Source organism: Trichosurus vulpecula, chromosome 3, assembly GCF_011100635.1.
Source record: "Trichosurus vulpecula isolate mTriVul1 chromosome 3, mTriVul1.pri, whole genome shotgun sequence".
Lineage (NCBI taxonomy): Eukaryota > Metazoa > Chordata > Mammalia > Diprotodontia > Phalangeridae > Trichosurus > Trichosurus vulpecula.
The window spans coordinates 113,112,530-113,177,648 of record NC_050575.1 but is presented as its reverse complement, the minus strand read 5'-3'; the positions used below and the strand labels follow the sequence as shown (position 1 = coordinate 113,177,648).

The 65,119-nt window shown below is 42.1% G+C and overlaps 1 protein-coding gene across 1 annotated transcript; it reads left to right on the top strand.

Annotated features, from left to right (window-relative positions):
• Positions 1–5,479: 5,479 nt before the first annotated feature.
• TM9SF4 (transmembrane 9 superfamily member 4) lies at positions 5,480–64,799 on the top strand. Its single transcript, XM_036750727.1, has 18 exons — positions 5,480–5,608; positions 33,323–33,439; positions 35,214–35,313; positions 41,692–41,860; positions 41,978–42,107; positions 43,897–44,020; positions 45,299–45,417; positions 45,538–45,649; positions 46,330–46,400; positions 46,567–46,699; positions 47,226–47,307; positions 47,388–47,463; positions 48,454–48,537; positions 58,123–58,298; positions 59,406–59,469; positions 60,531–60,650; positions 61,172–61,261; positions 62,609–64,799. Exons 1-18 carry the CDS (start codon positions 5,594–5,596, stop codon positions 62,756–62,758), a joined length of 1,932 nt encoding a protein of 643 aa, XP_036606622.1. The 5' UTR covers positions 5,480–5,593; the 3' UTR covers positions 62,759–64,799.
• Positions 64,800–65,119: the final 320 nt, after the last annotated feature.

Genomic DNA, 65,119 nt, shown 5'->3' with positions numbered 1-65,119 from the left:
ACCACACTTCCTGTTGGTGGTGGGTCAGGGATATAACCACTGTACACAAAGAAAAGTGGCATCTTATCTGCATGTCTCACAACAAAGTCTTAGTAAGCTTTAAAAATCCTCTCATTCATTGATTATTCAACAAGCAGTCAAGGGCCTACTTGCAGAGCACTCTCTGCCTTTGGGGGCTGGTTCATTTAGTCTATGTCATTAAGTGTGCAGAGCACCATGCTACACATTTGCGTGCAGAACCTAGTGCCACAAAGTGGAAGAAATACGAAGGTTAGCTAAGACGTCCCCGGTTCTCAAGGAACACACAATCTAGTAGGCGTATAAGACACAAACCCAGATACTTTGAATATATAACGTTACGTGAAAATGCCATGGAGAGATTAAAAAAAAGTGCTGTTGACCAAGGGGATGAGGGAAGACTTCCTAGAGATGGTATTACTTGAACTAGGTTTTAAAGGATGAGGAAGAATTCCAAAAGCCAAGAACATTAAAAGTATACAGAGTAGCCCAAGGTGAAGGTGGCAACGACCCTGCCCATAATGAGTCTACAGCCACTCACTAGGGACATAAATACATAGCTATAGTAATAGGGAGGATGAGATAATTGCAATGGAGAGATACAAGCAAAGTGGCATGGAGTCGTGAGTTTGTGACTTTATTTAAAATGAAAAGTTCTGATTTACCTTTGACTCTCGTGTTTTTAAAAAATAGGTTTGTCTCCCCCTTTCTCCATCAAGCCTCTTCTTCCTGTCCTGTAACCTTCTCCAGGGCACTGATATACCACAGTAGGCCCTGTTCCTTGTCATCTGTTTTCCCCATCAATAAAGGGGCATAAGATTTGCTTTCTGTGATCTGCTCTTGCCTTTTGTAATACAGCACTAGGCTCCTTTCTCGTCAGTAGCACTCTATAGTCAGTTAGATCCACCCTCTCTCTTCTCCAAAATGGCTGTAGGATCAACGGCTCCACAGGCCTGGAGACGCCCTAATAGAGCTGATCCCCTTTGGCAGTTGTGTCTTCTTTTTCAGGGCAGAGGACCTTGAGGTCCTTAAGCCCTGAATAAATCAGGAGCCTCAAGGTGCTCAGGGCTACCTGGGACTGTGGGCTTCAGTTTCAACATCTATTAAATGGGAATGAAGATACTGGCTCTGCCTCTCTTGTGGTATCAAAGGAGAACATAGATGTGAAAGTGGCTTTAAAACAACCACGAGAGTGGAAACAACGAGAAGCATCCGTGGAATGAGGCACACTTAGTCAGACATGATCCATTTGTTTTGCCTAATTGCACTTCTACATTACAAGAGGAGAAGTTTTATTTATTTCCTGTCAGGGGCTGAAATCATTGGGGAAAAAAAGCATTAATAAAACTTTTTTAAAAAAAAAAAAGCAACAGGAGCAGCAATCTAGATACAGCAGTAGCTGATTATTGTCAGCTCTGGAGACTTTCTTTCCTCCTAAATACTTCCTTTTCTGTCTGGCTTTTAAGATTTGGCTCTTTCCTGGTTCATGTCCTAGCTCTTTGACTGATACCTCCCAGTCTCCTTTGCCTTTTAGGTATGCCCCAAGTCCCTGTCCTGGGCCCTCTTCCCTTCCTGCTCTATACTTTCTCACTTGGTGACCTTACCAGCTCCCATGGGTTCAATGACCCTCTCTAAGCCAATAATTCCCACAGCTATATATCTAGTCTTTGTTTTTCTCCTGCCCTTCAGTCCTGAACACTTCAAAGTGGATGTCCTCTAGGTATCTCAAACTTGTCCAAAACAGCGTTTGTTTGTATCTTTCCTCCCAAACCCATCCTTCTTCCAATCTTCCCCATTATTGTTGAGAGTGATTCCTATTCCCCCTGGAAACTTTGTGTCATCTTTGACACCTCACTCTCACTCACACTACTACATATCCAATCAGTTGCCACATCTTCCACTATGCTACAACACTTACTCCATACATTCCTTCCCTATCACTCACAGTGAGCATGGTGATAAGCAGATAGGTGGTGCAATGAATAATAGCTCTGGGCCTCAAAGTTAAAGAGACCTGAGTTCAAATCCAGCCCCAGATACTTACTAGTTGTGTGGCCCTGGGCAAGTCACTTAAACTCTGTTTGCTTCAATTTCCTCCTCTGTAAAAAGGGAATCTTTCTCAGCACCTTTCTCAGGGTTGTCAAGAGGCTCAAATGAGATAACATCTGTGAAACACTTGGCATAGTGCCTAGCACTTAGTAGGCTCTGTATGCCTCCTCCCCTTCCCTTCCTGCCTTAGTTAAGTCTCCAAACCTGGCCGATTTCAATAGCCTTCCTGTTTGGCTGACCTGCATCAAACTTCTGCCCACTCCAATTCATCCCCAATTGATTTCCCTGAAGAACAAGTTTGATCCTCAGCTCTCTTGTGGCTCTAAATTTGACATTTAAAGGTCCTCAAAACCTGACCCCATTAGGCTCATCTTAGGTCTGGTGCATACTGGGCACCAAGTGGAGGTTTAAGACATAAAGAGATTGAATCAGATGAACACTGACAGGTGTACCCCTCTGGTTTCCTAGCCACTAGGACACATCCAGGTCAATGATATTCCAACAGAAGAATAAATAACCCGTCAGGATGAAAAATCTATATTTCCTTATTTATATAAGATTTATCAAAAAGTGGACCTTAATGAATTTAGCCCATTCTTGTTTCAGGTTTCCAGAACTAAAGGTTATGTATATTCTTTCAGTTATTAATGTTATACAACCTAGTCAACCCCTTAAGGTCCAAAGGCTAGGCAGAATGAGAAATACCTAAGACATTTCACCCTTTGACGATGTGGAAGAAGTATGGCCACACTATATTGCCTAATAGTAAATGACGAGGACCTCGGTTCTAGATAGTAACAGATAAAATGCCCAAGTTTAATAGTACAGAAGGTACATGCTAAACAAAGGGGAAAAAAACAATCACAATCAAATCCACAGCCACCTCCCCAAAGTCAAGACAGTTATGGTGTTGAGTTCACAAGTCAGTCATATGGCCACTATGCAACTGGAGGCCAAATGAAGAAAGAACTAGGAGAAGAAAAGCTGGAAACAGAAAGCTGTCCATGAGAACCAGAAGAACTCTAAAGACACCTCTACTCTAAAACAGCTCCAAAAATAACATCTGGTAGCAGAAGCTAAGCATATATAATCCCTTTGCTTGCTGACCCTTGGCCCAAGATGCTATCTCTCTTCCCTTTGTTCTGTTGTCTGTATCCTCCCTCACCCCTCCCTCTTGGTTATAAGCTCTGCTTCATTACCCCCAGCTTACTGAAACCAAATTCTCTGACCGCTAAGTTCTTCTGGAGGTCATACCTCCTACCCACCCTTCCCTTTATCCATGGACTAAACAAAAGGATTAAATGGGTAATACCCTAAACCCCATCTTCTACTCATCCTAGCCCCTAAAAGACTGTGCAGAACCACTTATACTTCTCCCCTATTGTCAAGGCCCACTGTCTCTCCCTCTGATGCTAAGCCCTCCTTGGATTTCAGAGAGATGACTTGCCCAAAGCATCCTGAAGGAAAGATGGTGAGATTGGGTGAGATTTTTCCCCAGGGATAAGGGGCCATTGCTTTTAGTATCAGGCCCACAGCTTCCAAAAGAGCCAGGAGCAAAGGGACAATGATCAGAAAAGCCTGCCCTGCCTCCCTCCCTCTTAGAGAGCTGACAATGACTAAGGGAAGACACTGCCTCTGCCAAGAAAATTAAGTCTGTCCTTTAAGAATGCATTCCAATTCTCAATACTGCCTTCCTAAAGGTAATGAGCCAAATAAAGTCACCAGGTGATGAAGGCAGGATGACTCTAAGTAAGAGTCTGTCCACAACATTATTATTCCTTTCATTCAAAGAAATATTTGGTGTTATTAGCAAGGGCAAACACGACCACTACCTGACCACTACTAACTTTGATGTAGCAGTGGGATACATCAATAAAGTGCTGCCCCTTGCATCGCCACTAGGGGCACCTCTGGGCTACCAATCACAAAGCACCGCCCATATCAACATTTAAGGGTGTACAACCGATGACCCAGTTGTGATTCTAATCCTAAGAAACTACCTTTCTAGTCTTCCTACACACTACTTCCATATCCTGAGATCCAGCATGCCGGCATCTTTGTTTTTCTACAGATCTTAGCACTTCTGGACTTGTTTCTCATGTCTGGAAGGCACCCCCTCATTCCCAGTGACTCTATGAGCTCCTAGTTTCCTTCAGGACTCAATTTACATACTGCCTTCTACATGCAGCCTTTGCTGATCACCCCAGCTACTAGGGCTTCCCATATGCTATGTATACATTTCTATATGTACACGTTGTCTTTCCCTTAGAATGTAAGCTTCTTGAGGGCAGGGACTGATTCACTTTTATCTTTGGATCCCTCAAGGTTTACGCAGTGCCTGACACATGGTAGGCATTTAATAAAAGGCTTGCTGACTAATCAGTGACTGATTGAGTGTAGTAGAAAAAGGGCTGGAATAGGATTTGGAGAAAAAAGATGACTCTTGTCCTGTCACTTACTATCTGTAGAACCATGACTTCGGTGAACCCCAGTTTCCTCAAGCGTGGAATGAGAGAATTGGTCTAGGTTACCCCCAACGGGGCTTCTAGCTCTATGTCCATGATCCTGCCTTACTACTCACTATGAGGCAGCTAGGTATCAGTGGATGGAGCTACTTTGGTCAAAGAGCTCCGAGTTCAAATCCAGCCTCAGATGCTTACAAGCTGTGTCACACTGGGTAGGTCACCTAACCCCAATCTGCCTCAGTTTCCTCAGCTGTAAAATGGAGATAACAATGGCCCCTAGGCTACTGTGAGGATAAATGAGACAATATCTGTAAAGGGACACATAAATGTTAGTTATTGTTACTGTTTTATGATCTTGAGCAAGTATCTTAACCGACCTTTTTCGACATATAAATTTCATCCCGTATTTCTGATTATCTTTCCAGCTCTATATCCTATGATCTAATTCCTCGGGATTGTCCCTTTCTAATCCTTTTCTTTCCTCTTTTGTATTACATCCATCTTCACAACAAACTTGTGAGATCCTGAGGTCCATTTTCGAGATGAGGAAAACTGAGGCTCTCTGCCCTAGACTAGAAAAGGACTCCTCTGGTGAAGCCCACTTCGTGACCTGTTCCGTGGCCTCGGCGATGTTTACTCCCGCACTCAAAGTCAAGGCTATTCTGCCCCGGACTGAGAAAGTTCGGCTCGAAGCAGCCCAGGCAACGCTTGCTCCTGCCAGGAATCAAAAGGGCGCAGGATAGTCAACAGTGGGTAACTAACTAATGACGTCGTTGCCAGGAGTCAAGATGGCGCAGAAAGCTACCTATGGGTGCCCAAGAGAGGGAGGTCGCTGCCAGGAATCAAGATGGCGCCCAGAGTTACAACTTCCCCTTTTGTGGCGAATCGGCGACACCGTAGCCCTCCTTCGAGCCCCACAATCCGTGCTCTGCCTTTCCGGTCATCGGGGCCCGGAGCCTGGAGGCAGCTCAGGACGGACATCCCTGTTGCGGGGCTTAAGCTCCGTCAGACTGGGGGCGCCACTTCCGCTGACGTCGGCGGCGGCGACACGTGGATGCAAGATGGCGGTGGCGATGGTGAGTGAAGGAGAAGCCGAAGCTGGGGCAAGAGCGGGGTGTCTGCGGGGGGGACCCCAAGGCCGGGGTCGGGGCCGGAGCTGCGGCCGGGTCTCCCCGCGCCTCCACCCCAGGCCTGGCCCCCATGCCCCTCTCGCCCACTCAGGCTCGGCAGGCCCGAGGAGCCTCCTCCCCCGGGGCCGAGGCCTGAGCGGAGGCGCCGCCTCGGACACTCCCCGGGGAGCCAGAAGCCGGGACCCCCGCTGCGGCCCCTCGGTCTCCTGGGGGCGGCTCGTCCCAAGCCCCTCGGGGCAGGGCAGGGGCCGGGACCGGGGCGCTGGGCTTTGGCACCTGACGTGAAGGGAGTGGACTTGAGTTCGAATCCCAAGTGCCTCCCACTTAATCCCTTTGTGACCTTGGCCAAGTCGCTCAACCTCTCCGGGCCTCAGTTTCCCCATCTGTAAAATGAAGGTGTTAGATTGAATGGTCTCTAGGATCCTAAGTCGTGTCCCCTCTCAGGTTCTCAGTTTCTTCCTCCGTAAAATGACCCGGTTAGACTAGTCGACTCCAAGGCTCCTTCCAGCTCCCACGTCCTGGGACCCCGTGGCTCCAGGGTTGTTAAATGTAGAGGGACTGTCTGAGAGGCTTAGCGCACACAGTTGTAGTTACGTAGAATGCATTGGAGACACTGGTGCACTGAAGGCAAGTCACTTTACCTCCACAACCTTATATTACCTATCTCCTTGCAAATCATAAGAGTGCTTGAAAAGAATGAATGGAGAGATAGGTATGGAGATACAGAAGTGTATGTGTGTATATGTAAATATATGTATATTCAATTAAACATTCATTAAGCGCCTACTGTGTGCCAGCACTAAGTGCTAGGGGTACAAAAAGAGGCAAAAGACTGTCCTTGCCCTCAACGAGCTTACAGTCTAATGAGGGGATACAACATGCAAACATTGAGACCAAGCAAGTTCCATACAGGGTAAATAGGAAATAATTAACAGATAAAGCACTGGAATTAAGAGGGATTAGGGAAGGCTTTCTGTAGAAGGTGGGATTTTAATTGGGACTTGAAGCATGTGTGTGTGCGCGCGCGCGGGCACACACACACACAGACACGTACATACATACATACATTATTGGTATATAGGTTATTCCTGTTGAGGAAATTACTCCACCAACACAAACAGACAACTGTTTTTACAACTTAGTCTTATGGAGGCAGAGGGAAGAAAAGTTACTTTCCCAGCTTCACACTACCAGGAAGTGTTGGAGGTGGTGCTGGAACCATTCTTCCTAACTCCAAGAAACCCAAGTCTTTTCTCCAAGGCGAACTCTGTTGTTATATATTAGTTTGCAGTTTACAAAAGCATTATTCACATTTCAAAGAGGAGGAAACCAAGCAATGGCAATCTCTCTGGAACTCTGTTTCTTCCTCTGTGAAATGAGTAGGTTGGATTAGGTAGCTTACATTTACATAGAATCTTTTAGGATTTGCAAAATGCGTTACATGACTTATCTCTTTGGATTCTTATCAGGACTGTGATATAGGAGTTACCAGTAGTATCCTCATTTTACAGATAAAGAACTGAGGCCCATGGTCACAAAACTGGTGAGCTTAGGAGGCAGATTTCAAACCCAGGTCTTGAAGGTCCTTTTCTGCTCTAAATCCTATAATATTTTGGGGCACTGAGAAATAAAATGAATTGCCCGAAACTAGTAAGTGTTAAAACCTTGGGTCTTTCTGACTCTAAATCGAGTGTTTATCCATAAAACACCAGGAATGTGGATGACAGACAAACCTTGGTCACTAGAATTGGGTTTGTGATTGTTGTTCCGCATCCTAGAGGGCTAGTGGGATGTTGTGGCAAAAAGCCCTGAATTTGGAGTTAGAAGATCTGGATTTTAATTTCTGTTCTACTACTTAATGAACTGAAAGAGTCACTTCTCCTTCCTTGGGCCTCTGTTAAATGAGGCAGTTTCTAAAGATCTTTTCAGCTCTGATGTTTATGCAATTCATTTACAATTTCAGCAAACATTTATTAAAAGTGCCAACTGTTACAGAGTACCAGATACAAAGTGTAGAAAAGACAGAGTACCTGACCTCAACAAGTGACAATCTAGTAAGTGGATAAGATAGGGCAGCTAGATGTGGTAATGGATACATTGTAGGGCCTAGAGTCAGGAAGACTCATCTTCCTGAGTTCAAATGTGTCCTCAGACACTTACTAGCAGGGTGACCCTGGGCAAGTCACTTAATTCTGTTTGCCTCAATTTCCTCATATGTTGCACGAGCTGGAGAAGGAAATGGCAAACTACTCCAATATCTTTGCCGAGAAAACCCCAAATGGGGTCATGAAGAACTGGACACAACTGAAAAACAGCAAGCAGATAAGATACAGACGCAGGATACAGTATTACATGAAAAGTACATTGGAGAGTTGTAAAACTGTTACATACAAATTTTGAATTGGAAGGAGGATGTATCAAATTCAACTTCATAGAGAAGGTGGTCTGAGTTAGGCTTTAAAGGGTAGGGTAGAAATTTAAAAGCAAAAGGGAGAGGAGGGAGGATGTTTCAGGCATAGGGAGTAGTAGCGTAATCAAAGGCATGGAGGTAGAAGAGCACTGAACACATTCAGGGAATGGAGGAGTCCAGTTTGGCTGGGATCATAGAGTACATAGAGAGTAACATGAGAGAAGATTGGAGTGTCATATTGTTGAGGGGTCCAGATGACCAGGTAGAATTTTGAACTTTCCTCCTCACTACCCAGTAGGAAGCCACCAGAGATTTTTGTGCAAAGCTATTACATGTCCAGATCTTTGCACGAGCTTTTGGGTTCAATATAATGCATGGATTGGTGAGGGGAATGAATAGAGACTATTGCAGTAGTCCAGGTAAGTTGTAATGACTGTCTGTACTAGGTTAGTGGCAATGGGAAAAGAGTAGGAATTTGATGCCAGGGTTCAGCACAGGTAGAATTGACAGGTTTTGGTAATTGATTCTTCTCTCATCTTTCAAAGATAATACTAAAGTTATAAACATGCAAGGAAATAAGCATTTATTAAGTGCCTGCTATGTGTCAGGTATTGTCCTAAATGATTTACAGATATTATCTCATTTGATCCTCACTAGAGCCCTGTGAGGTCTCTTTCCATTTTACAGTTGAGGAAACTGAGGCAAACAGACGTTAAGTGACTTGCCCATATAGTGTGTGAGGTCAAATTTGAACTCATGTCTTCCTGAGTCCCAGCACTTTATCTGCTGCACCACCTAGCTGCCTCTCATAGTAACATGGAAGAATAAATGGTTGTGTTAGAGACAGAAATAGTAAAGTCAGAAGAGGGAATAGGTGTAGGAGGAAAGATAATAAACTTGACTCTGGGTCTGTTGACTAGGAGGTGCCAGTGGGACACCCAGGTGGAAATGTTCTGTAGGTACTATGCCTGTGTACAAAGATACATTGTGTAGCTCAGAAGAGATGTCAGGATTAATTCAATCAACTGACAGGTGTTGGCGATACAAGTACAAAGGAAACCATCCCTGAGGAGTTCGCATTCTTGTGGAATCAATAAGGTATCGATTTGGGAGTCATCTGTTTTAAAGCTGTGGCAGTAAGCAAAATTGGCCAGGGAAAAGGAGTAAGAAAGAGGACTGAGGATGGACTCATGGGAAGTGGTTGCAAATAAGGTCCAGATGAGTTCTCCTAGTTGATCCCTGAGTTCTGTTCCAACACTGAAGTCCTGTAATCTGTAAGCCACTTTCTTTCTCCAAGAGACTGTTTTCTCATCTATCAAATGGGTAAAAATACTTCCACCATTTAATTTATCACAAGAGGAATGTGAGATAAGTGCTTCATGGTTGGTAAAGCACTGTATAAATGTGAGCTACTTTTACTAAACGGGATGAGAACAATAACACGCCACCCTCACACCTCCCAGAAGCTGTTGAAGTAAAGATTGTTTGGTCCATAGTAAATCTCATTCATCAGGGACTCCTGCAGGGATAGCTGTTAATTTCATCCCATGTACATTTACAGAAAGAAACAAAACCTGTAGCAAGTAAGTGACATTTGTCACTCAACAGAGAAGAATGTCCCTGGGTGTTGGTTTTCTCTTCTCCAGGGGTGATACATTGATTGTTGTGAACCTACCCTCCCTGTCAGTGGACAGATGACTAAACCTTTCCGTTTAATGAGAAGTAATTGCTTGGAAAGGAATTTAGGTACCTCGGGGATCATTTCACAGACTGTCTTCTGTAGGTAAGAAATGTTAGATACTTCTTAATTGAAAGATTGTTTGAACAGAAATTTGCACATAGTAGGCACTTAACAAATGTTTATTGATTTTGATTAATTGATTGAACAGATGATATAGAAACAAGAGTGCATAGAAACCCATTTCCACCCTCATTCCCCTCATCTCTTTTTTGTTTTAGACATCTAGGAAATCTGTGGAATAAGATAGTAACAGGAAATTAGGCCAGTTCCTGCCTTGGTGAAGACATTCGGTAAAGCAGTATTGACAGTATTTGGTCAGTGATAGAATACTCTTTTCAGAGTTGGGGAGCTTGGGGTTGGGTTTTTTGGTTTGTTTGTTTTTTGAGGAATAGTAAATTAGCAAAAGAAACTTCCTGCAATGATTCAGTGTCAGGGATTCCACAAGGAAATATTGTGCATATTATATGATACAAGCACACACCTAGAAGAAAGGCCCAGAAGGGCTCAGTATATTGTATGTTTTGCACATAGTCCCTTGAACTTTTTAGCAGCTATATTATAAAACAATTTAAAGGATGTTGTGAAGGAGATTTCATGTTAAGTCCAATAGTGAGAGTTGGAAAACTAACTTGTTAGAAGAGATGTGTATAATATGCAAATTGTGGTCACAGATTGACTAGAACTGGCAGTTGACTCAGTTTCTCATAGGGGAGCAGGACTCCACCCCTGACACACAGATTTCACAACCTAGTAAGATGAAACTTGTCTTTCAGTTTCTAGACTCCTGTGGCGAGACTTGATTATAAGACAGCCAAACAGGAACTAAGCCAGTGACTGTGAAGCTTCATGGTCGTGGGAACTGGCTGTTTTGAAAGTTAAGATTTTAAGTGCATGTCTAAAAGTTCTCCAGGTTTTTTTTTTCTCCTCTTTTCCCCCACCCTCCCCCATGCACATATTGCCCTACACCTTTTGTTTGATTCTTACCTCTCCTTTTCATGTTTGGTTTTTGTCTCTCTCTTTCTGGGATGGGCTGCCATCAACCATATCTGTGTTAGGATAGGTGTTTTCCTGAGAATGAATATTTCTGTGCTGCCTTATCCACTGTTGCCTCAGGGCTAACTGTAATTTCACACATTCCCCTTGGTTTTCCAAATGTCTTTTTAACCTGGGTTTGAGTCATTACTGTACCATTACTGTAACCAAGAGTTAAACTAGCCAACAGTGTGAAACAAGAGGAAGGAACGTGCATCAGTGTTTAGTGAAGACAGCTACCATTGATGTTATCATTTTGGTTAAACTTGGGAAGTGTTCATGTACTGGTTTTTTTGACATCTCTTTGACATTCAGTTTAAAGAATTTCTTCCCTCTCGGGTGTCCCGTCCTTAGTGTTTAGTTTTGGTCCTAAGAGAATGATAAAAGATCGCAAGGGCCCTTTTGAACTAAGGAGGCTATGCTGATGCTCAACATCACAAAGAAAAGACCTCTTACTATCTATCCATAGCCAAAAAGCATTTGTGTCATCGGCCCCGGGAACCTTATGCCAAATGGTAATAATAACTGCGCCTGTATTAAAAGGATCAGTGTGCCAGTGGACCAGCCTTGATCCCACAGTAAATTAGCCACAACACTTTGGGCAAGTCTCTTCCTGTCATTGCACCTCAGTTTCTCCATTCGTAAATGGGAGAGGGGTGAGGTGGGTATAGCGATTTTACTATGATCCCTTCTAGTTCTGATATCCCGTGATACTGTGTAGGGGCTGCATGTTAAAGGTTGCTTCCCTATGGTGCTTAAAGCCTTGAAGTGTTCTGATTCCTTTTCATTCTCATCACCCTTGTGGTTTTGAATAAAGATCTAGCTTCTTTTTTCCCCTGACATGTTAATTATTGGTTATGTCACTGTGTACTTACTCCCTGAGCCTGTGCTCAGTGTGGTACTCTGTTCTACAGACACCACTGGACTTTAGGAACACTTAACTGACTGCCTCATTCTCTTCTGTGTGCACAGACGTGAAATACTGGGGCAAGTGATGGTTTCTCCTTGCATAGCCAAATTTTTTTTTTTTTATCTTCAGGCCCTTTATAGAGGATACTCAATGTATCCAGGAAGGATGGAAATAACATTAAGTTGCTACTTGCTTTCCTCCTTCACCTGGTTTCTCTTTTACAACCTTAGCAGAAGCTTTCCTTTGATCTAGCATTTAACTAACGAGCAGGAGAATGCAGATGGTCATGGTAACAGAGCTTCCTTTTCTGAGTTTCAGTCCAGGGGGGTGAGAAAGACACTAGATGAACCTAGAGCCATTTGGCTTCTTTTGAATGATACAAGCCACCCATCACAAATCTACTTTGATCCATGAACCATTTGCTTAAACTACTTTTTTCCAGATGTGGACCAGGGACACTTGTGACTCCTCTCTTTTCCAAGTCTTTTATTATTAAATGTTTCTTAAAAACTTAACATTAAATATTAACCAATTAAACTTGCTTAGTAACTATTTACATGTTAATTTTCAGTCACTTCTCACCATGGTTCCTTACCCAATCTCATTTACAGTGTCTCTTACATTATTCTGTTAATCTTCATTACTTCCTTCTCTACATTGTTAACATTTCCTTCCTATATACTGTATATGCTTAATGAGACGAGCATAAATTTGAAAGACCTTTGGAATTCAGGGGTCTTTTATATGTAGCCAGTAGGTCTTTTAAAAACACATATGTGCACACAATATGGGCTGTATTTGAATTCTAAGCCTCCTTCAAAAACATTAGCCTGGAGAGTTAGATGTCCTATCCATCCAGCTAGAAAGATCTAGAAGGAGTCAGGGCCCAATTGGGCTTATTTTATGGGTCCTGTTTCTGGACTGAGAGGCTTTAGCTCCCTTCCTTTACCTTGGGGGACTCCAGAAGGATCATGGGATAGTAGGATGAGCCCTGGCTGTGCCTCTAACTAGTTGTATGACCTCGGGCAAGTCAGTTCACCCCTTCGAGCTTCAGTTTTCATCTCTTTTACATATGATTCCTTTAGATAACAGCTCTGAGGTCCCTTTGAGCTCTGCTGTTAAAGGATCCTGTGATTTCAGTCAGGAAGTTTTGTTCTGCCTTCCAGTCTTACTCCAGTTACACATCCTTTGCAAACGTCTCCTTCTAGTCTGTCCTCTTCTAGATTATATATAAAGGGGACGCTTCACTGTGTTTTATTTTTCTTGTACTTCTCCAAAGCAGTTTTGGTCTTATGTTGCCTGTCAAGTAGTAAATCATAGCTACTTAGTTTCCCTCAGGTCTGTTCAAGCTCTTGTTGTCTAGATGATCTTTCCTCTTTTTTCCTTCTCTTTCCCTTTCTCCTCTCCCCTCCCAACTATTTTAAAGTAATTTTCTTTGTCTCTGTATAACAGATAGTGGTTTAGAATAAATACAACATTTCCAAAATTTCTCATGGTGAATTTTTTGTTGTGGTTGTTTTGGTTTTTTCTCAGTGATTCCTTTTGCTCCATAAAGTCTCCTTGCTAAGTGTATTTTTGCTGTCATTCATTTGTAACTCCATTCTCTGGAGGCTTTACTTGATTAAGTAGTTGCTCTCATTAACTGCTTATATGACCTGTTCCCCAAAGCCTTTTGTCTCTTGCTAGTCTGATGTGAGGCGGATTTTCTGAGCTCTTGATAGCAAGTTGTAGAGTGATCCAAAAGAGACTAGCATGGATGGGCACGTGTTGGTGTGCTCTTAAGAAGGAAGATGATAATTTTAGCTGCTTTTCCCGAAAGAAACAGGTTTAGTGTGGGGATTTGGAAAGCAGAAAAGGTGCAAAAAAAGCAATTCTTTCCAACTAAAGAGGGATATGTAGAGTTAGAAGGGAGCTTGGGAGGGGGGCATCTAGTTTCGTTTCATCATTTTATATATTCCTTGGATCTCCCAGGGATTCAGACCAATCCTAAATCAGTCCTTAGCTAGTAAGAGACATTGAAATGCTGAGATGTGATTTTTGTGTAGAAAAGGAAAGGAAGGATTAGCTTTTGGCAAGAGGTGGGTGTGGTTCAGTGGAAGGACCCATAGATCAGGAATCCAATCTGATTTCTTTATACTAGCTTTAGCTTTATGACTTTAGGCATGTTATATCTCCTTGTTAACCTCAGTTTCTTCATCTTTAAATGGAGAGGGCAGGATTAGATAGTTTCTTGAGATTACTTTCCAGGTCTTATGTTCTATGAGATTCTATAATCAAATGGGTTATCTTATAGGGTAAGCTCTCTGTCACTGGGAGTATTCAAGCAGAGGATTTGTTGAATGTCATGCATATTGCATAAAGGGGATTTCTTCAAGGGGTAAGAGATTGGACCTGTCAGATCCCTTGCAACTGAGACATGATAAATTTGAATTAATATTTCATTTTCAGACCTCTAATTTCCTTTGGTAGAAGTTAGTTTATTCATATCCTCCAATCTGGGATAACAGTATTAGGTTGGGCAAAGGAAAACACATTTTGATCCTCACATTTTCATTTTTTTGTGTGTGTGCTTTTTGTTTTTTTAAATTCAATTTTGTTTTTCTTCAGGTCCACATTCTTTCCCTCCCATCTTCCCTGTCACCCTTGAGAAAGCAAGAAAAACAAAACCCAATTCAATTATGTACAGTCAAGCAAAACATTCCTGCATTGGCCAAGTTCAAAAAAAGTCTCAGTTTGCATGCTGAATGTATCACCTCTCTATTAAGACATGGGTAGCACTCTTTAGATGGGCTCTGTAGTCTTTTTTATTTAATCTTTTGTTTTTTTCCTAGTCACATATAAAAACAATTTTTAACATTTGTTGGGTGTTTTTTTATTTTTGAGTTCTAAATTTTCTTCCTCCTTTTCTTCCCTCCCCCTTCATTGAGAAGGCAGTGGGCTATGTAGTCTTGACAAGCAAATCACTTGCCTTTTCTGCACATCAGTTTTCTCACTTGGAAAAAAAAAAGGGCGGTAGTTGTGTGAAGTAAATTGGGTTAGATAGTCTCTAAGTCCCTTCCAGCCCTGACATCTTGAGAGACTTAGGCCCTGTTTCTTGTACATGATTAGGTCATCTTAACCTTAGGAAGAGTACCCTTGGGGGTGGAGAGGCCTTAGTTCTTGGGCCTCTCATGTTTCTTAACATTCCAGGTCACCTTTGAAGCCAAAGATAGTGCATTAGATTACATCCCATGCAAACTGTAGATTCCCATTACCTTGTGGCAACATATCACTGTGTTTGCAGTCAGGTGACGTGGAAAGAAATCAGACAAAAGAATCTTGAGTTGGTTCCGCCCCATCTCTTAAAATCCTGCTCCTGACATGGTAAAGAGCTGGACTTACTTGTCAACCTGACTTCTCAAACTGAAACTAAAGTAGGAACCATTATGGTGGTCATTAGGATCATGGGATTTAAATCTGGAAGAGACCTTAGGTATCGTCTAGTTCAATATCCTCAGTTTACATGTGGGGAAACTACTAAGACCCTATGAAATTATGTGACTTGCCTAAGAGCCTACAGTTAGTAAGTAGCAGGATTGAAGTTTGAACATTTGGGATCTCTTGACTTCAGATTTAGTATTCTTTCCCTTTTATTGGTTAAAAAAAAATTCTTCAAGAAGCTTGAGTTGTATTTGCCTATCATTTGTTTGGCTATCATTTGTAGTTCCTATCCTTGTCTCATTGATGAAAAGTCAGATTCCCTGGTGACCCTATCAAATGAATGGGCCTAGACTTGGACAAGTAAGGCTGTTCCTTCCAAGGGCAAAATTATATTCTTTTTTATCCTGATTACTGTGGCAATGTGTAATGATACCTCATATTTGTGGCATTGACACTTCATATTTGTTGTTTAAATGCTCTATATGATTTTATTGCTAAAAAGCAGCATGGGGTAATGGATAAAGAGTCAGCTTTAAAGTTTGAAAGACCTCTGGGTTCAAGTCCTGCCTCTATTTGATAATCTCTATTTTCTGATTAAAAAATGGCCCCTTTCCTTACCAAGGCCAGTCCCCCTACTTGGAACTCTGATCCCATCCACCTGATACTTCTTTAGCAGAATGCCCCCACAATCATCATCTCAGTCATTCCCTCTTTCTGTCTGATCTTCAGTCTCTCCCTCTCTACCGGTTTCTTTCTTGCAGCTTACAAGCATGCCCTCGTTTCCCCCATCTTTTAAAACACCTTTCTTAAACCCTACTGTCTTCTCAAACTATTATCCCATTTTCCTCTTTCCTTTTAAACCAAACTACTAGAAAAAGTTCTGCCTCCTCTCATTCTCCGTTCACTTCCTTTTCAACCCCTTTCATTTAATGTCTGATCTCATTAACTCAACTGAAATTGTCCTCTCCAAAGGCACCAAAAGTTTCTTAATCAAAAATTCAGTGGCCTTTTCTCAGTCTTCCTCCTTGACCTCTGTTTTGTGACAGTCCTCTGGCATAAGAGAATCCCTCCTGGGAGGATGTAGAACTCCCCTATTGACTCTGGCTTTCTATAGCTGGGATCACAGTGCCACACTCCCCTCGTGTAGATGTGTCTAGGTTAAGTCCTCATCTGGGTACCTAGTTTTTGCCTAAGGAAAGGCCCTGTGGGCCAACCACAGACATTGGGGAAAACAAATCCTTTAATGAGTTCAGGTGCTGAGAATGACATGTGAAACAGTGACAATCAGTTTAATGCAAAGCCGTATTGCAAGCAGTAGGGAAGAAGGAGAAAGGGAAAGAGGAAAGGGGGATCTGAAATAAACTCAGAGAGAGAGAAATTCATGTAAGGATGGCACTGTGTTGGGAAGCAGAGACAGGTCCATTTAGCAGGAAGGGGTACTCCAAGGCGTTCTTCTGAGAGTGGGGTTCTTATACTATGATTTTGGGTGTCTTTCTCCCACCCCCGCCCCTGCCAGCTGGCAAATTTGCATAGCAGGGGTCAGGGCAAAATATTATTTTGGGGGTTTGTTAGCAGGAAGAAAAACTGCTGGTAGACAAAATATTATTTGGGGAACACAGCTGTACTAACCTCAAAAAATATTTTTCCATGGGTATGTTTTATAAGCTTACAACCTCCCTTAAGGAGGGATTATCATAGTGATCTCAAGACCACCAGGCCCAATGTCATATAACATTTAACACTGTTGACCACCTTCCCTTCCTGTATACTCTCCCCTCTCTGGGTTTTGATGACACTCTTTCTTTCTTGGACCTCCTCCTAACTGTATTACTATTTCTTCTTTGTCCCTTTGCTGGATCAGCATCATTCCATGTCCTAATCCTTAAGTGTAATTGTCTCCAAGGTTGTGTCCTTGTTGTTCTCTCTTCTATCCCCACCACCTTTTTCCTTGGTAATCTCATTGACTCCTCTTGGTTCATTTATCATCTCTTTGCAGAATCCAAGATCCATATATCCAGGCCTTATCTCACTGGATGTCACCAGATGCCCATTATAAATTTCCTGTTGGATGTCCCATAGGCATCTGAAACTTAACACATCCAAAACAGAACTTGTTATTTTCCCCCTCAAAACCTAACTTCCCTATTTCTGTTAAGGAATCCTCCCAGTTAACTAGTCTCGCAACCTTGGAATCATCCTCACCTCTTCCCTCCTTCAGCCCTCCTGTCTATCTAATCAGTTGCCAAGTCTTGTTGATTCTGCCTCCACATCTCTCTTCCATCTTCTCTCCATTTAGGTAGCTACCACACTGGTGGCCATATCACTGCTCACTAAGACTATTACAGTAGTCTTAGGGTTGGTCTCCTTGCCTCAGGTCCCTTCCTTCTCCAGTCTTCCACCCAGCCGCTAAAATACTATTCAGACAGGTCTAACCATATCACATGCCCCTCCTTTCTACCTCCTTATTGACCCTAGGATAAACTAGAAACTCCTTAGTTTGGTATTTAAACTCCTTCACAGTGGAGCTCCAGCCTACCTTTCAGGATAGCACTCATCACTCTCTTTCATAATATACTTAAGCCACCCAGTCAGACTGGCCACAATCTTTTTGCAGGTTGTCCTACAGGTCTGGAATGCACTCCTTCACCTCTGCCTCATTGAATCTCAGAACCCACCTCAAGAGCCACTTCCTACATGAAATTTTTCCTGATACTCTCAGCTGCTAGTGCCGCACCCCCCAGAAAAACTCCCTTGTGTTTACTTTGTATATGTTTTATATTTATACATCTACAGGTTGTATGTGTTTTCCCCAGTATAAACTCCAGGACCTAGTAGAGTGCCTTGTTCCTAGTAGGCTCTTAATAAAAGCTTATTGATTGATTGATATTTGCTTTGTTACTCTGGGGTAGTCACTTAAGCTCTTAGTGCCTAGGCAGCTAGCTCTATAACACCGAAAGATGAAGAATAGTTGTCATCTCTCATTGCTGAAGAGACTGTCTTCATTGAGAGTTTCCTTTGTTCATAGCACTGGACCAAAACTGATCATTTTTAAAAGTTTTATTGATGCTTTTTGTTTTTACATCACAGTAATTTGTGGCTGTGCTATCCTTCTTCTGTATTGCCCAGTGAGACTCCCCTTGTAACAAAATGAATATTAGTTATCTGGCTTTACATGAAACATTTCATATTCATAGTTCCTCACTTTGTTCTCCAAGGAAAGAAGAGCGGTGCATCTCTTTTCTGGAACAATCGGCGACCAGAGTGTTCATTAGAATCAGTTTAGCTTTGTCTTCTGTTGTTTCCATTTACGTTGTTGTGGTCATAGTTATTTGTTTTTCTAGATCTGTTTACTTCTCTCCGAATCATTTCACTCGAGGCCTCTTATGTTTCTCTGAATTCCTCGTCATTTCTTACATTACAGGATTATTACATTACATTGATAGTGTTACTATGGATACTTAGTTAGAATTATATGCCCGAGATAGTTATTTTAAAACACACACACACACGCACACTGAACCCTTCCTTGTAACACAGAAAAACATTGACTCCACCAGCAATCAGCACACATGTATTAAATGCCTGCTGCGGCACTGTGCTAGGCACAAGGCCAGCCAACAACAAATGTATCTCACTCTACATATTGAATTTCACCTCTCTCCTGAGAGAAGGAAGCTATGTTTTCTCGTCAGTTCTGAGACTAAGATCATTCCTTACAGTTCATCGGCCTTGTTCCCGTTGCTGTTGTTTACATTGTTGTTGTTATCATTGTTATATTGTTCGCTTTGTCCTGCTTTCTTTCCTCTGTGTCGCTTCATATGAGTCTTCCCTTGTTTCTCTCTGTTTCCTATGTTATCTTTTTTATGATACAGTAATAATCATTCACATACCACAAGTATCTAAATAAATTCCAAAGTAGTCAGTAATTTTCCCATAATTCCATATTGGTCTCTTTAGAGTGCTTCCCCTTAGGCCAAATTCCCTGTAAAATCTTAAGCAATATGAGAGCCTTTCTTCTTAACGCAAATCCAACTTCCTGATATTTAGGGTGCGTGTTAAACTATTCCCAGCTTTTTCCTTCTTTATCTTAGCTCAACGGTGAAATGGTCACTTCCTCTCAAGGTTCTCATCATTTCTTAGGAAGCAACCAGTTCTTTTACGTTGGTCCGAATAAAGTCTAGAACGGTAGTTCCCCTTCTTTGCTTCATGTACCCTTTGGGAAAAAAAATGAAATTGTCACTAAAGCAAATCAGATATCAGTTGCTTTGCTGTGATAGACTGAGAAAACTCCAGTTGATGTTGGGGTAGTTGAGATGATAGTAGCATTGTAATCTGATGTTCAGTTCTAAGGACCACATTTTAGCAAGGATGTTAATAAGCTGGAGGGTGCCTCGACAAGTGTGACTAGGACAGTGAAAGGCTTAGAGAACATACCATATGATCGGAGATATTTAGCCTGTAGAAATGAAGGCTCAGGACATAATGGTAGGCAGCATGATACCGTGAAAAGAGTACTGGCTTTGTGCCTCTGCTCCACCCCACAAAGCACTGAAGAAGTGCCATTAACAAATGTTTTTAGAATACAGTATGTCCACTGGGGACTGTAAATTTTAATCTCTGAAACTTTCTTTTTGTTTTTTGGTTTTTTTTTCTCTTAAAAGACCAGCCTTAACCCCAAATCACTCTGGTTCTAGACCAAGCTCTACTTGGTCACTGCTTGGGCCCAGATTGGTCTGAGAATGTGTAAACAATAACTGCTTCTGTTTTGGCCCAAACCCTGAGGGTCTTCCCCTTCCAGATCTATTTTTTTTAAGAGGCCATTCTTTGCCTCATTTTTTATTAAGCCTTAATCACTGAATAGGCACTGCCTCAGTCAAACTGAGACCTATTAAAGACCTTAGCTTGCAAAGGCCAAGGTCCCCCACTGCATCCTGGGCCATCTCCAGTTGTCCTAATCCATATGTGTCCATTGGTCTCTGATGGCTCTGGAGGAGAAAGTGAGACTGGTGACTTTGCACAGCCCTTCCTCACTTAAATCCAGTTCACTTGCATGTCTTCTTTAAGAACAAAGGACAAACGGCCAGCCGCAGCAACAATTTCTACTATATGGATAATCTATTAGAATTTTCAGAGTAGACCCTAGAAGAATACCTTCAGGGTCTGTCTCTACTTAATGGTGAACTTTTTTTTTACAAAAGGTGCTGACAGGAGTTGCTTATCAATAAAGTTGATATTTTCTCTCCTTGAGAGGACTTAAGCAATATTTCTAGTAGTGCCAGTGGTATCTACTTTCTTGATTTTTTTTTTTATTTCTTATTAAGGCTTATGTGAAAATGGTTTTATGAGGAGACCTAGAAAGATAAAATTTCCTACTTTCTGGGGAAAATGGGTCATAATGTATAACCTGGGAGTCTATGGAGTCATATGGCTTTTGTCACATCTTGCATAGAAGTGAGCATTTAGCTCTAGCATCAAGGTAGGGGGAGATAAAATGGATTGGCTGTAGCCTATTTTTAGGATAATCATAGAATCTCAGAATTGGAAGGAACCTCAGAAATCACCTAGTCTGATCTTTCATCCAGTACAGCAATCCCCTTCACAACATTCAGAAGAGATGGTCATCAGGTTTTTGCTTGAATACTTCTACTGGTGGCAGCCCTTGCTGTAGTAGGATGGCTCTAATTGTTAGGAAGTTGTCTTATATTGTAGTATTTCAGTGTATATATAATGTCTCTAATGCGGGTATTCCCTTCAATGATGCAGATGGCAACCGATACAAGTCTGTCCGTCATGTATGACCTTCCTCCGTATCTGCCATACTTTAACTGAGAGGGGCATTCCTAACACTCTGTAGAATACTTGGATACCGGTGGAGCAGGCAGGCTCTCAATTGGCTGTCCCACACTGTCACTATGTGATGGGTCCATCCTTTTTTTTTTCTGATCATACATTTCTTTGATGACATCCTTTATACCACTTGTCCCATGTGACATGTAATCTCTTGAGTTGCATCCTTCTAATACTCTATTTCCTTTGGATCATCTTCAACTTCAATTTTTCAGACATCATAGCACTCCATTAGTCATAGCCATTTATCACTGGAAAAATACTGGGCTTAAAAAGATGGGCCTTCCCCAAAGAAGTCATAGACAAAAAGAAAGGCTTCAAAGACAACAGAATATTTATAGCATCACTTTTTTTTTAGTAGCAAAGAATTGGAAACAAAGTAGATGCTCATTGATTGGAGAATGGTGGAACAAATTGTGATAAATGACTGTTCCAAACAGTGCCACCTGTACCCCAGCTATCATCCTCAACTTCCTCATCCCTCTCCCACTGGAACCTTAGACTCTGATACTGGAACCACCCTAAACTCTGATAGGTGAGCTCTCACCTTATCATCCTGGAACTAGGCCTCTGTGTCATTTCCTACCTATTTCCAAGCCATGCTGCTACATGACTATCCCACCTTTCTAGTTCCCCTTTATGTATGGTCTTTTCCAATTAAAATGTAAGCTCATTGAGGGCAGATTGCCTTGCTTGCTTGTGTTTATATCCCCAGCACTTAGTACAATGCCTAGCACATAGTAAATGTCTAATACATGCTCTATCACTGCTTTGTAAGAAATGATGAATATGTAGAATAGAGGGAAGCATTAGAAGACATGCAATCTGATCAAAATCAAAGTTGGCATGGTCGGGAAAGCAATGTATACAGTGACTATGATGGAAAGAAAGACAACCAAAAAAAAATCCTACAACTAGATGATTTGAAATCACCATATTTCTCCATATAATCATCGCACCCTGGATGTATGTGTTTTTCCCCCAGTCCAAAAATTGGTCTATAACCTTTCGTTGTGTAATCATTGCCTGGTATAATTCTGTTTGTCACACCACTTAAAAGGTAAACTGAGCAGCAATGTATTCAGCAGTGGCATATAGATATGTGTTTCTCTCTTGTGCATTGCAAGCCAGTGAGCCTAAATTCTCAGCGCTGGCACATTGTCAGTATTCAATTTGAACACACATTCATGAGTATTCCATGCGTCTTAACCTTGCACCAAAGACAGTTTAGTCATAAATGATTTAAGTAATGCTAGCACAATGGTAGGGGTTTATTAAAGCTTCATATAATGGTCCCACCCCACTTTTGCCAAAAATGGCATGAAATCTGCGATGATGATGCAGTGAAACACAGTCCAAACCTGGCCCTAAAGAAGAGGTAGAAGAGGCTTCTCCCCAGTCCTTGCAAAGGCAGGGAACTATGGCTGTAGAACCCTTTTTTGATATATTAGCTAGTTTGGATAAACTGGTTTTTCCCTCTCTTTTATTGTTATATATCTCTCTGAGAGGGGAAGAAGGAAAATGGATACATTGGGAAATGCAGGTGATGTAAAAAGAAATCATATTTATGAAAATGTATTTTTTTAAGATGGACCCTAAAGTTGATTTTTAAAATGGGAACAATTGAGGGTAGTATGACTGTGGGAAGACAGGCACACTAATAAACTGTTGATAGAGCTGTGAATTGGTCTGAACATTCTGAAAAAATTTTAGATTATACAAGAAAAGACACTAAATTGTCTATGCTCTTTGGCCTAGCAATCCCACTACAAGACATATGCTCCAAAGAGGTAAATGATAAAAAGACCTCAAATATAGCAAAATGGTAATAGCTTTCTTGTGGCAGAAAAAGAAAAAAAATTAAAGCAAAATTGATGTCTACCAACTGGGGAATGGTTGAAGAAATACGTAAATGCAATGATATGTTATTATAGCATAAGAAATTGCAAGTGTGAGAAATTCAGATAAAAATGTGAAGACTTGTATGAAATAATGCAGAGTAAAAAAAGCAAAACCAAGAAAACTATGTGCATAATGACTGATAATTTCTGTGATAGTACTAAATGGCTATTGTACTCTGTTGAATTGTAATGAATAATCTCAGTCCTGAAGAACTGATAAGGAAATGCCTTCCTCTGAGAGGTGTACTACAGATGTGGAATTCTTTATATACTATCTGATGTAGTGTTAGTTGGCTTCGCTTAAATGTTTTCCTTTGTTACAAGGAAGGGTTCAGTGCAATGTATTGTTATCTTTTCTTTTTTAAAACCAAAGGAATTTGGACTTTTGTTTCTAGGAGGTTTGGAAAATGCTGGATAATTTCCCAAAGGCTGTCCAGCTGGCTGTCTTTCCTTTGTTCCCTGTCCTTTTGCAGTCACTATCCCAGATAAAGCACAAATAGCTGAACTCTGTATACATTGTCCATCCTGTTATATCATGCTCTGCATACCATAGTCATAGACTACAGGCATTCTTTATCTACTTAGTTTTTATGTGATACTTAGGCCAAACCCTTAGGAAATCATGGCTCTCATTTAAGGATCTCATTTAAGAGGCTATGTAATAATGTTCTGGGGGCAAGATACCATAAGCATAATACCATTCATGTCATTTTTTCCTTTTCCTTTTTTGTCTGTTGATTTCCTTCTGGGCTCATCCTTTTAGGCCCTCTGTGTGACTTAGTTGGGCCTTTCTCTAATGTCTTCTTAAACTTGTTTTCGCCTCCACTGCTTCTTGTCATTTTGTAATGAGGTAGTACTCGTGATTTTTTGCCTTCTCCTGTAAAATTTTATAAACGAATCTATTTTAAACCAATATTGGTTTTGGTTGCAACAGCACTCTTCTTAGCAAGGAGAATAAGGATTTGCTGGCTAGGGTAGTGTATAGATTCTTTTATTCTTATTTGGGTTTTTGCTTGACACTGGTTAAACTTTTTTTTTTAATTAAATTCTTATACTCAATGTTGATGTCCTTTACTCCATTAATTTACTTTGGGAGGGTGGGGTGCGGTATCAGTTTGGAGTTGCTTTCATTGCACATCATATATTTTTCTAGGGTTTTTTTGCTTTCTGTTAGTTTTGCATTAATCAAGTAAATCAATTCAGTCAGTAAACATTTGTTAGGTACCTGCTATATATAAAACACTGTCCTAAACTCTGGGGATAAAAATACTAAAAGAAAGACAGTCCCTGACCGCAAGGAGTTTACTATCTAATGGGGAAAGACTGACATACAAAAGAAGGCTGAAAAGGGGTGTGGAGGTACCTGCCTAGGGGGTCATGAGGGAGACCAGCCTAAAGGAGGGTAGCTAAATAGAAGAGGAGATGACTAGCCCAGGAGCCTTCTTTAAATGGAGGTTTTGGAAGTTCTGTTTCCCTCTTCAGTCAGAGGGTGTAAGAGGGTGCTCAGCTGTGAGTACCAAGGTTTTGTCTCACCAGATGTTGAGTTTCCTGATAAAGATGTTCCTATGGGCATGGTGTAATCCGCTTTTGATCTTTCATTTTACAAGTCACTTATTTGACCCAGCTTATTTGGAAATGACTTCTACATATGTAACAACTTACTGTTAAAAGAGTAGCTTTATTTTATTAATAGTAGTTAAAATGATGTGTGTGATATTGTTTGGTACTTGCTGTGTTTAGCATGTTCCAGTTCTTTCCTGGAAGAAATTACTCATCACATATAATATGTATGAGGCTTCTGCCTCGTATTGAGTTGAAATCTACTTCCTGTCACGAGGACCTTTTGGTCCTAATTTTGCTCTTTAGACCAGTACAAACCAAAGCAAATGCTTCTTTGCTCTGAGAGCCTTCCAGGAAGGGATCGCAAAGGTCACCTGGTCCACACTGTGACAAATAAGAATGTCTTTTACAGTATACTAAGAAGTGGCCATCTAACTCTTGATTAAAGGCCACTGGTGAGAAGGAACTCACTACCTCCCCTGGCGGCCATCCTTTGCACTTTGCTGTAGCCTGGTTTGTTCGCAAGTTTTTCCTTACGTCAAACCTCAGTCTGCTTCTCTGCAACTTCCACTGTTGCCCCTCTTTCTGCCAAGCAGAACATAACTTATCTCTAGCCAAGAGATGGTCTTGGAGAAAAGTTTTCAGGTGGGCATGAGTTAAGGCTTTCAAGATCATTTATTTAGCAGGGTAGCCTGCTTCAGATAACCTGGAGGTCTGATGGGCAGACTCATCCACTAAACAATAATATCAGTAAAATATTTTTGATATGTCTTCATATATATTTTCATATGTCTTCAATGTATGTATATTTATTTATAAATTACATATATAAATGCACTGTGAGAGTCACTATCCAACCCAAAAGAAAAATGGGGGTTTGGGGAAATGCTCTTATTTTGGTCACTGCCCCATAGTGCTTGCTGTAACTATGAAATAACCAGGAATGGAAGGAACAGGAAAAGGAGGTGGAAGGAGGGAAATCTTCCCAGTGACACCTGTTTAGCTGCTGCTGTGGCTGCTAGAATAACAGGCTACAACTACCCTGAGAAGCCAATGCCCTGTTCTTACATTGCAAGTGGTAGGGAGCAGGGGAGTATTGGGTCAGAAGAGGTGAAGGGTAGATATAGTTATGTTGGAGACAAGTCCCACATTTGATTATTGTAGGGAGGGTGGAGTTCAAGCCCATGTTCCCATTCTTGATTCGGTTGATCATACAACTCTTGGTGTCATGAGCAGCAGAAGAGGGGGCAAGCAGTGACTCAAAGGACTGGGGTGGTAGGAGTGAGTCACAGATGAGAGCCTTGAGCCTGTGAAGCCTAGGGGCCAGTTTGCAGTGAGGGGCTTCCCAGAGTTGTCAGACAATAACTTGTACCTTCACTGTAGGACCCCAGTTTATCTGATCTGATCTTTCTGTGTACCCCAACCACCTCAAAGTCAGGGACTTCTTTACACATCTTGGGAACCCCTTTAACAACCTGAACACATACTTCTTGAATGTCTACCACGATGTCAACCTCCACCTTCTTAAACTCATGTTGACATAGATGTACCTACTGTGTTGACAGCACTGAGTTAGGAACTAGAGGAAATGTAATAAAAACAACAAAACAAGCCACATCCCCTCCTCTATATGACAGCCTTTCAAATACTTGAAGACAGCTGTCATGTCCCTTCTGAGTCTTCTCTTCTGGCTAAACATCCCCAATTCCCTAAGTTAATCCTTATGTGATATTGATTCAAGGCACTTCACCACCTTCTTCTGCTTGCCCTCCAGAATATCTGTCTCCTTAAAAGGTGGCACTCAGCACTGAATATGGTACTCCAGAGGTTGTCTGGCTAGGGCAGAGTACAGAGGAAATATCACTACCTTAGTTTTGGAAGCCATGCTTCTCTTAATGTAGTCCAAGGTCACTTTAGGATTTTTTGGCTGTGATATCACACTGCTGACTCATATTTAATCTGTAGTCCACTTAAACCCACAGATCTTTTTCATACAACCATACCTCCTCTATCTTGTACTTGTGAAACTGATTTTTTGCACCCAAACATAAAACTACCATTTGTCTCTATTGAATTTTGTATTTTTGTATTTAGCCCAGTGCTTTAACTTGTCAAGATATTTGGGATGCAGACTTTTATCCAGTGGTTAGCCAGCCAGGGAAGCTTGGTCTTAGGTGCAGATTTGCTAAGCTTGCCATTTGACTTTATCAAAATTATTGATAAAAATGTTAAACAACATAGGGTAAAGCACACTTAATTTTATTATCTAGTCGATATCTCTCCAACTTTTCCACAGGAATAGTGTGGAATGCCTTATCTATCACTTTCCTGAAATCTGTGGTAAGCTGTATCTACAACATTCTTATTATCTGCCAGTATAGTAACCCTGGCGAAAGCGGAAATAAGGTTAGCCTGGCATTGAACTGTTCTTGGTGAAGTCATGCTGACAGTCTTAAATCCCCTCTTCTCTTTTTAAGGATCTATTCTAGAATTTTCCCAAGAATCAAAATCAAACTCATGATGTTTTACAGACTCTGCATTCCTTTTGGTTGTCCTTTCCCATTTTACACAGTTTCAGATATTACAGTGAATGGCCTCACAGTCACATCAGCCAGTTCTTTTAGTATCCAAGGATGTAGTTCTTCATTCGTCTGGAGCTTATCTTGGGTATCAACTCAACATTATCCTTTATGTTTTTGTCACTTCTAATGCAAAGGTAATTATTGTCCTTGGCAAAGAAAGTAGAAGTAAAATAGGGATTGTTCTGTTTCTCCTTTTCTCTGTTGTCATTTATCGTTGCTCCATTGTCCCTATGCATTGGTCATATCCCTTCTTTGACCCTCTGTTTCCCTTGATGTAGCAGAAAACTCCTTTTCATTTTCTTTGGTATCCTCCACTAGCCTCAATTCATTTAGAGCTTTAGCACTCTTGACACTTGTTTATAGGACTGTGTACAAACCGTTACCTGCCCTTGTTTCCATCTGCTATAAAAATACATTTTTATTGATCTCTTTCTCCCTTTGTATCCTTCCCAAAGAGCTAAGCCTTATAAGAAAGTTTTTTAAAAGAAAAAAAATTCAGCAGACTAATGAGTACATTGAAAAAGATCTGACATTCACAGTATCAATGGAAGCAAGCATATTCTCATATCTCTTCATTAGGACCAACCTTATTTTTTTATAATTTTGCAACATTTCTTTCACATTGTTTTGTGGCAGTTCTTATTTACATTGTTATAGTCGTTGTATGTATTGTATTCTTGGTTTTACTTATTTTGCATTAGCTCATGAAAGTTGATGCTTCTCTGCTTTCTTTATCTTTGGCGTTTCTTCTAGCACAATAATATCCCCTTTACATTCATATACCACAGTTTATTTAGCCATTCACCAATTGATAGCCATCTGTTTTGTTTCTAGCTCTTTGCTACCACAAAAAGTACTGTTACAAATATTTTTGTGTATATGGAGCCTTTTTGTCAGTGACCTTCTTGGGGTATATACCCAATAGCAGTGGAATCTGGATCAAGGGGCATGGGCATTTTTGTCCTGTTATTTACACAATTCGAAATTGTTTTATAGAATGTACATAGCTTTTTAAAATCTCAGTTGGCTTAATTCCTTGTGCATCCACATCAGTCTCTTCAGTTAAACCTCATTTCTCTTTGGAATTGGAATTGTTTCTCTCTTTGTGTACAAGAATTTCCGTCTTGAGGGTTTTCCAATCCTTCTGGGCTGACTTCTCTTGTAAAGAATGTTAGTCCATTATTAACTCTTTGAAATGTGCTTTCCTCAAATATGTGGTGCATGCCTGACCTTCCCAGCCACAAACTCTAAGAAGGTATAGTTAATTTCTCCCATAGTTACATCATTTCTATCCCAGCAACCAGTATGTCTCCCTGTTAGTAATTCACCATCTTTTCACCTTGTCTTTTCCCCTTCCCCTCACCTTTCCCTTCTTTTTTTCCTCCATTCATCTATATAATGTATGAATATGTACGTAGAGGTATATTTGTATAATTTGAAGACAGCATTCATATTCCCCCAAGTCTTCTCTTGTCCCAGCTAAGCACCCATGAAAAAGACTCATGCAGAATGATGTCATTTATCCTTATTAGGTGTGACATGTAGGACTAGAAATTGCTTTCTCTTGCTGGTATATACTGTATCTCTCCTTGTAGTAGTAATTATCAGACAGATCTTCTTTGACTAAACTGTTCCTGGAAATGTAATGCTTAAGATACTATTATAGCTGTAACAACAATGCTAGCCACTACTGTGACTGTGCAAGGCCAGTAACACCAGCACACAAGAGAGCTGCTAGCACTGGTTCTTTGATCTGCTTTTCTGAGGAAAGCAGCTTTAAGGGGTTAACAGTCTTACTTTAATTAAATGTATATATATCAATCACTTAGTTCAGAGGGAAAAGCCAGCACCCTGAACTGCAGAGCAAATACAAAAAAAAATTACTAACACAATAACACAAATCAACAGACAGGCTTCTAGCTGTCTGACCAAAGCTATACATACATAGTCACCAGAGAGAGAAACATCAACATCTGGGTTTTTAAAGCAGGGTGGGACTCTATCAGCTACCCAGAGTCTCCACACCAACACTATTCCAATGAGCGAGCCCCAAACAAAATGCTAACCTCAGAGTATATATATACTTCTTCAGGGTTGAAGGGCTTCACACTTCTTGTGAGTTTCACACCTCTGGGGACCTAACTAGCAAAAGGTGTGGACCTTTCTACAAACAAAGGCACTTGATTGCCTCGGTGCTGAGAAGCACTCCAAAACAAAAGACAACAAAAAGTCCTACGTTGCTTGCCATTACAATAGCTCACATTTATAGGTCACTCTAAAATGTATTTTTCTCATATTAACACTTTGAGGTATATAAGTCAGATGATATGTGTGAAAGAACTATATAAATTGTTAAATTTAGGTGGTATTATTAGGCTTATAGAATCTAGGTCTGGAAGGAAGCCTTAGAGATCATCATATCTACTCCCTCATTTAAAATAGTTGAGAACCACAGGGGTTAAATGACTTGCCCAAAGTTATCTAAGTAGGTGGTCAGTAGCAGAGCTAGGTGGTGGAGTGGATAAAGTGCCAGGCCTGAAGTCAGGAAGACTCATCTTCATGAGTTCAAATCTGGCCTTAGACACAAAATAGCTGTGTGACCCTGGGTAAGTCACTTAACTCTATTTGCCTCAATTTTCTATTTGTCAAGTGAGCTGGAGAAGGAACTGGCAAACTACTCCAATGTCTTTGCCAAGAAAACCCCAAATAGGGTCACGAAGAGTCAGACACCACTGAAATGACTGAACAACAAAGGTAAAGCTAGCTGGTGTTCAGACTACAGATTCTGACTCCAAATCCTATGCTCATTCCACTATAATAATGTTAAGGTTAGTTCTTCTCGTTCTACTATACAAATAAGATCTTGCCCAAATTGTAATAGGCCATTTCCCAGCTTTATATTTACTTATCTCATGACATTTATCATATCCTGCTTTACATTGTAGATATATACAGATCTCATCTGCTCTTCTAGAGCGTAAGCTTCTGGAGTTAAAACATAACAGTGTCTTCTTACTTAATTTGGTATTTCAGGGCCATGCACACAGAATAATAGAATGTCCAAGGTGGAAGCAACCTTACATATGTTCTAGACCAACTCCTTACGCTTCTGAAAAGTAAACTCATGCCCCAGAGGTCCTACCGAGGGAATAATAATAGCAGAGCTCAGACTAGAAGCCATCGGTGCTGAATGAAGTTTCAGGGAAGCAATTTTCAACTCATTATCATTCACCAGTAAATCAACAAGCATTCATTAAACTTCCACTTTGTGAAATAAAGTTGTTAAATCCTATGGGGGAGAGACAACTTGCACACAAGTATGTATAAACAAAATACATGCAAAGTGAATAGCTAGAAAGATAAGGAAGAGCTTTGTGGAGAAGGGACATCTCCCTGAGCTTAACATTCCTGAATAGCACCCAGGCTTTTAGCCTTCTCTGACCTCCTCTAAATACTTCTTTTGTTCTATTTCTATAATAATTATTTTTGCATATATCTCATCTCTCCTCCTCAAAACTCTTCATTTGAGTGGAGTTTTGGAGGAAGTGAGGGATTCTAAGAGATAGAGGTTGGGGGAGGGCAAGACATTGAGATGGGAAATGGAACGTCCCATGAGAGATCTTCCTACCAATTTGAACCATTTAAGGATTGGAAAGAAGCTTGGGTGACCATTCCTTGTTGGGGATATTGTGAATGGGATGAACTTTTCTGAGAATTGAGTGAGATAACCTTGAGGATCCTTCTAATCCCTAGATTCTCTGATTCTGCCCCCTGGGGCCATAGAGAATTTTCCATGACAATAATCCTTTAGGTGTTTGAAGGCTGTGATCACATTACCTGGGATTTTTATTCCACTCCAGTGTCTGTTATCCTAATGGTCATTCTGCCTCTTATCTTGGTTCTTGTCATTCTTACCTTTTTGTTCATTCATTCCAGAAATGTTTATTAGGCACCTATTAGGTGTGCTGCACCCTGTAGGTACCTTAAATATTAGGAGTGAACAATACACTCCTTGCCTTCTGGGAGCTTGGTGAGATGTAGGGAGGAGGGAGGAGCTAGGCCTTTGGAAGAAGGGGAAATTTAAATAGGCAGAGAGTGAAATAAGTCCATTCCAAGCCAGGAGGTAGGAGAGGGTCCAGTTTTAGTGGAGAGGGAACCAACCTCTGTTGTGATCCATTTTGTTTCTTGCATCTTTGTGTCTGTTTTGAAGGTTTCTTATGAATGTGGAGTAGAGTAGGCGGCTTTGGGTCTTCATTTCGCTTTGCAATTTGACCTCCCAAAGAGCCCTTGAATTCCCTAGGGCAGCTTAACTGAGGTAAGATCACAAGATTCAGTTTCAGAGGGGGTGGAACTGAAGTGAGTCATTAGATTTAATCAAATTGGATGCCAAAAGAGATTGTAAGCATCCTTCTAAGCATCAAATCACATACCAGCGGGGCAAAGGCTAGTTAGTGTCTCATATACTGGGGCAAAATGGATGTGATGAGGACAAAGGAGAGATCCAAACAAAGTGCTTTAGGAAATATAAAAGTGTGAAAGGTACAAAGTGTTCATTATATGTGGGCTAAGAAAGGAAAAATCTTGTTTTCCTGGGTTTGTGTTGGGGTGGATGGGATCAGGAAAAGCTTCATAGTTAAGGTGACATTTGTTCTGTGTCTTGAAAATCCTAGACCCAGGTTGAAAGAGGAAGGGTCTGGGAAAGGACATTTCAGCCTTTCCTCACAACAACCCTGTGAGGCTGTTTTATATTATTAATCACCATTTTATAGTTGAGCCAGTTGTGTCTCAGAGGAGGGCCAATGACACTTGCTCAAAGTTGCGTAGCTCATAGATCTTAGAGCTGGGTCTTCTGCCTCCAAATTCAGTTCTTTTTCCCGTTTCACAATGCTATCTCTTAGCGAATTAGCAGAGGCACAGAAGTAAGAAAACAGGACCTATAGCAGGGACCCTGAGAAGTCCAGTTTTTTTGAAGCATCAGGGAAGTGAAAGAGCAAGAAGGGACTAGAAAAAGTAGAGTGGCACCAGATTGTTATGGAACTGGAATGGTGGGCCAAGGGAGAATAACAGAGAGCTGTTTCAGTGTTTTGAGAAGTAATTTGGTCAGATAAGTGTATACGGAAGATTATTCACATATCTACCTGATTAGACAATATGGTATTGATGTAGTCAAGGGGTAGGTGCATAATTATCATTGGAGTTGAGGGAAAATAGCCATAGAATTTCTGTGACTGTATGGGGCAGGGTGAGGGAAAGCAGGATTCATTTCTAATGAATCCAAGCAAGTTTTATAGAGAAAGTAGAATGCTTCTTGAGGAGGTAAGGATTATATTGTTTTTCATCTTTGTATCAGCATTTTGGGGAAATGGTGGGGAGAATCTGGACCCATGATTTCGTCAGTGTACATCATCAGTGTGGAAACTATCTCTATCCATACAGACTGGCAACTTATTTGTAATCTGTAGTCTTAGTGAGAATTAAAGCCACTTGCTCATGATCACATCACTATCCTATGTGTCCACATATACTAAGGAAAATCCAGGCCTTCCTCATTCCAAAGCTGGCTTTCTGTGTAATGTCACTGTACCTCATCTCTCCAGCATAGTAGACAACTAATAAATGTTGGTTGAATTGAACTGAATATCCCATTTTGAATTCTGATTTGTTTAAATATAGCAGAAGTACTTTGTCATATTGGTGGGATTCCAGGTACTTGTTGTTTTGGAGAAGACGGCTTCTTGGCCAAGTAAGACAGCTGGAATGAGAAACCGAGCAATTTTTGTGGACGTTATAGAGTTCTTTTCTGCTAGGGAAATGGATCAAGAAAAAGGATGAACTAGTTGGAAGAACAATGAGAGACCTGGCTCATTTTCCATTTTGGTATCCATTTCATGGGAAGAAAAATGACTGCCTTATAGAGCCCCTGGCAAAATAGCAAATATAAAATGGTTTGACCTTCACAGGGAAAAACACTTTGTCAAGAGCAGGATTGAATGAGGTTTATTTTGGGTGACAGTCCCTCTCCAAGGCATGATGGCATGGTGCAAAGAACGTGGATTTAAAGTCCGAAGACCTAAGTTTGGGTCCTACCTTTGCTACATATCACGTATGTGATATTGAGCAAGTCACTTAACTTTTCCATTCCCCAGCTTCCTCATCAAAGTGAGGAAGAGAGATTAAATGATGGCTAAGGCCCCTTCAGCTCAAAATCCTGTGATCCTTCCTGCTTCATCCAACCTGACCTTTCCTCTTCCTGGTAGGGCTGGTTGCTGCCGCAGGCCCTCGGACTTCTCTCTCTTATTTGTGGAACAAGCTCCTTCTATGTCCCTGGGGTTGCACCAATCAACTTCCACCAGAATGACCCTGTAGAAATCAAGGTAAGTATAAGCTGTGCTTGGAGAGAGAGAGAAAAAGAGAGAGAGAACAATTCTTCCTCCTTAGATGGGAGAGGAGGGTGCTAGATGTCCTGCTTGCCTTTACTTTGGGCTAGCTCCTCATTTCTCTAGTATTTGGGCTTTTGGACCAAATAAATGGCTATCCTAACCTCTTTATGAATCCAGATGTTAAGATATTCACTAGGCCTGGAGCTCTTAGTGGGAGGTTTTTGGGGGGAGAGGGGTTGTCTTTTTGTTTTTTAATTCCTGGTTTAGTCACAGGTGAGGATAATTCCTGTTGTCGCTACTGTGCCATCTAAAAACCCCTGCTTTGTTTCAGTTTTGCCCCAAATGTGGCTATAGGAGAGTAGCTTTATCTAATGGATAAAGAAGAGATCTTGGATCTATTCCTAGCTCTTCTCCATCTCACTTTATGACCTTGGTCAAAGCAAAGCACTTACCTTCTGTATGCCTCAGTTTCTCCACCTATAAATTGAGGGATAATATTTTCTTTCTCTGCACCTCAAAGATTGTCAAAGAGATTGTCCTTAGACAATGTGATATAAGTCTGACTTGGTATTCACATTAAGTACATTTTATCAAGTATTGAATACATTTACTCATTAAGTACATAATATTCTAACATTCCCTCCACAAAAGTGCTCCCTCATCATAACGTGAAAGTGACCCTGAGTTCTTTAAAGCTGCACCTAGTGAAGGGTAAACCCTGGTCCTTCCATCCTCACATAGTTTTGAGTCTCCCTCCTACTTTCCCTATTATACTTTACTTGCAACCTAGGAGTCATTCTGGATTCCTCCCTGTCCCTCACCCCCCATATCCAAACTGTCGCCATGCCTATCATTTTTACCTTTGTAAATTCTGGAATACATTCCCTTCTTTCCTCTGACACTGCCACCACTCTGGTGCAGGCCCTCCTCACCTCACACCTTGATTATTACAGTAGCTGCTGGTGGGGTCTCCCTGCCTCACCACGCCAATCTAGCCTCCATTCAGCCACTAAAGTGATTTTCCTAAAATATATGTCAATTCATGTCATTCCCCCTACTCAGTAAACTCTAGTGGCTCCCTGTTGCCTCCAGGCGCAAATGCAAAATGCTCTGTTTCCACATTCAAAGCCCTTCATATCTTAGCCCACTCCTGTCTTTCCAACAGGTACTCTTACTCCCCAACAAGTATTCTTCAATCCAGTGACACTTGCCTCTGTCTGTTCCATGAACAAGACTATGTATTTGTTTGCATGTTGTCTCCCCCATTCAATCCAGTGCTCCTTGAGGGCAGGGACTATCTTTTGCTTCTTTTTATATCCCCAGTGCTTAGAAAGGTTCCTGACACATAGAAAGCAGTTAATAAACGTTTATTGAATTGAATAAAGGCCAAGGAAAAAGAATCTGCTTAGCTAAACGCAAAGAAGTTTTATCCCCCAAGCGTTAGCTACCAGGGGGTGATTTTTTAAGGAGGAGTGTCATAGCAACTCATGAAACCATACACTAAGATATCAGGGGTTACAGTCTTCGTCCCCTGAGGACAGTGTAGGTCTTTTGAAGGACTAAACCTCATAAAAAGCTAAATAATTAATATTTGATTTTTGTGAAATGGATATTTGCTATCATTCATTTTCCCATTGGAAAAGTTGAGTTGAGCATGTGCCGTGGGTTAGGAAGTATTGAAAATTCTTTATCTAGGAAGAAGAGTATAGCAAATCCTATTGGTTTGCCTGATTTGAGTATAATGCCCTCTCTCTTTTCTTTCCTCCAGGCCGTGAAGCTGACAAGTTCTCGAACTCAGCTGCCCTATGAATATTACTCACTGCCCTTCTGCCAGCCCAAGAAGATAACATATAAGGCAGAGAATCTTGGTAAGCCCCTCCTTCTTCCTGATGGCCAGCCCCAGTGAGGCATTAGTGTCGCTTTCAAGTCGTTTGGTCTTTGCCTATTTCGGGGTCTCTCAGTCAGATGCTGGTCCTCAGGCTGAAAGAATAATTATTCCTAAATCTAATAGTGAGCAGAGTTGGGACCAGAAGTAGTATAAAGTACCTCTTCAGGTATCTTGTACCTACTCTTGTCCCAGTAAAAGTTTATCAGTCAGTGAATAGGCAGCTCTCTGCAGCTGTTTTAAATATCTCCCTTACTAACCGTCTGTTCTCTCCACATTCAGGAAGGAGTAAAATGAAGGGAAAGTGGAGGTGGGACCTAGTAATCTGACAAGAGATTGTCATTTGAATCTCCCACTTCTTTGTTTCTGAACCCCTACTTCTTCCACCACCTGGTGCTTTACGAACCAGCTTGCCTGGACCCCAGTGCCCTCTTGTTATCCTCTGGATGGACAAAACCCCTATCCTTCCCAAGCCTATCCTCTTCCAAAGTGCCACACTCCAACATTGCCTCTGGCTTCTCTGTTCCCTCCCCTTAACAGAAGATTTACTTTGCCTCCTACTTTACTATTGAGGCCATTCAATGTGAATTTCTTCAACTTCATCTGTCCTTCTTATGGCCACAGTGCCCTCACCCATCCCATCTCTTTTCTTCTTCCTTGTTAAAGCTGCCCTTTCCACACATACCCCTCTCTCTCACGTTATCTGTGACCTATCTCCACTTCTCATGCACCAGTCTTTCTCTCATCTCCTTCCCCTGAGCCTATAAACATGTTTAGGGCTCCCATTCATAAAATAAACTTTCCCTTGACCCTTGCTATCTGTTCCACCAAACTCTTACATTAGTCTACACGCATTTTTGCCTCTTTCTTGCCAACCACTCCTAAATCCTTTGCAGTCTATCATGTGTCCCCACTACTGTACTGAAGCTGCTCTCACCAAGGCATTAAAGATCTCCTTGCCATCAAATTAAATGGCTTTTTTTGTTTTCACCCTCTTTAAAATGTGGATATGTCCCCAGGTTCTCTCTACATTCTGTCCTTTTTTGATCTTAAACACTACCATGGTTTCAATGATCACTTCTATGGAGATTACTTTTAAATCTATATCTCTGGCACCCCTACCTTCCCTAGAACTTCAGTTCCATACTTCTGTCCTCCTTTTGGCTATCTCCATAGGCTAAAGGAATAATTATCCTAAAATATGGATCAACTGTCATGGCTTCAAACACAAACCGAACCCAAGACATATATTTATTAAGCAATTGCTATGAGCCAGAGACTATAAGCACTGGGGATACAAATATAAGCAAAAATAAAGACAATTCTTGCCCTCTAGGAGTTTACATTCTAATGGGGGAGGACAAAACACAAAAAGGAACTGAGGAGGGGTGGCAGGGGAAGGTGTTTATGGCATTAAAATCCAGAAATTCAGGAGCTGAGCCAGCAGGGAAAAAGAGGTTAACTGGCCTGGGCCCCTCCACAAAATGGAGGCCCCAGGTGGATCTCACCAATGGGAAAAGGATACTCCTGGGTGAGAAGGCTACGAGAGCTGAGCTGATGGATATTTCAGGATGAAGAGGCCTCAGGTGAGGAGGGAAGTTCCTGGGTGAAAATGCAGCTCTTGAGGCATGGTGTTGACGCCCAGAAGTTCAGAAGCATTCAGAAGAACTCTTCTCCAAACTGGCTTCTCCCCTTAAGATCTCTTTCTCTTTTAATAGCACCACCATTCTCACAGTTCATCTAGGCTAGTGACCTTAGAGCTACCTTTGACTTTTCCACATCCCTCTATCTCATTCAGCTAATCATTTCCCCAAGTCCTACCTTTACCATACTTCTTCTCTACAGTATCTCATCCAGTACCTCTTTCTCCCTCTCTTCCCCCATAACTACCCTAGTCCAAGGTCTCATTTCTTCTTGCCTGGACTATTTCAAAAGCCTCTTTCCTGTTTTCTTTCATCTCTAAACCATCCTACCCAAGTAAAATCTTCATAAGGAACTACCATGATTATGTCACTTTTTCTTTTCAAAAACTTTTAGTTTCTCCCCATTACCTGCTAAATAAAGTGACCCTGTCACTCCACTGGACAGGCCCACTAATTCATTACTAATAAATCTGTGAACTGGGTTTTTTAATATATTTTTGAATTGTGAGAAAAGTTAGGCTACCTACCTAGCCATCTATTTTGTGTGCCAATCAGACTGAACTACTCTCTATCCTTTATTCTTGTCCTTCCCTCTCCCATCTCTGTCAAAGGCCCCTCTTATCTCATTCTTTGCTCGTTCTATAACCATGCTTGGCATACCTTCTCCTTCACTTCCCTTGAGGCTCCACTCAGATATCATCTCCTTCCCAAAGTTCTCCTCTGCCACTCTTTCTCCTCCGCCACTCTTTCTCCTCCACAGTTACCACCTACACGCCCAGGAGAAGATTCTTTGTTCAGGTACTTCCTTGGTTCTCTTGATATCGTGACATTCTTCCTTCATCAGAGGAATACTTGTTATCTCTTTCTCTTGCATTGCCCCTACCCCCCATTAGAATTTGAGCTCCTTGAAGGCAGTGATTATATAATTTTTATCTTTTTAATGATAATAATTGACATATAATACTTTAAGGTTTGCAGAATGTTTTGTACATGTTATCCCATTTGAGCCTTATAACAATTCTGAGGTAGGTCCCATAGGTGTTATGACCCTCATTTTACAAATGAGGAAACTGAGGCTTAATCACCAGGCTAAAAAAGTGTTGAGGTCAGACTTGAACTTAGGACTTCCTGAGTTTAAGACTAGCACTATATCCACTAGAGTCTAGTGGATTATGTCACTTTTCTAGTGACTAGACCCTGCTGCCTCTCACTTTGCTCTACATGTCCCCCATTCTGGACACAAACCCTTCTGCCTAGTAAACATTTGATAGACATCTGCTTGGAAAGAGGTCTTGAATGGCAGCTAAAAGGTTCTGTCTGGGGCCATGTCAGGTTCAGCATTTTATCTGTAATTTGCATGAAGACATAAAATCAGTGATGATGAATTGGCAGCTGAAACAAAGCTAGTATGTTTTGATGACTGAATTGAGATTCAGAAAAGACTCCAAGTTAGATCAATAAACTGAACCTAATAAGATAAAATTTAACAGGGATAAATGTTATTGAGTCCAGTACTAGGGTATAAAAAGTATAAGATATATTAGATATGACTTAACACCAGTTCCTATTAAAAAAAAAATCTGGGCACTTTGGCTGACTGCAATGGACCAACAATGTGGTATGATATCCATAAAGAGGGAGGTGATAGTCTTACTATACCTGCCCTGGTCATATCATATCTGAAGTATTGCATTCATCCCTGGGTCACATTTTAAGAGGGACCTTGACATAGGGGAGATTTCCCAAGGAGGGGAGGTAGGATTCTATAAACTGTGTCATAAGGTGAATGAGTGAAGGAATTGTAGAAGAAAGAACTAAAGAGGACATGATAGTAGTCTGCAAATATTTGAAGGGTTGTTGTATGGAATAGGGATTAGTCATATTCTGTGTGGCTCCAAAGGACAGAATAAGAGCTATTGGGTGGAAGTTAGAGGAAGGCAGATTTGGACTAATCCCATGATAAATTCCAAATAAGTAAAAAATTTAAACATGAAGAGGGATGTGTGAAGAAAAACAGAGTAGGACCAAAGGTCCTGTATTTCACAATTATGGTTAGTGGGATTGGTGAGATTATAAAAGTCAAAATGAATCATTTCAAGTATATTAACTGGGTGAACAAAAGCACAACAAGAAGAAAAAACATTTTTCATTAAACATTTTTTATAAATGTCAGACATCTAAAATCTACGTGGAATTGACAAAAATCTCTAAGGGTCCATTCCTGAGTAGCTGTATATGTTGAAAGCTTATGAATAAAGTTTTCAAGAAGAAATACAACCATATTTTAAAATGTCCAAAATCATTAACAGTAAGAGAAATACAAATTAAAACATTCCTGCGGTATCCCCCAGACCCGTCATACCGCCAAAGATTGTAAAAGATAGGTGGTAAAAGAAATAGTCAGTGTTGAATAGGCATGCCAGTTCACTGCTGATGGATCGGTGGATTCATCTAGTTGTCAACAGTGTCAGCAGTTTGGAATTGTAAGCAAAGTGACTAAGCTCTTCATATCCTTTGACATATCAGTCTTACTGTTCTTGCTGTGTCATTTCAGTAGTAGCCAATGCTTTGTGACGCCATTTGGGGTTTTCTTGGCAAGGATACTAGAGTGGTTTGTCATTTCCTTCTCCAGCTCATTTTACAGATGAGGAACTGAGGCAAACAGGGTTAAATGATTTGCTCAAGGACACACAGCTAATAAGTGTCTGAGGTCAGATTTGAATTCAGGAAGATAAGTCTTCCTGAGTCCAGGCCTAGCACTCATCCATTGTGCCACTTAGATGCCCTATCAATCTTACTACTGAGTGTCATACTCCAAAGAAGTTGATGATTCCTGTTTGTATCATAATATTCCTAGCAGCGCTTCTTATGGGAACCAAAAACTGTAAACAAAGTAGGTTCACATTGGTTATGAAATGACTGAACAAATTATAAGAAAATAATGGACTATTATTATACCATAAGCACAATATTTGGAGAACTCAGAAAAATGTGATACAGATTGATGAAAGCAGGATCAAAAGAACTGTGTACATAATGACTACAGTAATGTAAGTGAAGACCGAAAACTAAAAGGCAACAGAAATCATCTGATGTTGAAACAGTCAACTCTTAAGTTGAAAGCTACATGTGTTGTCAATTATTATGGCTATGTTAGAGGATTTTTGCTAGAAATGTACATAGGGGAATATTTATTGGGAATTGGTTAATGTGTCATAGTAAACTGTTGACCAATCACAGTGCATTTCAGCTGGTAATACAGTGTTATCTAACTAATTCACACTAAGGTTGGGATTGCCTCCCTTTTAGCATCTGTTGGGGTGTTTTCTTGTTAACTCAAATGAGTCTCTTAAGTGGTGGAATTTTAAGTAGTATATCTGTTTGACTTGGGAGAAAGGAAGGTCATTTGTTGTCTCCTGTTTCCTCCTTCTAGCTGGGAGGAGGGGAAGAGCAAAGGAACTGAGTACAATAGAATCAGGTTCTGTAACTCTGGGGGACCCAAGACCCCTGGCCTCTTTAATTCTCAAGCAGGGAGCGCCCATAACCTGGTGTTCCTGGAGCCTTTGGCCACCAGGCTCTACCACTTCTGGGTATTGGGATCTAAGATGGGAGTCTTGGGGCCAGCTAGATGTGTTTAAAGTAGGACAGCACCCAACAGGATTGACTTAGAATATAGGAAATGGGATGTCCTCAGCCTCAAGCTGAAGGGAAGGAACTAGTAATGACAAAGGCAAAATGGAGCAGTAGTTCCCCTGGTTTATTTTTCCTGACTTCCTTTGGCGAAAGAAAAAGTTGGGGGTCCCAAATTCTCCTTTCCTAGCTTACTTCCAGAGTTTCCTATTAACTCTTTCCCTTCTGTCACAAAAGCAGGAAAACCTGCATATTAGTCTTCCTCATTTATGTCTCCAAGGATCTTGTGATCGATCTCAGAGAAGCATTTTACTCTGTCCTATTCCTCTGCTTCCTTTTCCCCAGATGTTTAAGAAATGCTTGCTTTGGGTATGAAAAAGTCATACTAATAACAGTGGACTGCTTACCATGTATGTAATTGTTATGGGACAGGTTGTGAAAGATTGATGTGTCCACTTGTGAGTTGCCTTCTCCCTTATGAAATACATTTTGTATTAAATATACTGGAATTAATTTTGTTATTGTTTTTGTTTGATTAGAATAATAAAGTATATTCTTATACACTCAGTCTTCATAGTTTACTATTGCTCCTGTAGCACAACCATCAGTTCACAACAGAAAAAAAAATGATAAGGAGCAATGGACAGGATTGCTCTGTGGCAAAAAGAGACAAAGCGCTCCAGTATATTCTTGTTCTTGTTTTAGGTGAATTTTCTGTGTTCCAAAAATGTGTTGCTAAATTCTTCTCACTTTCTCCCTGTCTTCTTCCCCTCTTAAAGGAAGAAGCTTAAGCAAATAATAGGAAAAAGTACTGGACCTGTCTTATATCCGCTTCATTACTTTGGCAGATGACTTTCTCTGTGCCTCATTTTCTTCATCTGTAAAATAGACATAATGTTTGTTCTTGCCTACCGTTCAGGATTGTTGTGAACATCAAATGAAATAATGTCTCTATAAAGCATTATAAGTTACACGTTATCTGTAAATTCACCTTGTCCCTCAGGGATAGAGAAGAGCTGAACCTCTGCTGAGATCTAGCAGGTACTCTGTGACGGACTGCTTCTCTCTGTGTCTCTTTCATGTGGCAGGAGAGGTGCTGAGAGGGGATCGGATTGTCAACACCCCTTTCCAGGTGTTAATGAACAGTGAGAAGAAATGTGAGGTTCTGTGTTACCAGCCCCGAAAGCCCGTGGTGCTGACAGTTGAACAGAGCAAACTTGTGGCTGAACGCATCAATGAGGATTATTATGTCCACCTGTGAGTGGCTCTCCTTTTCCTCCTCTTCCTTCTCCTCTTCCTCCATGCCCCAGAGAGGGCTGCTTTCCAGTTGGGGTAGCAGACCTTGAGGGACTGACTGGGGATTTGCCCTTTCAGCATTGCAGATAACTTACCTGTGGCCACTCGGCTGGAGCTGTACTCAAACCGGGATGATGAGGGCAAGAAGAAGGAGAAGGAAGTGCAGTTTGAACATGGCTACAGGCTGGGCTTCTCAGATGCCTCAAAGGTAAACAGGTGCCAAGTGTGTAGGAATCTCTTGTCTACAGCTTATATTCATAGGATGCCAGGTAGGGATCAGGAGAGATGATGTTAAAGCCTAAATTCATAGCACGGAAAATTCAGTGAGGAACCATTTAAACATTGAATGGTAGGGCTGAACAGAACCATCTAGCCCAATGCTCCCATCTTGTAGAAGAGGAAACTGAGTATCAGAGAGTTGCTTCCACACCCCTAGTAAATGGTGAAGTCAGGGCTCAAAGCCAGGTCTTCTGGCTCACAGCCCAAGGATCTCTCATCTGTACCATAACCATCCAACCTAGATATTGAACTATTATAACCAGCCAGTCACTGGTCTTGACTTACTGAAAGTCTGCTCTGTGCAGGACACTGTGATAGAGCCTTAAGGAGATACAAAGAATTACAAGACCATGTCGTTCATCAGGGACCTCTCAGTCTAGCTAAGAAGGGGACAAGACGTGAAGAGAAAGCTCACGAGTCAGAATGGGAAAGGGCCAACTGAATGATATCGACTGTCAGTACTATAGGAGTTCAGAAGGGGAGAGGAGAACATGGTTACTGACCCACAAGACTTCATGGAGGAGGCAGCATCTGCCTTGGGATTTGAAAGAGGGGTCAGAATTCAACAGGCCAAAGTGGACACTAAGGCTGTAGCACAAGTCAGGTTGAAGAGGTGGGAGAGCACAGGCTGTATTCAGGGAATACGTTGTATATTGGATTGGGCTGGGCTTGGAAAGGGGAGTAGAGTAGGAGTCCAGTAACAAGAGGGAAGGAATTCCGGGAAGGGAAGGAAAAGGACTCTGGGTATGGCGAAGTAAATCTATCTAGCTGGAATTCAGGTAGGAGAGGGATAGGGGACAGTTTGGAGAGAGAGTCAGGGGGACATTATGGAAGTCCCTAAAAGCTGGGTAAAGGACTTTAGAATTTTTCCAAAAGGAGTAGGAACCATTGCAGGTTTTTAAAAAGCAGAGAGACATGATCCAGAAGGCATTTTAGCTAGGCAGAGTGGATTGGAGGACCTGGAGGCAGGAAGATCAATTAAGGGATCTTTGTTTTTGTCTTCTAACTGGTCATCTGCCTCCAGTCTTCTTATCAAGTGATAACTTCTGTAGGCATCACTCAATTGACTCTCAGGGTGGGAACTTCTTTCAGGATGCAGATCACAACCTTAGGAGGTGATGAGCCTCCCTGAATTCTGATAGCTAGGCTGTACCCAGAGTGATCAACACAGTGTGTTGCTGAGCCTGTACATGATGCCTTTTTTACTTGGTAGGACTTCCCAGTGACTGTGCTCCTCCCAGTGACTGTATTCCTCCCTGTGCTCTCTAGAACCCTGGATCATTCCTGCCCCCCTGCCCTACCCACTCCCCCCCCCCCCAAGAGAAGAATGTTAGCAGAGAATATAGATAGGGATAGGGACTAGATCTGAGATTTCATTGGGACGGTGAACTTTCAGGTGAGGAAATTTCCTCTGCCAATGTGGGTCAGAACCCTCCATATAATTTATAGTCATAGAGAGTTGCCTAAAACACTAACAGATTACATAGTTTGTCCAAGGTCATAAAGCAAGTACCTACAAGAGGCAAGACTTGAACCAAGGTCTTCTTGGCTTCGAGGCCAACTGTAAATGCTGCTCTGTGCTAAAGCAAGTACCTACAAGAGGCAAGACTTGAACCCAGGTCTTCTTGGCTTCGAGGCCAACTGTAAATGCTGCTCCATGCTGCCATTCACCTAGACACTGATATGTATATTTATTTTTCCTTTTCTTTTTATTTCAGATCTATCTACATAATCATCTTTCCTTCATCCTTTACTATCACAGAGAGGATGTAGAAGAAGATCAGGAGCACAATTACCGTGTCGTCCGCTTTGAGGTGATTCCCCAGAGCATCAGACTGGAGGGTGAGTGGGGGGCCATGGTCAGAGGGGAAGGACTAGGCTGGGATTCCACAGCCAGAGATAGGTAAGAGCTTGAGCTCTGCTTTCATCCATGAGAGAGGCTGGATCCTGGCAAAGAGCATCTGATCCTTAGAAGTTTGCCTCTGGGCCAAAGGCATCCAAAGCAGAAGCCAGGTCTAATGACTCCCAAGTCCAGTGCCCTTTGCACTGTACCATGTTACCCGCTAAGTGAACCAGAGGTTGGCCAGTGCCTAGTGAGTGAGAGGGGCACCCTGACAGTGTGTGGTACTTACAGTGTGCTAAAGTAGAGCACAGAGCATTGAGTTATGAGCCTTGGGTTTTAAGTCTTGACCTTGGGCACCTCTGATCCTTAGTGTCCTCTGCTGTAAAATACGGATAATAAAACACGCCTTACCCCTTCATAGAGTTATCGTGAGGATCAAGTGAGATGATGTATGTAAAGCACTATAAAAATATGAGGAGTTTAGTATCTATGTTAATTATATGTGGATTGCTATCTCTTAGGGGAGATGCCTGGATCTCCTTAGGAATACATGTAAAATCTCAAGGTGGTTAACTTCTTCAGAAGGCTAATCTTATCCTTTTTACTTTGATTTTTATTAGCTTCCATTTCAGGGACCCTTCCTTCACCTCCATTCTGGGAGGCATATCACGTGAGGACCCTGTAGCCTCCTACAGAGCATAACATACTGAAAGGAGCCCTCGATGTGGAATCAGGAAACCTAGGTTCAAATCTCACCTCAAATGCTCTCTAGCTTTGGGACCTCAGAGGGTCATTTCCTCTCTGAGTCTCAGTTTTCCTTATGTGTAAGACAGGAGATAATTATTGCAGAACTACCTCTCAATGACTGTGAGGATAGTGTTTTATAAACCTTAAAGTGCTTTGGAACTGTGAGTGTGTGGCTCTTATGCCCAGTATGTGAGGGCTTAGCTAAGCTGTCCTGATGGAATTGTGAGTTTAGTCCTCTTTCTAAACTCTCCATACTCCTTCAGTCAGCCTCTCATGCAAGCTGACCTGCTATTCTCCCAGCTGTGGAACCCTCTGGGGAGATGGGTGAACTTAGCCTTCTCCTTTAGCTAGCAAATTGGGTACTCCTTCTAACTCACCAGGCCAAGCTGCTAGAGCCCAGGACTCCAGGTTCATGTTTTGTGGGGTAAAGGGTAGGGAGGGAGTCTCAGCACCAGGAAACTAATAGATCAGCTTCTATTGGAGCTCTTGGGTACCATGTCAGGGACAGACCAAGTTTGTGTCTCCTGCAGACCTCAAGGTGGATGAGAAGAATTCATGTACCCTGCCTGATGCTGCAGGCTCTGCCCCGCAAGAAATTGATCCCACGAAGGAAAATCAGCTACTGTTCACCTATTCTGTGCACTGGGAGGTGAGGCAGGAGCTGGGGTCCTTGGGCAGGGAAGAGGATGGTCTTTTTTTTTTTTTTTTTTTTTTTTTTGAGGATTTCCACTGAAAGAGACCTGACCCTGCTCTCTGTTCCTCCTCCCAGGAGAGTGATATCAAATGGGCCTCCCGATGGGATACCTATCTGACCATGAGCGATGTGCAGATCCACTGGTTTTCCATCATTAACTCTGTTGTGGTGGTCTTCTTCCTCTCAGGTGAGAGAGATATTGATTGTGAAGGAGGTCTGTAGATCAGTCCTCTCCCTATTTACAAACTGGGGCAAGAGCAGTGCCTGGGAGGTGGGGCCTTTGGAGAATAAGAGTAATGGCCCACAAGAGTAAAATCATCCTGTGCTTCCCTTTTATCTATCATATCTATCTTTTCTCACAAGTGGAGAGTGGGTCATTATGTGCCTTGACCTGTAAGGTGGGAAATTTCTCCAGTTCTGTCTTCAAGTATTTAATGGGGTTGTCATGTAAAAGAGCAATTAGGTTTGTTCTCCTTGGTCCCAGAGAGCAAAACAAGCACAAATCTCTACAAGGTGCAGAGAAGCAGATTTTATTTTTAATAGAAAGACAAACTTTCTACTAATTAGAGTTATCCAGAACGGGATTGGGCAGCCTCAGGTACTATAGGGGGTTTTCCCATTACCAGAGCTCTGTAAGCAATAGCCGAGTGACTTCTTCTTGAGGATGTCAAAGAGGTAATCTCTGTTCAGATACGGATCGATATTCCTCTCTGAGATCTCTTCAAATTGTGGGGGAGCCCCTGGTCCCCTACATCTAATAGTCCATCTAAGAGAAGAGGCCCCATCAGTCCTCAGTGAAACACTGACAGGCTGTGGAAAGAGAAGCACATAATGGAGCTGATGGGTCCACCTGTGTGCATCTTTCAGGTATCCTCAGTATGATCATCATCCGGACTCTCCGAAAGGACATTGCCAACTATAACAAGGAGGACGACATTGTATGATGGCCTTGGTGGGGAATGGGAGAGGGTACCTCCTAGCATCAGGGAAGGGAGAAGGGGTTCAGAAGTGACAGAGTTTGAGCTAAGGAAGTAAAGAACTTTCGCAGGTGGTAATCACTGTAACATAGACTCACAGTACTACTTCTGTGGATTTTCAATATAGGAAGACACCATGGAGGAATCTGGCTGGAAATTGGTACATGGTGATGTCTTCAGGCCCCCCCAGTATCCCATGATTCTCAGCTCCCTGCTAGGCTCTGGAATTCAACTCTTCTGTATGATACTGATCGTCATCTGTGAGTGGTATCTTGGGACTGGAAGGGTAATGGTTGTCCTAATGTTCAGGCCATGTCTGTGTCAGGCTATCTTATTCAATGGGTTAGTTGCTCCCTTTTGCCCAGGGAGCACTTTAGAGAGAAAGGTAAGAGCAGGTGCCCAGGAGGTTACCCCTTCTTGGGCTTCTAGGCCCCTACCAGGCAAGTGCCATTTTTGAAGAAGCTGTCCACACGGGTCCCACATGTTTCTTTTACTAACCAGTGACCGTCATATATTCCCTGGGGGTCTCAGTCTTCCCCTCCCTCTCTTTGTCTCTCTCTCTCACCTGAAGCTTAGAGATCAAATTTCCCACGGTCAGTAAGGCCGCAGAAACAGTCACAGCTACTGCAGAAGCCTTAGTTAGCACCCACCTTCCCACCTTCTATAAAAAGAGGGTTTCCCCGTGTTGGGCCCAAGGAGTTGTGGTCAGCTAAAACCTTGAGATCACAAAAAACAGGTGTGGAGTATGTTGTTCTGCCTCCTCATTCGTGCCTTCTTCCTCTCCAGTTGTTGCGATGCTGGGAATGCTGTCTCCCTCCAGCCGGGGTGCTCTAATGACCACAGCTTGTTTCCTTTTCATGTTCATGGGGTAGGTTGTGTATTCATTATTTGGGAAGGGTGGATTGGGAGGAAATCTTCTTTATGGTCTTTATTAATGTTCTCCCACAGAGTTTTTGGTGGATTTTCAGCTGGTCGTCTGTACCGGACCCTGAAGGGTCATCGGTGGAAGAAAGGAGCCTTCTGTGTGAGTAGTTATCTTTATCCCACCCTTCCCAATATTATCTTGGAAGCAGAGATTTTCCTTAGCGGGCCTAAATGTTTTTTATTCATTTATTTGGAGCTATGATAGATATTAGGAGAAAGACCTGGGAAGAAAGTTTGGGGGCGGGGGGGATGGGGGGGTTGAAGAATTGTGACAACTCAAGAGAACAGACAAAGAATCCTGGGAAAGAATTGTGGGTCGGTACAATGGAAGAGTTAAGACAGACAGGGCTGTAGAAGTTTTAGAGACTCCTTCCCCATAATCTTTGCCTTAAAACATGCTCAAAAGAACAGTGAAGATTAACAGCTGAGCAAAAGAAGAGGAGGGAGGTGGCTTTATTGAATAAAAACAATCCCATTGCCATGTGTACTTCAGGGTATTTTTCCCTATCAAATGAGAGCACTATGTGTCCCTTTGTCCCTCTCAGAACTGGTGAGGAAGGGAAAGAAAGTCCAGGCTTTGAACATAAGAGGAAAATATAATACCAGCAGAAACTGTTAGAAATGATAACTCAAAGAATGATGTGGCATCTTCTTGCAGAGATTGCCTGTTGTCTGAAAAGAACATTAAGCCCTTTGGGAAATGGTGTTGGCTCTTTCAAATTAACAGTTGTGTAGATTCATAAAATGCTAGAACTGGAACAGTCCATCAAAGCAGCAAAGCACTATACTCATCTGTGATCTGAAAATCATTAATGTACAACTGCCAGAAGTACCTTGCCCCTACTAGGAAGGGCTTTAGGCTGTTTAGGCTACCTATGATTAACTTGAGAAATTTGCAGTGCATTTAAAAAGTTGACCTCTGTTTAGGCGGCAGCATTGACCATAGAATGAGGGTCCTTAATGGGCTTGTCCCTCCTCTCGAGGGAGAATACTCCTGAGACAGATAGATAGGGATCTCTGCTTAGGGCAGAGAGACCTCTCTGCATGCTGGCAGCTCCCTCTAGCCAACCTGACTCACTCTTGTCACCAGACGGCGATGCTGTATCCTGGGGTGGTCTTTGGCATCTGCTTTGTGCTGAACTGTTTCATCTGGGGGAAGCATTCATCAGGAGCGGTAAGTGGTCCCTAAGCCCCCAGTCCCTTGATCAGGTCTTTTTTCCTATGGTTGATTGCTGCTGCTTTTCTGTTTGGGATCAGTGAAGTCATATTCCTGGCAGAGTGTGCTCTGTAAAGTAGGATTTCCTCAGCCATGCCTACTTCTGCCCCACAGGATTACTTTTAATTGTCCTATATATAATTTACTTTTAAAAAACAGATTTTCGAGGTGTACTTCTTAGAAGTTTCTGTAGGCCAAAAAATTGAGTGGGCATCTTCTGTTTCCTTGGAACTCATGAACAAAGCAGAGGCTTATTTGAATGTAGCTGTACTGTCTCAAGAAGAGACTTTCCTTCAAGCTTCTACCCCCTAACTATACCATCCATTGTAGACCTCAAAGGATTATTACTACGAGTTCCAGGCCATGGTCCTAGGCCATCCTGGGGAGTCTTGTACCTCTTGTCCCTGTGCAGAAGTACCATGAAGATGTACTTTACTTTTAAAGGTTCAAACCAGAAATCTCTGCCTCGTTGTAGCAAGGTGCTGGGGAGACGTTCCTTCTCAGAAGCCCGGAGAGCCCTCTTATAGAAGGTGGTGTCAAGAAATAGGACTCCCGGGTCACCAGTTTAACCTCTCATTCACTTTTTGCTTCTTGCATGTTAGCTCGGCCTCTCTTTCTCAGCTGGGTGGTGAATCAGTGTTTTCCCTTCTTGACACTTGATGCTGTTGTTCCTTTTCCTTTCCTGGGAACCCTCCCTTCCCTGTTCCTTTGCTATTTTCTCCCAAACTGTATGTGAGAAGCCCCAGGGATGACGCGGTGGCTGCCCTCGTCAGTGAGTTTTCATCTCATTAACTAGAGCACTCATTTTCTCCAGACTTGTATCCCCTTCTCTGAGGGGGCTGCTAGTATCTTTAGGCCTGAACTAGCTGCCCTCTGACCAGTCTTGCCAGGCTGTGAAACAACTGAAGAGCCTTCAGGACTAGTTGTTGAGCCATTGAATCCTAAAGCTGGAGGAGACTTCAGAGAGTGTTTAGGCCAACCTTTTACTTGAACCTAGAGTCTCTTCTACAGAATTCCCAACCTCCGATCTTCAGCCTCTCCTTCAGACCTCCAGAGATAGGGAACTCCTCTCACAAAGAAGCCGGTTCCATTTTTTAAAGTTCCGTTTGTTACAAAGTTCTTCCATACGTTGAGCTGCAATCTCCTTCCCTTTTTTCTTTATTTAAAGACTAGGTCACCCTACCTCACCCAGGCTGAAAGTATAGGACCTTCCTTGTAGATGAGATTCCACTACTGATTGACATGGGAACTTTGACCTGTTCTGTTTCTAACTGAGCTGATTCATCCCTCTTTAGGCAACCAGATGGCCCCCCCTACTCTTGAGGGCTCACCATGTTGATGCTAGACTTAATGAGGACACCCAATCAACATAACTTCCTGCAGCTCAGAGCTCTCAAGCTCAAGGGATCCACCAGCCTAAACCTCCCCACGAGCTGTGATTACAGGTGTGCACCACCATGCCCAGTCCCAGACATCTCTGAATATTGGATGTAGTTCTGCCCTTTTGGATCAAACAGAACAAATCAAATTACCTGCTACATGGTAGCCTTTCAGATACTTAGGAGTTTCTCTTCTCCAGGCTGACCCCCTCCCTGGCCCCCCCCCCAGTCCTTCAGCAAATCCTCCTGGTACATGCTTTCAAAGCCCCTTCTCCATCTTGGTTGCTTACTCCTGAACAACCTTTTTCTCTCTAGTTAATGTACTACTTAAAATGTGGTGCCCAGTCTTAAACACACTGCTCCAAATATAGTTTGACCATAATAGGGCTATTACCTCTTGTTCTCAGTGTGTCAAGTCAGTCAATAAACATTAAGTGCCTACTCGGTGCGAGGCACTGTGCTAAGCACTGAGAAAACAAAAAGAGGCAAAGGACAGTCTCTGCTCTCAACAAGCTCACAGTCTGGCAGGGAGACAACAGACAAAAACAAGTGTACATTCTGTCTACAGGGTCAATAGAAAATAATTAAGAGAGGGATGGGATTTTAGTTGGGATTTAAAGGAATCCAGGGAAGTTAGAAGGTGGAGATGGAGGGAGAGCATTCCAGGCATGGGGCACAGCCACAGGGAATACCTGGAGTCTGGAAATGGAGTGGCTTGTTCATGGAACAGCCAGGAGGCTGTTGTTACAGGATTGACGAGTACATGCCAGAAAGTAAGATGTAAGAAGACTGGAAAGGTAGAAGGGGGCTAGGTATGAAGTGTTTGAACAGAGGATTTTGTATTGGATCTTGGAGGCGATGACTAGTCACTGGAATTCACTGATTAGGCAGGTGACAGTGGCAGACCTGCACTTTAGGAAAATCACTTTGGTGACTGGACAAAGGATAGATTGGAGTGGGGAGAGACTTGAGACGAGAAGAACAACATTACAATTGTCTGTTGAGGGGTCTTATAGCAATAATCATAATAAATCCTAGCAAAACTCATAGCAATAACCCCTTGGGTTCTACAATGGATGATGTAGTTAGGAGGTAGAAGCTTGAAAGAAATTCCCTTTTTGAGGCAGTACAGATATATTTCAAATAAGCCTCTGCTTTGTTTATGTGTTCCAAGGTGTAATTATAGAGTAGTGGCAGTGTCAAAGGATAGAAAGGGGCATATTCAAAAAATGTTGCAAAGGTAAAATCAATAGGCCTTAGCAACAAATTGGATATGGGGGGTGAGAGATAGGAGTCCAGGATGGTGTTGCCTTCTACAATAACAGGGAAGGTAGTTATGTGGTATCCCAAAAACCTAGAGAGAAGAGAGTATCAAGGAGGAGAGAGTGATCAACAGTGTCAGAGATCACAGAGAGATCATAGAGAATGAGGATTGAGAAAAGGCCATTGGATTTGACAAGTAAGATCATTGGTAACTTTGGAGGGAGCAGTTTCAGTGGAATGATAAAGCAGGAAGCTAGATTGTAAGGGGTTAAGAGGAGAGAAAGCAGAGTCACCTATTGTAGATGATCTTTTCAAGGAGTTTAGGGGTTCTGGACATTATACTTATATTAATGTAGTTTAGGATCACAATCATTTTCCATCCTTTATATTGAATTCACTGGAAGTATTTTTTGCATCATCTGATACCTACAAATATTCCTCTCCTGTTCTTGTATAGTTGGCTTTTGTAAATCTAAGTATAGGACTTTACTGTTTTCCCTATTAAATGAAATTTTGTTAGACTTGTCACATTATTTGAGATTTTTGACATCTTTTGGAATTATGATTCTGTCATTTAGCATATTTGTTTTTTGATCCCTCCTAGATTTATGTCACTTTGCAGTTTGATAGGAGTGCCACTTATGTGTTCATTAATTAATCAACAGGCATTTATTAAATGCCTATGTACCAGAAACAGTGCTGGGTACTGGGGATGCAAAGATGACAGTGAAACAGTACTTTCCCTCAGGAAACTTCCAGTCTGGCTGGGAGAGACAAACGTACGTATTCAGGCAGATACAAAGTTGATACATGGCAGCTTTTGCGGGGGGGAATGGGGAGTTGAGAAGACTTTGAAAGGCTACATGTAGGTAGCATTAGAACTAGGCCTTGAAGGAAACTAGGGCATTTAAGAGGCACAGGTAAGAAAGGAAGGGCATTCTACGTACAGAGGACAGAAAATGGAAAATCACAGATAGGACTTGGAGTGTTATTGATTAAAAATATTGAAAAGAACAGAGTCCAGGACAAAGAGACCTCTCTTCAGGCTGATATGAATCCACGAATCAATCTTTGGAGCAACTCCCTTAACTGTGCTGCACTCCAGCACATATGTCTCTATCTTGTCTACAAGGACTTTGTCCATAAGAGAGTATCAAATGTCTTGCTGAAATCCACATATTCTTTTTTACAACATTCCCCCAATCTACCTTGTCAAAAAAAGCAATTTAGCCTGCCATGACTTGTTCTTAGGGAACCCATAATGGCTCCTTCCTAGTGAATACTTCCAAAGTGTTCATAAATCATCTCTTTAATAATCTGTTCTATAATGTTGCCTGGAGTCATCGTCAGTCATTGTCTTAACTGCAAATAATTGATAGTCTACCCTCCTTCTCCATTTCCAGGCTTCCAAAATCCTTTTTGTTTGCTAGAATTTCTTTTTTTAAAAATAAGCACAACTGATTGATACATTAGAAAATTCCAAAAACATGTGCACTTTGTAACACTTCTGGACCTCCTGCTTCTGTGAAGGTCTGGGTTGGGAGTGCCACCTCATATCTCTTCATTCCAGTCCTGCTTGATCTTTATAATTTTGTTACATTCACTTCTGATTTTTTTCTGTGTGATCGTTCTTTCCATTTTACATTGTTATAGTCATTGTGTCTATTGTTTTCTTGCCTCCCTTTAGTTCACTCTGCATCAGTTCATGTAGAACTCTCCATGCTTCTCTGTATTCATCACACACATCATTTCTTACAGTACAATAATATTTTATTACATTCAATTACCACAGTCTGTTTAGTCATTTGCCAGCTGATGGACATCTCCTTTGTAATTCTTTGCTGTCAACAAAATTTCTTAAAGATTGCTAAAAGCCATTTATTTGTCATACCCATAAGTTCTTTCAGCCTAGGGCAGGGCTTCTTAACCTGGGTTCCATGGATAGGGAAAAAAATTACATCTTCATGTTTGCTAACCTCTAACTGAAATTTAGCATTTCCTTCAATTATGAATTTTTTAAAAAGATCAAGTCCATATGCTTCACCAGACTGCAGAGTGGGTCCATGACACATAGAAGACTAAGAACTCCTAGCTTGGGTACAATTGACCTGACCCAGGGGACATGGATATATTTGAATTATGAGGTAGCATGGGTTAAAGGTTAAGTTGTTGGGACACTTAATCTCCCTTCACCTATATTTAGCACCAATTCCCAGCTTTTGTTTTTTCTTTTCCAATCTGTAGATCAGTCATCAGGACAGTCCCTTCCTTGACTAGCTTCTTGCACAAAACGTAGCAAAGAAAGCCCTTCTTATTGTCCAAAGCATTTGATACAAACTTCAGCTCATACTGGGTTTTCACATTTCTGAAATTGTTTTGATAGTCCTCTGTCAATCTTTTATGTGCTCCTTTAGTTATATGTATCTGATTCCGTCTTCTGTAGGTGATTCTTTTGAATGACTTTGTCAGAGAACTCCCCATATAGTTGTGTTACTCTTCAGCCATGTCCCCCTTTTATTATTCATTGGAATCATTTGTGATTGGATTTTTAGTTCTTTCTGGAGAGCCCCTCTTCACTCTTGAGCTGATTTCCCTTCACAGTGTCTCTTGCAAGCAATCCTTCTCTCTACTCACATAGCTACCACCTTAGTTCAGACCTTTCTCACCTCTCACCTAAGTTATATAATTAATAATCTCCAAATTAGTTTCCTTCCCTCAAGTTTCTCACTTCTCTAGTCCACCCTACACACTACTACTAAACGTAGATCTGGCCATGTGCTTCCCTTATTCAGTCAATTCCAGTGGCTTCCTGGAATTCTTCCTGTTGCTTCTAAGATATAAATAAATTCCTCGGTTTAGCTTTTAGAGCCCTACACAACCTAGCTCCAACGTGTCTTTCTAGCTTCATTGGTCACTAGTCATATCAGCAGCATTCTGCAATCTAGCCAGCATGGCCTTCTTGCTATTTGTTCCTCACTCTTGCTACCCCTGCACTGGCCATCCCTCATACTTGGAATGCAGCCCGTCCTTGCCTCTATTTCAGAGAGTCCTTCCTCTTCCTTTAGGACTTAGCTGGAGCATGATGTTCCTCATGAAGTTTTTCCTGGTCCTTCAAACCACTAGTGCCTTCCCTCCAAAACGACCTTGTTTTTAACTACGTTGTATATATTTGTATTTATTCACCTGAAATTTATGCTCTGTGTACTTCCATCTGTACTTCCTGTCTTCCCCATACTTGTACCCCCAGCACCTAGCACAGTTGCTGACACCTAACAGGCATTTAACAAATACTTGTTGGTTGATTGATTGACTGATTATTCCCTGGCAATAGGAACTCAACTGCTTATTTTCTAAAGGCTCAGACATATCTCACCGTGTTTGGCCACTGCAAAGCCTACAGTGACATTGTAATCTTTTCCCAAGATTATAATTTCTACTTCAGCCAGTTTCTGCTTTTTGTTCAAAACCTTTCTTGTTAGGTGCCACATCCAAAAGTTCAGTTAAGAATTTGCTGGTTTGATTTAGAACTCAAAATCCTATAAAAGTGAATGCTGAAAACTAAAAATTAAATAAAAAAAGAATTTTCTGGTTTACTGGAATTAGACTTCCAGCAGACGTCCAAAAGATCACAATCTCTTTGTGTTTTTGTATCCTGACTTAGTGCTAGTTTGGGGATCTTTATCAGGAACTCATCCATTTTCCTCCCCCTGGCTGGGTGGTTAGTAATGCACTACCATAACATTATTACTTCTGTTTCTTTCTCTTTTTATACTAACCCAAATGCTTCCTACCATGCTTCCTAAGGTTTGGGAATTTCCACACAATAATCTGGAAATATATAGCTCATATATAGAGACCTTTAAGGGCTACAGATGCTTTCATCCCAACAACCCTGTGTAGTAGGTGTTGCAAGTATGCTCATTCCCATTAATTGAGATTCTAACTTGCAATTACTAACTTACTACATTGTCATGCAGCTAATAAAGAAAGACCTTGGTTCAGACCCCAGTTCTGAAACCTCCATTTCCACATACAATTCTACCCTCAGTTCAGTACTATCTCAATATATAGTGCTATACCACTGCCCATTTTATCAACTCTAAATATCACCAACCTTTATTAAGCACTGTGGTCAACATTTAGAAACATACACCACTTAGATAAAGCCCAGACCTCTTGCCACTCCCTCCAGACATGGGACACAGCATGTGCACGGAGATGGGGGTGGAGGCTGGAAATGTTACATGTAAGAAACAGCAAGAAGGTCATTTGGACTAGAATGCAGAAGGTATGATGGAGAGTGTGTGCACTAAGCCTGGAAAGGTTAGCCTGAGCCAGACTGAGAAGTGCATTAAAAGCCAATCAAGGAATTTGTATTTTATTCTAGAGGCAAAAGGGATCCAACCATTAGATGGAGCCTTTTGAACAGATAGGTGCGTTAGGAATATCACTTTGGCAGTTATTTGGAGAATGGATTGGAGAGGGAAGCCACTATAGGCAGGGAGACCAGGTGAGAAGGGCCTGAACTAAAGGTATGGCTATGTGAGGCGAGGAAAAGAGATGGAAATGGTTGAGAGATACAAGGGTGGTGGTAGAATCAGTTAGACTTGGCAACTCCTTGGGTGTGAGGGTTGAAAGGGGCAAAGTTAAGATGATTTTGAGGTTGTGAACCTGAGACAATGGTAGACCTCCAAAAAAAAATGGGAAAGTTTGGGAAAGGAGAGCATGGGGGAGGGGTAGATAATTACTTCTGTTTCAAACATGTTGATTTCATGATGCCTTTGGGACATCCAGTTGGTGATATCCAGTAAACAATTGGTAATCTCTGAGCCTGGAGCTAGCGAACTAGATCTGGAAGTCTACAATAAAGGCCACAGTTGAGTTAATGAGAGCTGATGCCTGTTTCGACAGAGAAGAATAGAAGGCCCAGATTAACTACTCAGCAGTCCCGGCATAGGGGATGGGATAAGGGTGATAATGTAGTAAAAAGACTAAGAAGGAACAGCCCCAGGGGTGGGGGAAAAACTAGCTGAGAGCAGTGTTACTAACAAGCCAGGAGGACAGAGTATCTAGACAGAAGTTACTAACCTGGGATCCATGAACTTGTTATTTAAATATTTTGAGAACTGTATTTCAATATGATTGGTTTCCTTTGTAATTCTATGTATCTTATTTTATGCATTTAAAAGCCTTATTCTGAGAAGGAGCTGTAGACTTCACTAGACTGCCGAAAGGGTCCATAATATTTACAAAAATAGTTAAGATACCCTAGTCTAGGAGGGGAGCTTGGCTAATGCTACAGAAAAGTCAAGAAGACTTGAGGCCATTGGATTTGGCAGTTAATTCTTGAACACCAACATTTAACTAAACTCTTTCTAGTTCTTTAATATGTCTTTTCTGTTGTAAAATCCAAACCTTTCACTGAAAAAAAAGACACAGCACTACCACTTATGCCACACATCTATTCCCTGCCCAGATTTTCATAGTCCCTACAGACCTTTCCACATTTCTTCTTAAAATAACCCTTACTGAATTACTACTATAAGTGGCCGGTCATTATGTTTGATTAGTCTCGACAGGTTCTCCATGACATCCCCAAATACAGCAGACAGGAAAATAGCATTTCTATCAAGTATACATATGCCTCCGTACTTCACAGTAGGGAGTTACTAGGCATCTTACCTTGTCTTTCCCCCCGGTACCAGTAACTGATTTCCTAGCAAGCACATGCTGGTGCTTCTGGATCATCTTTCTTTTTCATGGATACAACTTTTCACTGGGAGCCTCCAAATGCATCCTTTTGGGGAAGTACCTCTTATCCATTATGTAGCTTCACTGAGCAGTGGAGCAGTGATGGTGAGTTGAGCGTCTGTGGGTTCTTGGAGTGGCAGAGGGGGTTCTCCCTTCTTTTTCTTTCTTTCCCTCTAAGTGAGAGTTATCTGTTGTTCTTCTCTCTGTTGTGTTCTTCCATTCACCAACCTCCAGACCCTCATTTTGATATTCCTTTGCCTCCTTAGAATCTTTTTATTTCTGGGCTTCTCTGTTAAATTTTCTTGAATGTTATCAGTGAACTTTCCATTTTCCCAAATGAGCTGAATTGTACAGAAACTTCTTCAAGTCTTTTTGCCTTTTCCTCAAGCAGGTAGAGAAATATGCATTTCCCACATTGTACCTTCCCCAGTTGATGATTTCCTTTGGCAGGAAGACAGATATATCAGAATCCCAATAAGTCAAGTTTCCATGACTAGAATTTTTTTTTCTTTTATTTAGTATTTTTTTCCAGTGACATGTAAAAACAATTTTTAACATTCATTTTTAAAACTTTGGGTTCCAAATTCTCTCCCTTCCTCCCTTCCCCATTGAGAAGGCAGGCAATTAAATATAGGTTATACATGTGTAGTCATGAAAACATTTCCATAATAGTCATGTTGTGAAACAAAACATAGACCAAAAAAACCCCCAAGAAAAATAAAGTAAAACAGTATGCTTCAACCTATACTAAGACACCATTAGTTCTTTCTCTGGAGATGGATAGCATTTCTGATCACAAGTCCTTCAGAGTTGTACTAGACCATTGCATTGCTGAGAATAGCTAAGCAGGACTAGAAACGTTTTAAAGTTAAGGCGTATAGCTCCCCCTGTGAATTCCCACTGCTTAGTACAATGGCAGACTCGCTTTTCCTTGGTGCTGCATTCCAAGTATATTGCTTTTATGAAACTTCAAACATTCTCTATTCCACTCTTATGCTGTTAGTAATTGCCAGTGCCAAACTGTCTTGAATCTATGTTCCTTAAGCAAACATTAGACAGATTTCTAAAAACTAGTTGGGCAATCAGCTTGCAAATACAGATGTTCATAGGTTCTTAGAAATTATTCATGTCCTGGATACATTGTTTCCAGGTGCCATTCCCTACGATGGTGGCCTTGCTGTGTATGTGGTTTGGGATTTCTCTGCCACTGGTATACCTGGGCTATTACTTTGGATTCCGCAAGCAGCCTTATGATAACCCTGTGCGCACCAACCAGATTCCCCGGCAGATCCCTGAGCAGCGGTGGTACATGAACAGATTTGTGGGGTGAGTTGAGTATTGTGGGTTCCTTGGGTGGCACAGGGGAGAATGCCCTTCCTTTCCCTCTGAGTGAGAATTATCTGTTCTTCCAAGGGGACAGGGGAATGGGACCTTGGGAAAGAACTAGTAGGGGATCTTGGCTAGGGGCACTGATCTGCTAGATTTAAGTTCATTTACCATTTGTATCATTAGCATCTTCATCATAGTTCCCATTCAGGTGTTGCTCTGTAGTTTACAATATACTGTATTCCTTAAAATAGCTCTGTGAGTTAGGTAATGTAGCCAGCCCCATTTTACAGATAAAGGAACTGAGGTCTGCAGAAGAGAAGTCACACGGCTAGGATTCAGCATAACTGGGGCTGAGCCCCAGGCTTCTGACTCCAAATCCAGTGTCTTTCCACTACACCGTAGTAACTTTCATTGTGTTTATTATGAAAATGGACAGCCTATTCCAAAGCTCTCCCTTTATCCTTCTAGAGCTATTCTCAGGAAGAAGCAAAGCTGACTAGTGCCCACAGAGGTGCGCTTCCTGGGACTAAAAGGGACAAGATGGTTCCTCTCCATCCCAGCCCTGTATTGATCTAGTGGAAAAAGTTCTGGCAGGGGGGGTGTGGAGACCTGGGTTCAGATCCTGCCTGCACCGTTGTTTTACTCATCGTATGTGGTGACCTCAGTGAAGTCACTTCACCATTCAGTTTCCTCCTCTATAAAATGAGTTTATCTCCCCTCATGGGAGAGAGATGGGAACCACTCAGAGAATATCATACACGTTGTCAGATGAGGTCACTGTATTAGCCATTTTTGCTGAACTGTTTTTGTCAGGATGGGGCAGTGGAGGTAAAATGGTTGTGATGCAAGGCTTCGATAAAACATTTTAAAAAGTTAAATTTAAATAAAACAAAATAAAATGAGAATATTACACCTCTCTTTATCCCGTAGTGCTGTCATAGGGCTAATGTGTGATGAAGGATGTGAATGTGGTTTGAAAACATCCCCCATGCAAGTGTGAGGGACCTTTGTGATCCATAGTGGAAATCCCAGTGGTCTTGTTTTCCTGTGATACCTTGTGCTCTTAACCCTGCCCTCTCTTCTTTTCTTCCTTTTCGCATGTAGTATCCTAATGGCTGGGATCCTGCCCTTTGGAGCCATGTTCATTGAACTCTTCTTCATCTTCAGCGTGAGTATCCCCTCCCTGTTTCCCCAGCATCCCTCCCGCCCGCCCCTCCCCACACACACACACACCCTGGGCCCTGCTTTATTGGCCAAGAGAAGAATGTCCAACCCCCTTTGCCTCCAGATGCTGTATATATGGTGGCTTTGTTCTCTTGTACTTCTGCTGTTTCTCTCCCTTCAGCTTCCATAATAAAGAACCCTGAGACCTCTAGTCTTGAAAGGTTTGCTCCCAGGTGCCACGGCAAAGGCTTGAGCCGTCATTGTTTTGGTAGCTAAGGCATGAAGCACTGCTCAGAAATGATCACAGAATCTTAGAACCGGAAGAGTCCTTAGAAATCACCTAATCCAACTTCCTTATTTGAGAGCCAAAGAGGAGAACATGACTCTTCCAAAATCCCATAGCCAGTAAGTTGTGGAGCCAAGACTTTAGTCCAGGCTATCTGACTCCAAGTCCAGTGGTCTTTGCACTATGTCCTAGCTAAAAGCACAGCCCTCATTCATGATCGTATCAAGAGGCTTGCTTATGGTAGATGCTTAGAGAAGCGAACTTTTTGAAAAGGACTGAATCCTTGTATCACTGACGTGTGCTGCCGGACAGTATTAGAGCTCCACGAAGCATGGGATAGGGCCGCAGCCTTGGGAGCAGGTAGGACTCTTGGCTTCAGGGAGCAGGGTCTCCGCCCTGCGGGCAGAATATTGACTTAGATAACCACAGGTTAACATTGTTGGGGGGCCGGGCGGGGATGGTTGTTATTTAAGCATTTCCCAGTTAGATTTTTATCTGGTTCAGGATGCATGCCCTGGCCCAAGTACCAGGAGTTTGACACCTCTCTTGTAGACTTTCAGCGTCACATCTGTAAGGACTGACCCAGACAACCATCAGTACCTCTGACTCCATGCAGGGTTGCTTACTTAGCTACCTTGTGAACACTTCTCAGCTCGTACTGAGTCCTGCCCCTAGAAAAGGGAGTGGTTTTCCTTTTCCTCTGGGACCAGGACAGGACAACAGAAAGACAAGAGAACTGGATGGGCAGGTTGCCTGAAACATGTTCCCCTTGTGTACAGGCAATCTGGGAGAATCAGTTCTACTATCTCTTCGGCTTTCTGTTCCTCGTATTTATCATCCTGGTTGTGTCCTGCTCCCAGATCAGCATTGTCATGGTGTACTTCCAGCTCTGCGCTGAGGTAAGTGAGAGGGAAGTGATAGGGAGCTGGCCCCTGATTTTGTTAGCTTGGACCCAAGAGAAAGGAAGCATTCTAGAACAAGTCTGGGCAGAATTGGTTAGAAGCAATCCAAGCCTACTCAAGTGAAAGGACAGCCACCAGTAATTCCAGAACCATAGAATATCAGACTTGAAACAGACCTTAGAACATAGAATGTTGGGAGCAGGACAGACCTTAGAACATAAGGCATAGAATGTGTTATGGCTGTAAAGACTTTTAGAACATAGAATGTCACTTCTGGAAGCTCCTTTGGCACATAGGATATCAGAGAGACCTTAGAACACAGTCAGGGCCTCAGGTATACCTCATTTTCAGTACTGTGTCCTGTCAGAGGACTGAGCAAAATGATCCCCTCTATCTCATCCCCTCTATAAATTGACCTCCAGGATTTTAGAACTATAGTCAGCCGTGGAAGATCGGGGAAGGAGGGTCTGGCTGGAGTCAGTAATTTTGATTCTCTCTTTTCTCTGCTTCCTGCTCAGGATTATCGCTGGTGGTGGAGAAATTTCCTGGTTTCTGGAGGCTCTGCTTTCTATGTCCTGATTTATGCCATTTTTTACTTCGTTAATAAGGTATAGGTTATAAACTGGAGGCCACTGCCATTTCCCATCCCTCAGCAATAGGACCATGGTGGTAGGGGATTAGGAAGAGTCAAGTTTCTGAATCTTGATACCCCACATGCCCAGAAGGGTATCCAGCTGTCTTCCCTACACCACCCCCTCCTATCACAATCTATTCCTGCCCCAGTTGTCATAGGAGAGGTTGGCACCTAATTTCTTTAGGAACCAAGTTCTTGGCTTTTTTTTTTTTTTCAGTAAACAAATGGATAAATAAATAATGGTAGCTAGCACTTATACAGGGTGTTCCTAAAGTCTGGACACATAGGCAAAAATGCTTATTTTCAAGAAATGAATGAAAATTTCAACATTTTATTTAATTGGAATATTAACAAGTAACATCTTCAATATGATTTCCATCATTTGTAATACAAAGGTTGATGTGCTTTGCAAGATTCACATGAACTCGATGCAGTAACTCCACAGTGCCATCAATTTTAGCACATTCACACATTACGCGGTCAAGTGTGTTGCATCTGTGATTTTTATTGAGTACACTTTCTCCTCTGGCATACCCCAGAAAAAGAAGTCAAGGGGCCTAAGATCTATTGATATTCCAGTGAAGTAAGATGTTGTTGAAAATTTCGTTTTTGCCTGTGTGTCCAGACTTTAGGGATACCCTGTGTACTGCTCTAAGGTTTGCAAAACGCTTTGTTATTTCATTTGATTCTCACAACCACCATATGGGATGGGTCCTGTTATTTTCCTCATTTTACAGATGAGGAAACTGAGGCTAAGAGGTACAGTGACTTAGCCAGGATCACACATCTAGGAAGCGTGTGAGACAGGACTTTAATTCAGGTCTTCCTGACTCCAAGTCTAACACTGTTGTGCTGAGTCTCAGAGGGTTTGAGAAGAGAGCTTCATTATGGGTCTCTTCTTTATGGTAATACTGTAAAAAACCTTAAGGGGTGAGGTTGTATGAACAAAGACTTGTTCACCAAATTTGACAATAAATACAGAAACTGAGGCCCTTCGAGTGGGAAAGAGGCAGCTAGGGAGCCTGGGTTCCAGCCCGATGTAGCTTCTAGCTTTCCTGTGAGACCTGTGGCCAATCATTTCCTTTCTTTCAACCAGTTTCCTTGTGTAAAATGAGAATGATGCTTGTACTACCTGACTTACAGTGTTCTATTGAGGAAAATACTTTTAAACCTCAAAGTGCTGAAGAAATTTGAGCTGAGAGATCCAACCCCCTGCCCTCCTGTTGCCAGGGCTCCCCTTCTGGTACAGCAAGGTGACGAAGGGCCCCAACACCAGGCACTTCTGACAAGGCCTGTCTCTGCTTGTCTTTCCTTCCTCTAGCTGGACATCGTCGAGTTCATTCCCTCCCTGTTATACTTCGGCTACACGGCCCTCATGGTCCTGTCCTTCTGGCTGCTCACCGGCACTATCGGCTTCTACGCAGCCTACATGTTTGTCCGCAAAATCTATGCAGCAGTGAAAATAGACTGAACGTGAAACTCACTCGGCACAAAGAGACAGACCTGTGCGTTTCCTGCCAGGAAGGAAGGGGGATTTCTTTCCCTGGTCTCCAAAGGAAACCAACCAATGGGGATTGATGAGTGAAATAAAAAAACTCCTGCTCGTTTGGAATGTCATTTTTGGCACAGTGTTCATGGATCCTGGGGCTACATGGGGTGGGAGGGATGTGTAGATAAATCTTGCATTTTATCATATTATTCCAGTTCTGTGGGGGGCTTTTTTTTTTTAATTTATAAAGCTAAGAAATGCCCCTCCGTTCATAATTCTTTGGCTTGTTTTTTCTTCCCTCAATTTTACACAACTGGATTTGAGATTGGAAACAGGAGTCTCCAGGACACTGAGTTTTGGTCACCAGGGCTCTTGATTTGGGGAGAGCCTTTCCATCTCCTGCTCCCAGAAACTACCTGGAAGAGGAAATCTTGAGACACCCGGGGCATTTTTGAGGCTGCTGCTTTTCATCCATTTGACGGGGTTCTGACGATCATCCCCTATTGTGTTTTCTGTGGATCCTTGTGAGTGCAGTACCCACTCTGGAGATGGGTCATTCTGTCTCCCCAGCAGCAAGTGCCCTCTGCCTCCATCTTCCACCCATCCTGCTTCTTCCTTTCCCCTCCCCAGGCTGGGACCCTGGATGTTCAGAGACAGAGGCAAGGCAAGAGCTTGGTGATGCCCTCTCCAACAACTAAAACTCAAGCCCTGTCCAGTGGCCAGAGGAAGGTCAGAGTTGAGCACCAGCACCCATAATACGAGGGAGAAAAACCCAGATGCCGGGATGACGACATTCTCTGGGCAGCGGGGATCTCCCCGTCTTGGGGACTGGATGAGAGGAAGAGGCCTTCACACAAACCAATCAGTGTTTTTGTGGTGCCAAGAAACATATGACTGAGCAGTGAGCCTTCCTTTGTTGCTATGGGAGGGGAGGACTTTGGTGAGTGGGTGGGTGGGGAGGCTTTGAGTCCATTTCCCCACTTCACTATCACTTAGGGAGTCATCTCTATTATTCAAAAGGGCTGCACTTTTACATATGTTTTGGTAGCTGTTCTCACTACTGTTTTTAGGCCCTCAAGTTCTCTTGTGGATAGGACAAGAAAAAAAAAACTGGTTTCCTTGTTTTAGCTCATTTTGGTGGCAGGTTGGCTGAGGAAGAGGAAAAGGCCTTCCTCCAGTCTACAGGCTGTATCTTATAACCAGCTTCCCTCTCCCAGGCCCCCATTCCATCTATTCCCCAGGCTTCAGAGCCAAATCTGAATTCTCATTGTTCTCCTTTGGAACAGTCACAGCCACTAAATTAAAATGGAGAGCAATGAAGAAGGAAGGTGAGTTCGCATCTTCCCCAAATATCAGTGAGAGAACGGGAAGCCCTTCCCCATCTTTCTTCTTTGCGGCAGGCAAGGCATTTTGACATGTGTGGCCCGTCTGCAGACAGAGACCTTAATCATTCATACGGACCTCATAAGAATAGTTCTGTTTCTGCCCTGACCAATTTCCCTGTTGTTATGTTGTAAGAGACCAAGCCCATACCAGAATTAATACCTGGATGGGGTGTATTTGGGATTTTTCTCTTGCCCCATTTCCTTCTCACTGGTTCCCACCACAGAACAAAGCTCAGGGTTGTTTATAGATGGCTGATTGATTTAACTCCTATTTTAAGAGAGAAGTGAGGTTCCCCTCTAATTTCTCCCAGCCCCCTCACCCCCCACCAGCTAAAACCATTGAACCTACTTTACAATCTTGCCTAATAACTCTTTGGGGTTACTTTGTAACACCAGGGTTGGATCAGCCAAGGATCAAGATGGGAAAGGGGAACCAGGGGACAATCGTTAACTGTGATTTGGAATCTTTAATTCATTTAGATATGGGATATTCTCTCTAAGAGATAATGTTGGGATGGACTCCTCATGGAGAAGTTCAAACCATCATAGGTTTTTCTGACTTTTTTTATGGTTTTTAATTTTTAATTAATATGTGTATCTTTTTGTCCTGTTGTAAATAAATATGCCATTGTCCTGTTGTTTTGGCTTTTGGTTCCTGTGTAAGCATTATGGCATCTTCTCTTTCCTCACATGCCAGGGTAGGGCAAGCACCCCAGAGCAGACAGAGGTAAATTAATTTTCCATAATGCTGGATCAGCGCTGCTTCTCCCCACAAACATGAAAGTACACCTTATTCCAAGCTTGTCTGGTGGTCGTGCTCAGCCTCTGACACTGTGAACGAGGCTGCACCATGAGGGGACAAGGGCATGAGTGTTAGGAGACCTGAGGGCAGACCTGCTCTGCTGCCCCTTAGAGAAGAGAAAACTGAGGCCCTAAGAATTGAAGTGACTTGTCTAAA

What these genes read in the sequence shown, in the direction of transcription:
- TM9SF4 (XM_036750727.1), top strand. An exon ending in GGTGGTCTTCTTCCTCTCAG is followed by an intron (nt 45,650 to 46,329) that starts GTGAGAGAGATA and finishes TGCATCTTTCAG; the next exon opens with GTATCCTCAGTATGATCATC. An exon ending in AACTCTTCTTCATCTTCAGC is followed by an intron (nt 59,470 to 60,530) that starts GTGAGTATCCCC and finishes CCTTGTGTACAG; the next exon opens with GCAATCTGGGAGAATCAGTT.